The 72,089-nt window shown below is 34.9% G+C and overlaps 2 protein-coding genes across 2 annotated transcripts; one reads left to right on the top strand and one right to left on the bottom strand.

The window, feature by feature from the left end:
- Positions 1-41,544: 41,544 nt before the first annotated feature.
- LOC135148212 (uncharacterized) lies at positions 41,545-42,985 on the bottom strand. Its single transcript, XM_064082481.1, has 2 exons — positions 42,547-42,985; positions 41,545-42,092 (listed from the first exon to the last, which is right to left on the bottom strand). The coding sequence occupies exons 1-2, from the start codon at positions 42,973-42,975 to the stop codon at positions 41,955-41,957; spliced, it is 567 nt and encodes a 188-aa protein (XP_063938551.1). The 5' UTR covers positions 42,976-42,985; the 3' UTR covers positions 41,545-41,954.
- Positions 42,986-46,860: 3,875 nt separating this feature from the next.
- On the top strand, positions 46,861-48,329 carry LOC135148275 (uncharacterized mitochondrial protein AtMg00810-like). The gene has a single exon (XM_064082667.1). It carries the CDS (start codon positions 47,033-47,035, stop codon positions 48,242-48,244), a length of 1,212 nt encoding a protein of 403 aa, XP_063938737.1. The 5' UTR covers positions 46,861-47,032; the 3' UTR covers positions 48,245-48,329.
- The last annotated feature ends 23,760 nt before the right edge of the window (positions 48,330-72,089 follow it).

Below are 72,089 nucleotides of genomic sequence, written 5' to 3'. Positions count from 1 at the left end.
AACTTTAATATGTTAAGCTTTTCTGTTGCAGCTCAAACGCGTGGCCTGAAATTGAAAAGCCTACTGCCCAATGGAGTTTGGTTCTGCGAATCAACTTGTGAACAGGTAATTTAATATGTTAAACATTTCTGTTGAGATTGAGGGGATTAAACAAAGTATGTGTTGTAACACCTGAACTCCAGGTCATTGTTGGCCAACCAGCATTCCTGAAGTCTGTACGTAGCTATTAATTCCAGTTCTATTAGAGTTCATATTTTTCTGCATACACAGATGTAACTTGTTAATGCGTTTAGATGCTAGTTGATGATGACGGAGTGCGGAGGTGAGGAAGAAACACCTGAGATCGGAGCGCCTGAGACCGGAGCGCGGGAGTTAAGAGTGAATGAGCTTCTATTAGGCTCAAACACTCAAACAAAATTAACGTATTTTTGAAAATATGGACAGAGAATGAAGGTATTTTTGTGAATTAAACTTGCTTTGACACTATTTGTGTAATATGTATAAAAAACATATATATTTATAAAAAAAGCACTTTAACCAATGAATGTTTCAATTCCTCACAAAAAAATGTATTATTATTTTTTACCTAAATAATTATTAAATATATATATACTATAAACCGGTAGGAAATGAGTAGTACTCGGTAGGAATTAAAACGGGGGTGACATAAAAGATTGGTACGGAAAAACCCAAATGGTAGGAAATACATAATTTTTTTGCACCAAAATAATTATAAAAATATCTATTATAAATTGGTAGGAACTGAGTATTATTTGACACGAATTTCAAACTACGTACGATATAATGATAATGTGAAGCAATCTAATAATAAGGATTATTCAATTGATTTTTATGAATGTCTAACTTATGTGATATCTTGTTCATTTATTTTGGTAAAAATAATTCTTCTGGCGGTGTATATTTTCCTTTCACAAAATGCATTGCAGGACTTAAATTATATCTTCAACTTCTTTTTCATTATTAATAAAAATATAAGTCATAAACTATTAAGATCCAAGAATTTATAGTTTCATAACGTGCCTCTATTCAATATAATTTCTACGAATACAATTAAAGGTTCATGAATCATTCAATTGTGTTCAAAACTCAATGATAAATTACGAGAAATAAGAAGAATCACATATTATGAGACAAACATATGAAATTATTGAATACCACCTAATCCCCTAATCGGGGATCAGTTATTCGTAATTGAGTGGAATATATATATATATATATATATATATATATATATATATATATATATATATATATAAACCCATATAAGCTCCCGCACAAAAAACAAAAAAGAAAGCCAAATTAGCTCAGTTTATTCGAACTTTAAAAATACTTTTTTCTATGATTAAACACTTAAAATTAATTAATAATACCTCTTTATTAAGAAAATACTATATTATAGGAATAAAATCATACAAAAGTATGTATATATAAGTATATACTTGATTCATAGGTTTATCCAAACACCACAATCTTATTTTTCGAGCATCTTTTCTTATTTTCGCACATTTTTCTCAATCTCCTATGTCAAGAGGAGAAAGTGGTTAACAACAACTTTGGGAACTTATTTGAATGTAAGAAAAATATCATGAAGAACACCGGACTGAATGGGATGTAAAGTTAATTAGTTGATCTTGTAAACGAGATTGATCTATAGCTACTAGACAAGAACTCATAAAAGTTATATAAGAGGGCGAGCTAGGTACGGGTCAAGTTATAACATAATTCTTTGGAAACAAATATCTAGATAGGCTAGATTTTGTTCGGTCCATCAGGGCCCAGGTCCATTAAACAATGAAAGCTATCATCGAGAAGCCCATAACTCGCATGACCCAGGTCTAAGTGGTTAAGAAGGCTAACATGGAGCGGGTTAGATAGTTGATAGCGATCTCTTAGTGAAAAGAGAGTTAAAGACCTCGAAAGCTATACTCATGTGGTCTAAGCTGGGACTAGTGGTGATCATTTGGTCGTTTCGGTCCAAAATTGGACCGGACTCAATAGACAGAGAACTGAACTTTGATTTTTTCCGGACCGAGCCGGACCGAAATTATTATAGACCGAACCGAAATAATTTGGTTTGATCCGTCTCAGAAGAAACGAAATTATTTTAAAAAACAAAAATTTATATTATAAATAGAGCTAAAATATATGATTTATTAAATAAACTAATATTAATTAATCACCACCATTTCACCAAAATTAGATATAATTGAATTTACTAAATATAAATTATCATTATAACTTATAAGTAAGATATATATAATTTATATAATATGAATATAAATTTATATTATATATTGTTTAGGCTATTCGTCTATATGGTCCAGCCCGAAATATTTTTTTAAGAACCGGACCGAACTAATTTTTTTTTTCGATTTATTCAGTTTGGATCGAATAGACAGAATTTTCAGAAAATTAGGATCGAACCAGACCGAATTTGAATGATTCAGTTTGATTTATCAGTTTCGGTTTGGTTTTGCTCGCACCTAACCGGGACTCGTCGTGAGTCTTCATTCCTGACTCATCCTCTTAAGGAGTGAGGAGATGGAAGAATATAGGGTGTAGTCTTTAGGAGAGCCGACAAAGGACTTAGTATATAAATCATACTTTGGCCAACCGTGGTCATCTTAAAGTGAGGAAGCTCGACGGTCCCAAAGAGCCCAAGTATGGAGTGCCCTTAGCAAGGCCTAGGTTAGCGAGCCCAATTGCTAGCGATCCCTAGAGGCCACATCAATTCTAGAAACCACCCCTCTCCCTAGAAAGCTAGATAATATCTCATACTAGCTGCCCATCTATGTAGGGCAGTCCAACATAAGTGTCATCTTAACAGACTTGTAATATCCACTAAATGAGTCCATATTGATGGTTTTTAAAGTGTGGTTCTGCCACGGCCCATGACAATTTCTGGCATAAAATCTTATTAGAACAAAAACTTACACTACATTCTCAGTATCATCCGATCATCATCCCTTCCTCTCCTTGTTATCTCCGCTTGCCTTCCGCGTCAGCCTCTCCTTCCTAATTTACCTTCCGCACCCACTTGTCTTATTAACTTATCATCTTTTTAGTGTAAAAATTATATCACCACCATCCACAACAATCATCATTTTGATATTTTCCATATATCATATATCTGATGATTTGTGTACAATTCATACCTAATCGGTAAGCCATTATCATATATTTATTCTTATTATGGATATTATTTTCTTTGTACATATTTTGATTAAATTTAATGTTGGATTTAATTGATTTTTGAGTTTCGATCTTTGAGTTCTCATCTAGGATATAAAGTTTCCAATAAAGTATAAAGTGATCATGATGTAATGTAATTACATGAAAGGCTCTGTGCGGAACACTTTAATCATCTTTAATCTTTTAGTATAATTCTATTCTTAAAAATCATAGATTGTATTTATCTTTGTATTTTTGAATTAGTCTATAAAATTTTGTATTGCAAAAATTATTTGATGTTCATCTTTTTTTTTTTTTGAAATAAATTTGATGTTCATCTTATTTCAGTTTTGTGAAAGAATTATTCGAAATAATGAAGAAAATGCTCCAGTAATGCTGTTTCCAGGCATGTCTAGCCATCACTCAGAAGAGTGCATCCTGTAATGGTACCACTTTCCTCCAAATCCCTCAGCCAATACATATTTGTTGGATGGCAGGTCCCTTTAAGTGCCAGATGCAGCTAAAGCTCAGAATCGACGATGGGAACGATGGATAGAATATTGCTAATATATTTTGTATCTTGTACACGTAGGCACTACAGCTTCCTGGGAGTGAACAACCGGCTGAAGGAAGCTGGTTGACAAACAACAACACTGAATCTGCTGATATCCCTGCAGCAGAAAAGTTAAACGAGGTATGTGTGCTAGCACACTTATTTTCACTGTTTTAGCTTCTCACTTATTTAAAACAACCAGTATGATCAAATAACTTCTACTGACTTTTTTTAAATAGGATTGGGGTGATCTCCAAGTCTGGATAAATGAGCTCGGGGAAGTAGAGTTAACCTTCCAGAAGAGTGATGATGAATAGAGCTGCTCTTGCCTAAGCCCTTCTTGTACTAGGCATTACATATTTGTTGGATGGCAGGTCCCTTTAAGTGCCAGATGCAGCTAAAGCTCAGAATCAACGATGGGCACGATGGTCGGAAAAATTCTAATGATGACAATTGTTCAGTCTGTTACCAAGGAGGTAAAGACCTCGAAAGCTATACTCATGTGGTCCAAGCTCGGACTAGGGGTGATCATTTGGTCGTTTCGGTCAAAAATTGGACCGGACTCAATAGACCGAGAACTGAACTTTGATCTTTTTCGGACCGAACCCGACCGAAATATTATTATATACCGAACTGAATTAACTTGGTTTGATCCGTCTCAGAAGAAACGAAATTATTTTAAAAAACAAAAATTTATATTATAAATAAAGCTAAAATATATGATTTATTAAATAAACTAATATTAACTAATCACCACCATTTCGCCAAAAATGGATATAATTACATTTTCTAAATAAATATTATCATTATAACTTATAAGTAAGATATATATAATTTATATAATATAATTATAAATTTATATTATATATTGTTTGGGCTATTCGTCTATTCAGACCAGCCCGAAATATTTTTTTAAGAACCGGACCGAACCGATTTTTTTTCGATTTATTCAGTTTGGATCGAATAGACAGAATTTTCAAAAAATTAGGATCAAACTGGACCGAATTTGAATGATTCAGTTTGATTTATCAGTTTTGGTTTGGTTCTGCTCACACGTAAGCGGGACTGGTCGTGAGTCTTCATTCCCGACTCATCCTCTTAAGGAGTGAGGAGATGGAAGAATATAGGGAGTAGTCTTTAGGAGAGCCGACAAAGGACTTAGTATATAAATCATACTTTGGCCAACCGTGGTCATCTTGAAGTGAGGAAGCTAGACGGTCCCAAAGAGCCCAAGTATGGAGTGCCCTTAGCAAGTTATAGGTTAGCGAGCCAAATTGCTAGCAATCCCTAGAGGCCACATTATTTCTAGAAACCACCCCTCTCCCTAGAAAGCTAGATAATTTCTCATACTAGCAGCCCATCTATGTAGGGCAGTCCAACATAAGTGTCATCTTAACGGACTTTTGATATCCACTAAATGAGTCCATCTTGATGGTTTTTAAAGTGAGGGTCTGCCACGGCCCATGACAATTTCTGGCATAAAATCTTATTAGAACAAAAACTTATACTATATTCTTAGTTTCATCCGATCATCGATCCCTTCCTCTCCTTGTTATCTCCGCTTGAAACTCTGCCTTCCGCGTCAGCCTCTACTTCCTAATTTACCTTCCGCACCCGCTTGTCTTCTTAACTTATCATCTTTTTAGTTATCATCTTTTTAGTGTAAAAATTATATCACCACCATCCACAACAATCATCGTTTTGATATTTTCCATATATCATATATCTGATGATTTGTGTACAATTCATGCCTAATCGGTAAGCCATTATCATATATTTATTCTTATTTTGGATTGAATTTTGTTTGTACATATTTGGATTAAATTGAATGTTGGCTTTTATTGATTTTTGAGTTTCGATCTTTGAGTTCTGATCTAGGATATAAAGTTTCCAATAAAGTATAAATTGATCATGATGTAATGTAATTACATGAAAGGCTCTGTGCGGCACACTTTAATCATCTTTAATCTTTTAGTATAATTCTATTCTTAAAAGTCATAGATTGTATTTATCTTTGTATTTTTGAATTAGTCCATAAAATTTTGTATTGCAAAAATTATTTGATGTACATCTTTTTTCTTTTTTTTTGAAATAAATTTGATGTTCATCTTATTTCAGTTTTGTGAGAATTATTCGAAATAATGAAGAAAATGCTCCAGTAATGCTGTTTCCAGGCATGTCTAGCCATCGGTCAGAAGAGTGCATCCTGTAATGGTACCACTTTTCCTCCAAATCCCTCAGCCAACACATATTTGTTGGATGGCAGGTCCCTTTAAGTGCCAGATGCAGCTAAAGCTCAGAATCGACGATGAGAAGGATGGAATATTGCTAATATATTTTGTATCTTGTACACGTAGGCACTACAGCTTCCTGGGAGTGAACAACCGGCTAAAGGAAGCTGGTTGACAAACAGCAACACTGAATCTGCTGATATTCCTGCAGCAGAAAACTTAAACGAGGTATGTGTGCTGGCACACTTATTTTCACTATTCTAGCTTCTCACTTATTTAAATAACCAGTATGATCAAATAACTTCTTCTGACTTTTTTTTAATAGGATTGGGTTGATCTCCAAGTCTGGATAAATGAGCTCGGGGAAGTAGAGTTAACCTTCCAGAAGAGTGATGATGAATAGAGCTGCTCTTGCCTAAGCTCTTCTCGTACTAGGCATTACATATTTGTTGGATGGCAGGTCCCTTTAAGTGCCAGATGCAGCTAAAGCTCAAAATCAACGATGGGCACGATGGTCGGAAAAATTCTAATGATGACAATTGTTCAGTCTGTTACCAAGGAGGTAGCTGTTGGAAATTAACGTATTGAATGTCATGCTATTCTGAAGGATTCTGCAGTGTTCCAAGATTCAGTGTTCCAAGATTCATGTATTCTAAAGTTCAATGTATTCAGAATATACATGTATATGATTTAATATGTTTGTAATGTCTCTTTTTGTTCTCATATAAGCCTATCTATATAAAGGATGGTTTAGTCAAGTCTTATGTATTCAAGTTAAATCATATTGAATCAATACAAAATATTTTACTTTATAGCTTCATATAACTCAACATTTGGCATCAGAGCCAGCTTACAAACAAATCAGAGGAAGCAGCAAGATTTAATGGCAGCAATCAGTTCCTCTACAAATTTTTCAAGTCAGCAATTTATTCCAGAATTCAACGGCGAAGATTATGAGTTCTGGTCAGTTAAAATGAAGACCATTTTCAGGTCTCTTACACAATGGGAGATCGTAGAGAAGGGATACAAAGAACCTCCTGATGATGCTGTTATTTCAGATGCGGATCAAAAGAATTTGGAGAAATAAAGACAAACCGATGCCAGTGCTCTGTCAATAATTCAAAGAGCTGTAACAAAAGCTATATTTCCAAGAATAATGCGAGCCAATACAGAAACGGAGGCTTGGGACATTCTTCAAGGAGAATATCTAGGAGATGCAAAGGTACAAACTATTAAACTCCAAACCTTAAGAAGAGAATTGGAGAATATAAAAATGAAAGAAGATGAAACTTTTAATGATTTCTCTACTAGATTTTTTGAGTTGATAAATCAAATGAAATCATTTGGAGAAGACATTACTGACAAAAGACAGGTGGAAAAAATTCTTGTTTGTCTGCCGGAAAAATTCAATACTATCGTTTCAGTGATTGAAGAAACAAAGTATCTTGCAACCTTAACTGTTCAAGAACTCATGGGGTCTCTGAAATCATTTGAGCAAAGGACGTCCAGACAATCTGAAAAACCTGTTGAAGCAGCATTTCAGTCAAAGCTCAATATCTCAAATCAAAAGCAAGGAGAAAGTTCAACTATCACTCAGTTTCGTGGAGGCAGGAACCTAATATATAATTTTCGAAATTTCAGGAACGGATCAAGAGGAAAAGGCAGGCCAGATTTTGGTAGACCAGCTTCTTTGCACTGCACTATTTGCAACAGATCTAGTCACTCAAATAAAGATTGTTGGTTCAAAGGCAAGCCAAAATGTGATAAATGTCATTGATTTGGTCATTTATCTAAAGACTGCAGATCACGTGATATTCAACAAGCAAACCAGATGAATTTTCAGAAACAAAATGAAGATTCTCACACAACCTTCTATGCATGCCAGAGCACGATGCATCAGAAAAATGAAAGATGGCTCCTGGACAGTGGCTGTAGCAATCATATGTCACCACCGGAAGAAATTTTCTGCAACATTGATTCAAGCATTTAAACTCCGGTTAAACTTGGCAATGGACAGCTTGTGGAATCAAAAGGTATGGGATCTATTTCAATTCAAACTAAGAATGGAGCTAGTCAGATTCAAAATGTTCTTCTCGTTCCAAGTTTACATGAAAATTTACTCAGTTTGGGTCAACTATTGGAGAATGGATACAAATTGAAATTTGATAATAATATGTGCAACATCTATGACAAGACAGACAGAAGCAAGTGATGACAATAATTGAGATGAAAAATAGAACTTTTTCTCTCAATATTAAATATGCATCAGCCTTGCAAGCAACATCTAATGAACCTGTTTCAAGCCTATGGCATAAAAGACTTGGGCATGTGAATTATCATAATCTGAAGGTTCTTTACAATCAAAGAATGGTGCACGGGCTGCCTTACATTAAAGAAATAAAAGGTGTTTGTGAAGGATGTACATTTGGAAAGCAACATCGACAATCATTTCCAAAAGGAGTCTCCTGGAGAGCAAAAACAAAATTGGAGCTGGTACATACGGATGTCTGTGGCCCAATGGAAAATCCATCACATGCGCAAAACAGGTATTTCATCTTATTTATTGATGATTATACACGCATGACATGGGTTTACTTTATGAGACAAAAATCAGAAGTGTTCTCTATATTTAAAAAATTCAAAAGCCTTGTGGAAAAACAAAGTGGATGTCATATCAAAACTCTAAGAAGCGATAATGGCACGGAATACACATCAAAAGAATTTTTGAAATTTTGTGAAGATGAAGGAATAGAAAGACAACTTACTGTTCGATATACGCCTCAACAAAATGGCGTATCTGAACGTAAGAATCAAACAATTGTGGAGATGGCAAAATCAATGATGCATGAGAAAGGGCTACCAATAACCTTCTGGGCAAAAGCTATTTATACAGCTGTATATCTGACAAATAGATGTCCAACAAAGGTTGTTTGGGGCAAAACTCCATTTGAAGCATGGAGGGGCAGAAAGCTGTCACTCAATCATCTTAAAGTTTTTAGAAGCATATGTTATGCACATATTCCGAAGGTGCATCGATCTAAACTTGGTGAAGCTAGTGAGAGGTGTATTTTCATTGGCTACAGTAGTATGAGCAAAGGCTACAGAATTTTCAGTCTCGCTGAAAACAAAGTCTTCATCAGTCGTGATGTACAAGTTGATGAGTATGCCTCATGGAATTGGAAGGAGAACAGAGTTGATAAAAAAGGATTTGAATATAATAGTGTTCCACCAACAAACACGGAAGATGAGAATTCAGATATTTCAGATAATGATGTGGATGATTCACCTCCATCAACACCAACACAAAGTCAATCTAGTCCAGAACTATCATCTCGTGATTCAAGTCCTAAAAGGTACAAATCTCTCAAAAATGATATTTATCCAACTTGTAACTATTGTTCAATTGCACCCGAAAATTTTGAGGAAGCATGCAAAGAAGAAATTTGGAGAAAGGCAATGGAAGAAGAAGTTCAAGTAATAGAAAAAAATCAGACATGGGAGCTTGTAGACAGGCCAAAAGATAAAGATGTTGTAGGTGTGAAGTGGATTTACAAGGTGAAACATAATCCGGATGGCTGATCAGTACAAAGAAACAAGGCAAGGCTCGAAAGGCTATTCACGACAGCCAGAGATTGATTTCAATGAAACGTTTGCTCCAGTTTCTCGTTTAGATTCCATTCGCGCACTAATTGCATTTGCTTCTGGAATGGGTTGGAAGTTGTTTCAGTTAGACGTAAAATCAGCATTTCTTAATGACGAGATAAAGGAGGAAGTATATGTCGATCAATCACAGGGGTTTGTTATCAAAGGAAAGGAACATATGGTATATAAGCTCAAGAAAGCATTGTATGATCTAAAACAAGCACCCAGTGCTTGGTACAGTGAAATAAATAGCTTTCTCATCAAATCTGGATTTAAAAGGAGCATGAATGAACCAACCTTGTTTGTCAAACACCAAGGTACTGATATATTAATTGTTATGCTATATGTTGATGATATAATTTTTGCCGGAAGTTGTGAAAATATGGTTGAAGCATTCAAAAATGATATGACCAAAAAATATGAGATGAGTGATATGGGTCTGCTACGACATTTTCTTGGCATGGAGATTTATCAAGATAAGGAAAATACTTTTATTTGCCAAAGGAACTATGCTGAGAAAATATTAAGGACATTTGGAATGTTTGAATGCAATCCAGCTCCGACACCACTGGTTATGGGGGAGAAATTATACAATAAAGATGGTGGAAATTTTGTGGATTCTACTTATTATCGAAGTCTCATTGGGAAGCTGTTATATCTTTGTACAACAAGGCCAGATCTTATGTTTGCTGCAAGTTTGCTATCAAGGTTTATGCAAAATCCAAGCCACATACATCTTCGTTACAATGATAGTGATCTTGGAGGATGCGGAGATGATCTGAAGAGTACATCAGGCTATTGTTTTCCTCTTGGATCAGGAATATTTTCATGGCAATCTAAAAAACAAGACACTGTTGCGCTCTACCGCAGAAGCAGAATATGTATCAGCAGCAGTAGCCACTTCTCAAGTAATATGGCTTAGGAGAATATTTACAGATTTTGGTTGTGAACAACAAGATGGCACCCCGATTTATTGTGACAACAAGTCAGCAATTGATATGGCTAAAAACCCTGTTAACAATAATAGAACCAGGCATGTTGCACTCAAACATCATTTTATTCGGGATGCAGTTGAAGATGGGGAAATAAAGCTTGTGTTTTGTCCGTCTAAAGACCAAGTTGCAGACATATTCACTAAGGCATTACCAAAGCAAAGGTTTCAGCAGTTAAGAGAAGCACTTGGAATCCGTCAATACGTTAAGGGGGAGAACGTTGGAAATTAACATATTCAATGTCATGCTATTCTGGAGGATTCTGCAGTGTTCCAAGATTCATGTATGCTAAAGTTCAATGTATTCAGAATATATATGTATCTGATTTAATATGTTTGTGATGTCTCTTTATGTTCTCATATAAGCCTATCTATATAAAGGCTGGTTTAGTCAAGTCTTATGTATTCAAGTTAAATCATAATGAATCAATACAAAATATATTACTTTACGTACAGCTTCATATAACTCAACAGTAGCTTTATTATGCGTGATCAATGCCCCTCATCAGTTCATACAGTTCGTCTTGGTGTAGAGGTGCGCCTATTTTAAGTTATATTGTCTTTCTACAATGGTATAGCTTGTCTTATTTGTTTCCCCCTTACTACTGTCAAAATGTGTGTACATAGTAGTGTATATGTGCAAGCTCGGTCCAAAGCGGACAATATCATACTATTTTCGTGTTAGGCTCACCTAGCAAGCCTAACAAGTAGTATCAAAGAAAAATTTAGGATCGTCTAGCAAGCCCAACACCTACACCTGATGGAGCTATACAGCTTATGTCAGAAAGACATGACGAAGAGCCTAAGGACATACACAGAACTAAATAAGATGAAGAGTCAAAAGAGTCAAAGAATGAGAGCTAGTTACATTTATATTGAAAGAAACATGGTAAAGAAACAGGAAAAAGTAGCACAACCACTAAGAGTATCTCCGATTGATCCACTGGTCCTGAATACTACTTTGAAATGTTAAACTCCTACTAAACATGTCATGAAGGTTTTCTATTGTTTTTGCAGTAAGATAGAGATGATTCAGTACTGATATAAACTTTTGCTTGTTTTCAAAATCATCTAAACCCTCCACCTCTTCTGCTCCGCACAAGTCCTTCCCATTAATAGTCACCATAGGGAACCTTACCCTGTCATTACCTACCAGCTCTCCTAGCTCTCTCATATACTCTGACTCTTTTCAACAATTCCTCTCCTCAAATAAGACATTCCCACTCATCTGAATATTCTTTACCAGCCCATTTGCACCTAGGCCATTATCAACACTAATTGTGTAAAGAATCACCTCGTCGTTAGATGGTTTAGGTCTCAACATTGATGATGAAGAACTGCCTTGTGAACTTGGACCGTCTGGTGTAGGAAGTCGGCATTGTGGGAACTTGGCAGCCAATTTCTCTCGAAACAATTTTACAGTGTTTTGGATAAAGGTGCTCGGCAGCCTGAAAGTGATATATTATACAAGCAAAGTTTTTAGCAGAACACTTTGACAATGACGAAGCTAACATCAAATTATCCAAGGGATATATTTTAAGTTCTATGATTCTGCATAGTACAGTAGTGTTGTGAGGTATATGATATCTCTCACTCGACTATATGTAAAATAACATAGTTTAAATCTCGAATTTCCTTTTTCATTTTTATCTGACTTTTGCAAATATTTTAGATGTCGAGATACAAGCATTTCATAACCTAACACCTGTCAAACAATGAGCAATGAACATACAAGTTCAACAAGAATTTATTAGACTTCCACATTCTACCATGAGTATGGTGGAAATATAAAGAAAAATCTAATTATGTACACATTCAACAACTATTGCTCATGCAATAGTTTCTCTAATTGAATAACTCTGCAAACGTTCTATATATATGAGCGAAGTCTTAGAAACCTACCCCATCAATCGAGCTCCTTCTGCCGAATGGAAGGCTTTTCAATTCTCTTTCGGTGACATAAAGCACATTCAATGCTGACATAATAAGCTTTTGCTTGTTCTTAAAATCATCTAAACTCTCTACCTCTTCTTCTCTACACAAATCCTTCCCATTCACAATTACCATGGGAAACCTCACCTTTTCTTTACCCACCAGCTCTTCTAGCTCTTTCAAATATATAGGCTCCTTTGAACAGTTTCTCTCCACAAATACAACTTTTCCACTCAAGAGAACCTTCTTTGCCCATCCATTTGCGTCTAGGCCACTGTTAGCACTCGTTGTGTCAAGAATTACCTTGACATTGGATGAAGAACGGCCTCGTAAAACTGATCTTCCAGGCTCTGGGAGCCGGCATTCTGGGAACTTGGCAGCCAGTGTTTCCGTAAACATATTCACAGTATTCTAGATGAAAGTGTTGCCTACCCAAAAACCAAACACATTATTATCCAACAATCCATAAATACAATAATATGTCTTGACACATGTTGACAAGTATAGCATTCCTGATCTAATTATAGAAAGAAACTTACTGAGAAAAGCATGAAATGTTGGATAATTGAGAAAAATCAGAAAATTTACCCCTCTACATGTTCTCGAATAATATTGCTCTCCACTTCTCCACCTTGTCATTGTGCCTCGCTTTATGCTTTTCTAGTGCGAGTCCATAATTTCCTAGCTTTATGTACAAGAGCCCGTTTGTCGGAGTTTATGACTTCTCACTTAACGTGATTTATGAGTTAACGTGACTTATGTGATTAGCTGGGAGTTTAAAATATTTGTTCGAGTAATTTTGACTTATTAAGGACTAATGAGTTACTAAAAATATAATAATAGAAATTAAAGTGATTTATAGGTAATTTCTGTCTTATGAGTAATTTTTAACAAAAAAAGTTTAAAAAATTCGACTCGACGAAAAAGTACCTCAAACTAAATTGTGGCTTTAAGTCGGTCTCTGACTTGAAGTCGGCTTCCGACATATTAGAAAAACGGACATTTTTCAGCTTAAAATTTGAAACTGTTTTAAGGCGGGACAAACATGCTCTAAAACATACTTCCCGAGCCAGGGTCATCTTCAAGTGAGGAAGTGAGATCATCCCAACAAGCCTAAGTATGGAGTGCCCTCAACAAGGCCTAGGTTAGAAAGCCCAAAGGCTAGCGACCCCCAGAGGCCACATCATTTCTAGCACCCACCATCTCCTTGGGAAGGCTTGATAATTTCTCATATTAGGAGCCCATCTATTAATCTATGTAGGGCAGTCCAACATAATTGTAAACCGAGGTGACTTGTGATATCTACTAAATGAGCCCATCTTAATGGTCCTTCAGTTGTGGGTCGGCCATGCGCCACACTATTCGCAGATCGATAAGCAAACTGAACTAGCAGTGGATTTAATTGCTTTAAAAATTGAATACAATCAACTACTATGGTACCAAAGTATGCCTCTCGTGGAGTTCCATTACAAGCCATAGCAAGTGATTTAGAATCCGTCTCAACAATACAGTGGTCATACCGTCGTTCTATCACCCAAGATAATGCTTCTTTCAAACTAATTGCTTCCGCCTCTCTTGGCAGCCACGCACCCGCCACCTTCTGACATCTTGCACCTACAAACTGCCCCTGAGCATCAGGAAGAACACACCCAACACCAATGTGACCATCCTGGAAAACTGCAGCATCAATATTAAGCTTTAACCACCACAGCTCTGGTTTCTCCCAGATTCGATCACCTATACTGCCATGTATTTTTCCTCCATCCAGCCGGACTTGAGCTTCTTTTTAATCTCTGAACAAATTTGTGGCAGCAGCCCTCACACCAAAGGCTGATCCATTTACCTTCTCTCACACCTACTTGTTCGGTCTATGCCAGATACTCCAACACAACATGCCAATAAACACACACTGACCTTTTGTGCAAATATCAAAGGCCCTGCAAATCATCGAAACTACGGTATCTCGAACTGGGTGTTGAACAAAGCGATGCAGGCCTGCATTTAACCAAACTGTTTTCGCGAAATCACAAGAGAACAACACATGGGTATGAGTCTCGACTCCACTGTGACACCAAGGGCATGGATCATCATTATTAACATGCTTGAATGATGGAACTTGAACAGTAGGTAAACAACCCTTACAAACACGCCAAAGAAAGTTAAGCACTTTACGCGGGATATTGAGCGACCATAAACGTTTCCACCTTCCTCTCCTTGTTATCTGCGCTTGAAACTCTACCTATCCCTTCCTCTCCTTGTTATCTCCTCTTGAAACTCTACCTTCCGCATCAGCCTCTCCTTCCTTATTTACCTATCGCACCCTCTTCTCTTCTTAACTTATCATTTTTTTTAGTCTAAAAATTATATCACCACCATTGACAACAATCATTGTTATGATATATTTCGATATATCATGTGTATGATGATTTGTGTCCAATTCATGCATAATCGGTAAGCCATAATCATATATTTACTTCTTATTTTGGATTTATTTTTTTTGTTCATATTTGGATTTAATTGAATGTTGGACTTAATTGATTTTTGATTGAGTTCTGATCTTTGAGTTCATCTAAGATATAAAGTTTTCGATAAAGTATAAATTGGTCATGATGAGTGTACATGAAAGCATACTTTAATCATCTTTAATCTGTTAAAATAATTCTTTTCTTAGAATCATATATTGTATATATCTTTGTATTTTTTAAATTAGTTCATGAAATTTTATATTGCAAAAATAATGTGATGTTCATCTTATTCCAGTATTTGTGGGAAGAATTATCCGAAATAATGAAGAAAATGCTCTAGTATGACTTGAAATCCGCGTCCTTAAGAGTAAGTAATAAATTTTATGGTATCTAATGTTTTGTACTAGTTATTGATTTCAAATTTAATAAATTATCTCGTTAAAAATTTTATCAAAAAAAAATTTAAATCAATGAATTTATATCGCCAATAATTATGTTTTTAATTGGTAAAGAATATATATTTTTATTTAAACATTAATGTTTTCTGAATTTTTTTTATTTCACGGTTTCATCTTTAAACCACGTGTTTTCATTAAAGTATATTATAATATAACTACAATTAAATATTAGAGTTAAGTAATGTTGGCAGACCCTCACTTTGTAATACTTTCTTGATTGGCACATAGAAGTGATTAGCGAATATCTTTTGCAGAGTCAATGAGGATGTGATTTTCTTTACAAAATGGATGCTCGTGTTCGAATGGTAATATACTTATGAATTCATGTTTTGTTTTTTGTTTTGATTGATATGTAAAAATGGATTTCTAATTGGTTCACATGTTTTTGTAGGCAAATGCGCAAGAGGGAGAGAAAGATTACACCGATGTGGACGAAGACACGGATGAAAATACGGATGATGAGCGTGAAGGCGTTGATGAAGGTGGTGACGAAGGCGGTGGCGAAGCCGGTAGTGAAGACAATGGTGGATCATCCGATCTTTCTTTGTCTAACTAGTTTCCATTTTTCATTCCCCGAACTTGTTATGGATCACATTGAAAACTTTGTTTACGTTGATACTTTGGAATGTCCGATTATGTCGGACTTAATGTAGTTTGGATAGATTTTTGGAATGTTTGGAATGTATATATATTGCTTAATTAATTAGAATTTGAGCTTTGTGTTTGTGTTTGTATTGCTAAATTTAGAATGGTTGATGTTTGGTTGTTGGTATTGGTATTTGATGTTGGTTATAGATGTTTGTGTTGGTACAGGATTGGAAAGTGAAACTGCAGAAGAATCTGCAATTGTTTTTCAAAAATAGCCGAGAAAAGAAAACCGACCAATTGTACACATAACCAACCATTTCTTACCATACCTTTACAAGAAAACCGACCGCATTCATATAAAACCGACCACACAGACTATACACAATTGCAGAAAACTGACCGCATTCATATAAAACCGACCGTCTTCTTTTAAAGACGGTCGGTTATGTTGCGGTCGGTTATACAAATCATGAAAGCGTACTTGGCTTAAACCGACCGAGATATAACCGACCGCACATAACCGACCGTGTGAGAAGGTTTGACTACGGTCAGTTTTACGTCTGGTCAACCGTGAATAAAAGGCACATAACCGACCAATACAGGTGGTCGGTTTTACTGTTCGGTTCTGACGTGGTGTGACACCTGTTGCCACGTGGTGACAGGTGGCATCAAGTGGGACCATTTTTCTGGGAATACAACAGCACATAACCGACCACCCACACGGTCGGTTTTAAGTGTTAAACACGACCAATTAACGTAACCGACCACCTTTATCGGTCGGTTTCAGCTTTATAATCGACCGATTACATTCATAACCGACCAATATTGGTGGTCGGTTTTGACCTGTTTTCCCGTAGTGAGAGTAGAAGGCATTATTATGATAATATTCTTAGTTTTGATTACTTTGATACTTCAGAAATGTCAACAAGTTTTCAGAATAAAGGCTGTTTTGATCACATCAATATTTTTCGCAGTGAAGTACATCTCTGTTCTCGTATGCCTGCTTTTAATCAGCCAATCAGTTTAGAGGTAAAAACATTGCAGGAAAACACGTATAGCAGCAGTTTGTGGTGGCAAAGAGCACAGACTATATACTGGAACCTTCAGTTCCATTCGCTTCTGCATAATTGTCCGCATCACTCTGATGGGTGTAGTCTATTTCAATAGTAGTATCACTAATGTGGAGTTAACGGGTGTTGCGTGGCCCAACAAGCCTTATCATTCTAATGTGGAGTTAACGGGTGTTGCGTGGCCCAACAGTATCATTGGCATGATCCTCCTCAAAAGTAAGTTAAAAGAGAGAATATAGTATTTAATTACAACAGCAGTGGAGTTGACAACTTAAAGTTTAAACTAGATACTTTGTTTTTTTGAGATCAGGTCATTACATTGCAGCTTAACAATTATACAAGATTGTCATGATCAACATTTATATTATTACCAACTTTTTCTAAATTGATTGTCTGCTGTATGTGTACTAATACCACTGGATACTAATACCATTGGAAACAAGGTTTCATGCTAAAATCTTAAATAAAAAGGGGCAGATTGGAAAATGAACAATATTATTTATAATCTTTTAAAATTACAGTTATAGTTTTAAATTATAAGTTCAAATATAATATTTCTAAAGGGACGAAAAGTAACAATTGTCTATTTAACTAATGAATGTTTCAATTCCTAAAAAAAATGTATTATTATTTTTTACCTAAATAATTATTAAAAAGATATTTACTATAAACTGGTAGGAAATGGGAGTGCTCGGTAGGAATTAAAACCGGCGACACATATTTTGATATAAAAGACATTTCCATAGTATATATTTCCTACCATAATTGGTATGGAAAAACCCTAATGGTAGGAAATACTTTTTTTTTGCACCTAAATAATTATAAAAATATTTATTATAAATTGGTAGGAAATGAGTACTATTTAACATGAATTTGAAACTATATAATGATAATGTGAAGCAATCTAATAATACGGATTATTCAATTGATCTTTATGAATGTCTAACTTATGTGATATGTTGTTCATTTATTTTGGTAAAAATAATTCTTCTTAGGGTGTTTATTTCCTTTCACAAAATATATTGCAGTATTTAAAATTATATCTTCAACTTCTTTCTCATGACCAATAAGAATATAAGTCATAAACTGTTAATATCTAAGAATTTATAGTTTCATAACGTGCCTCTATTCAATATAATTTCTATGAATACAGTTAAGGGTACATGACTCTTTCAGTTGTGTTCAAAACTCAATGATAAATTTACGAGAAACAAGAAGAATCACCATATTATGCGACAAACATATGAAATTATTGAATACCACCTAATCCCCTAATTGGGGATCAGTTATCAGTAATTCAGTGGAAAATATATATATTAGCCCATATTAGCTCCCGCACAAAAAATAAAGTCAAATTAGATAAATTTATTCGAACTTTAGAAAAAACAATTCTACGATTAAACACTTAGATTTAATTAGCATTACCTCTTTATTAAAAAAATACTAAATTATAGGAATAAAATCATTAAAAGTATGTATATATAATTATATACTTGATTCATAAGTTTATCCAAACACCGCATTTTTATTTTCGAGCATCTTTTCTTGTTTTCGCACATTTTTCTCAATCTCTTAGGTTAACGGGAGAAAGGGATTAACAACAAATTTGGGAACTTACTTGAATGTAAGAAGAATATCATGAAGAAGAGAAAGGGATGTAAAGGTTAGTCGATCTTGTATTGATCCTTGAGAAAGTACGAGATTGATCTCTAGCTACTAGACAAGAAACCATAAAAGTTGTTCAAGAAAGCTAGCTACGTACGGGTTCAAGTTATCACATAATTCATTTGAAACAAATACTCCCTCCGTCCCATTTTAGATGTCATATTTGGTTTTGTGCCGGTCAAATTGACCAAAGTTTAACTGAAATTTATTAATATTTTATCAATTGAAAAAATTAAAAAAATATATCATAGGAATTTTTTTTATTCTACTTTAAGATGTAATTTTCAGTTTTTTAAAATGATGAAAGAGTGACTTATAATATTTGGTCAAAAATTAGTCAATTTGACAAACAAAAATAGAAATGTGACAACTAAAATGGGACGGAAGGAGTATCTAGATGGGCTAGATTTGGGTTTTATATCAAATTGGCCACCCATTACGTCAAAATATCTGACTTAACCCACCAATCTCATTGGAGATTCATTTAAGCCATTATAAATCCAATATATATCATTTTACCCACATCACTATTCATATCTGTTTACTTAATTATTTTTCAAAAATTAATCGTTTAACTTTTTACTGCAAAACCACTTCGAGTGCTTTCATAATTGTCTCTAGTATTTATCAAAATAATTTGGGAATTTCAAAAATAACATAACTTTGTGTGTCTATATATATATATATATATATATATATATATATATGTACATAGTTATGTTATATATATAACATAGTTATGTTATATGTATAAATACATATTTATGTTATGCGCGCGCGCGCACACACAGACACACACACACACACATATATATATATATATAGTTATAAATATATATTTACGTGATCGCCTAGCTATGTGACTTTATAAATTTCCAAATTATTTCGATAAATAATAAAGACAATTATGAAAGTACTCAAAGTGGTTTTGCAGTAAAAAGTTAAACGATTAATTTTTAATAAATGATTAAGTAAAGAGGTATTAATAGTGATGTGGGTAAAATGATATATATTTGGTTTATAGTGGCTTAAATGAGTCCCGGATGAGATGGGTGGGTGAAGTGAGATATTTTAAAGTAACGGGTGGCCAGATTGATATAAAACCCGGTTAGATATTGTTCGGTCCATCCGGGCCCAGGTCAGTTAGACCATGAAAGCTATCGTCGAGAAGCTAATAACTCGCATGACCCAGGTCTAAGTGGTTAAGAAGGCTGACATGGAGCGGGTTAGATAGTGGATAGCTATACTCATGTGGTCCAAGATGGGATTAGGGGTGATTAATTGGTCGTTTCGGTCCTAAACTGGACCGGACTCAATAGACCGAGAACCGAACTTTAATTTTTTCCCGATTGAACCGGACCGAAATATTATTATAGAACGAACCGAAATAATTTGGTTTGGTCCGTCCGAGAAGAAACGAAATTATTTTGAAAAACAATAATTTATATTATAAATAAAGCTAAAATATATGATTTATTAAATAGATTAATATTAATTAATCACCACCATTTCACCAAAAATATAAATAATTAAATTTACAAATTAAATATTATCATTATAACTTTAAGTAAGATATATATAATTTAAATAATATATGTAAAAATTAATATTATATATTGTTTGGGCTATTCGTCTATTCAGTCCAGACCAAAATATATTTTTAAGAACCGGATCGAACCGAATCGAATTATATTTCGATTTATTCAGTCCAGATCGAATAGACCGAATTTTCAAAAAATTAGGATTGAACCGGACCGAATTCGGTTTTGTTCAAGCCTAACCGGGATTGATCGTGAGTCTTCATTCCTGACTCATCATCTCAAGGAGTGAGGGGATCGAAGAATATAGGGAGTAGTCCTTAGGAGAGCCGACAAAGGACTAAGTGTATAAAGCATACATTCTCCAACTATGGTCATCTTGAAGTGAGAAAGCTAGACCATCCCAAAGAGCCCAAGTATGCACTACCCTCAGCAAGGCCTAGGTTAGCGAGCCCAATTGCTAGCGATCCCTAGAGGCCACATCATTTCTAGCAACCACCCATCTCCTTGGGAAAGCTAAATAATTTCTCATAGTAGGAGCCCATCTATGTAGGGCAGTCCAACATAAGTGTCAACCGAACGGACTTGTGATATCCACTAAATGAGCTCATCTTGATGGTTTTTAATTGTGGGTCCGCCACGGCCCATGACAATTTCTGGCATAAAATCTTATTAGAACAAAAAGTGATACTACATTCTTAGTTTCATCCGATCATCCCTTACCCTCCTTGTTATCTCCGCTTGAAACTCTACCTTCCGCATCAGCCTCTCCTTCCTGATACACCTACATCACCCGCTTCTGTTCTTAACTTATCATCTTTGTAGTATAAGAACCACCATCCACAACAATCATCGTTTTGATATTTTCGATATATCATATATCTGCTGATTTGTGTATAATTCATGCCTAATCGGTAAGCCATTATCATATATTTACTTCTTATTTTGGATTTAATTTTGTTTGTACATATTTGGATTAAATTGAATGTTGGATTTAATTGATTTTTGAGTTTAGATCTTTGAGTTCTGATCTAAGATATAAAATTTCCAATAAAGTATAAATTGATCATGATGTAATGTAGTTACATAAAAGCCTCTGTGTGGCACACTTTAATCATCTTTAATCTTTTAGTATAATTCTTTTCTTAAAAATCATAGATTGTATTTATCTTTATATTTATGAATTAGTCTATAAAATTTTATATGGCAAACATAATTTGATGTTTATCTTATTTCAGTTTTGTGAAGAATTATTTGAAATAATGAAGAAAATGCTCCAGTATGACTTTGAATCCGCCTCCTTGGGACATGTACGATGCAGGTAGTATCTTTTATTGTAGCTAATATTTTGCACTAGTTATTCATTTTAAGTTTACTAAATTGTCTTGTTACAAATTTTATAATAAAATTTTGAGTTAATGGATTTAGTTCGATAAATTATTATGTTTTTAATTGGTAAAGAAATATATATATTTGATAGGATAAAAAAACTCAATTGGTGAGAATCTTAATTTCAATTAACATGCTAACTGTTTTTGAGATAAATACATCAATTAACATAATTTATTATAATATGTTCACCAAGATCTCCTTGACCGACTCATTAGTCGAAAAAATAACTTCCCAGAACTCAAGAACCTATCATCGAAAAGAGCATTCGAGAGTGACATGCAAAGACGCCTCCATCTCTTGGACAAAACGCTGGTGCGCACGGCTAAATCGAAGGGAAGCAAGGAGAGGATGATGAGTAGCGAGTCTGGGAGATTGCTGATTCTGTCGACCCTTGTAATCATGTTTCGCATGGCCTCCCTTGTAATCTTGGCGCGTCTAAAACCCATGAAATCAGTGAAATGGGTGGGAATTGAATTGAGAGGGGATGGGGTAGTAAGAAATGAAAAGAGGGATGGGGATTATTTTGAATTTGGTGTTGAGGATTTACTTAGCCAATACATATTTCTTGGATGGTAGTTCCTTTAAGTGCCAGATGCATCTAAAGATCAGAATAAAGTTCATCATACTCATCATCATCGCCAATCAATTCGTCCTGGCACTGCATGATTTGTGGAAGGGGCCAAATGAAAAGAGACACGGAAGACTTTAACAGTGATCTGTAAGTGCAACCCGCGAGCGTATATGTAAGTTACCTAGAATATAAGAATGCTGTACTAGATCTGTATATATGTCATTGCCATGAACTTCTTTAACAAGTTTAATATGTTAAACATTTCTTTTGCAGCTCATACTTGTTGCCTAAAATTGAAAAGCCTAATGCCCAATGGAGTTTGGTTCTGCAATTCAACTTTTGTACAGGTATTTTAATATGTTAAACATTTCTCGAGGAATGGATGGACACTAGGAACTGTTATGGGCAGCTCCTTGAGGATCAGTTGTTCCTCTGGACCATAGCACGAAGTTTGATGGGTCGGCATGGACAAAGGAGGTGTTTTGGAGCTGTGGATTTGTGTCAAAACTACTAACATTAACTGTTTATATCTTCGCTCTTGATGTACATAATGATGCTATATATGTAGATAATTTTTTTCTCTGTATTATGACAATTCAGTGACCAATGAATTTATCTATTCAAACCTTGATATTCCACTTTTTTTTGTTCACAGTTAGGTATGTATCCGCGAGTTCAATTGAAAACAATCCAAACATGACTTGTTATGAACACCCTATCACGACTCACTCAAATTTATATATGCTCAAAATGGCTTGAAAATGTGCGGCTTTGTACCCACATTTTCAAACGCAAATATGGTATAACGAATAAATTGTGATGCCATATGTTTGGTGAAAATTTATAATAAATGAATTCGAGCCAAGGAGACAGAACATAAGTTTGGAATTACTAAAGGAGGGATAGGCAGAGCAGTGAAAAGATGGCAAGAGACAAGATCAAAAAGTTGATAGGGTTGCTTGGAAATTAATTATATGTTTCAAGAGAGGCACCAAATATTATGTTTTAAGTGCCAGATGCAGCTAAAGCTCAGAATCAACGATGGGCACGATGGTCGGAAAAATTCTAATGATGACAATTGTTCAGTCTGTTACCAAGGAGGTAGCTTTATTATGCGTGATCGATGCCCCTCATCAGTTCATACAGTTCGTCTTGGTGTAGAGGTGCGCCTATTTTAAGTTATATTGTCTTTCTACAATGGTGTAGCTTGTCTTATTTGTTTTCCCCTTACTACTGTCAAAATGTGTGTATATAGTAGTGTATATGTACTGAAACGCATGTATTTGTTTATTTAAACTATTTGCTATAAACAGTGTTCCTCATGATTTTGGAATGGTTAGATGAAAAGAGACAGGGAAGACTTTAACAAAAGTGATCAGTATGTCTAACCAGGCGAGCGTATATGTAAGTTACCTAGAATATAAGAGTGCTGTACTAGAACTGTATATTTGTCATTGCCATGAACTTCTTCAACAACTTTAATATGTTAAGCTTTTCTGTTGCAGCTCAAACTCGTCGCCTGAAATTGAAAAGCCTACTGCCCAATGGAGTTTGGTTCTGCGATTCAACTTGTGAACATGTAATTTAATATGTTAAACATTTCTGTTGAGATTGAGGGGATTAAACAAAGTATGTGTTGTAACACCTGAACTCCAGGTCATTGTTGGCCAACCAGCATTCCTGAAGTCTGTACGTAGCTATTAATTCCAGTCCTATTAGAGTTCATATTTTTCTGCATACACAGATGTAACTTGTTAATGCGTTTAGATGCTAGTTGATGATGACGGAGTGCGGAGGTGAGGAAGAAACACCTGAGATCAGAGCGCGGGAGTTAAGAGTGAATGAGCTTCTATTCGGCTCAAACACTCAAACAAAATTAATGTATTTTTGAAAATATGGACAGAGAAATAAGGTATTTTTGTGAATTAAACTTGCTTTGACACTATTTGTGTAATATGTATAAAAAACATATATATTTATAAAAAAAGCACTTTAACCAATGAATGTTTCAATTCCTCACAAAAAAATGTATTATTATTTTTTACCTAAATAATTATTAAATATATATATACTATAAACGGGTAGGAAATAGGTAGTACTCGGTAGGAATTAAAACAGGGGTGACATAAAAGATTGGTACGGAAAAACCCAAATGGTAGGAAATACTTAATTTTTTTGCACCAAAATAATTATAAAAGTATCTATTATAAATTGGTAGGAAATGAGTATTATTTGACAGGAATTTAAAACTACGTACGATATAATGATAATGTGAAGCAATTTAATAATAAGGATTATTCAATTGATTTTTATGAATGTCTAACTTATGTGATATCTTGTTCATTTATTTTGGTAAAAATAATTCTTCTGGTGGTGTTTATTTTCCTTTCACAAAATGCATTGCAGGGCTTACATTATATCTTCAACTTCTTTTTCATTATTAATAAAAATATAAGTCATAAACTATTAAGATCCAAGAATTTATAGTTTCATAACGTGCCTCTATTCAATATAATTTCTACGAATCTATACTATACTATAATAAGCCAACATGGGTATAGTGCTCTTTCTATAGAACTAGAAGTCTACAACATATGGAGACTGTTAAACAGTTTTAAATAATAAAAACACTCATCTTATAATACAAGACAAAAATTTTATCATTATCCTTTTAAATATAATTTATAATTGAAATATGAACAATCTGATTTAAAATCAATTGAATAATAATCCTCACATATTAATAACAAAAAAAATTATAAATAGATAATAAATTGTAAAAGCTAAATTATCGTGAGAACATACAATCTGTTGGATAATATAATTTAATTAAAATTCGACTCATTAATACTAAAATATTGATAAAATGATATTAAAATTTAAATAATAAATTACGAATTATAAGTCGCCCGTGCTTCGCACGGGTTAAAGGCTAGTACAATTAAAGGTTCATGAATCATTCAATTGTGTTCAAAACTCAGTGATAAATTACGAGAAATAAGAAGAATCGCATATTATGAGACAAACATATGAAATTATTGAATACCACCTAATCCCCTAATCGGGGATCAGTTATTCGTAATTGAGTGGAATATATATATATATATATATATATATATATATATATATATATAGGCTAACATTCAAGAGAGGGACTCCTTATATGAAGTTACATAGTGCGCCACTATAAATCATCAATTTTATTATAAATTCTGTTATAGAATACATATAAAACGTGATTCTAATATAGAATACTATAAAATAAATCTATTTTAAGTAATTTAACACTTAAAATTTGATTAAAAAAAGTATATTTTCGAAACTGATTCTACAACAGAATAATCCTGGATGATTAATATTCTGTTATAGAATCATGTTGAGATATTGCATAATTTTAGATGATCTTTGGAATAAAAAAATTGTATAACTTCATTTTCGGTTTAATAATCACAATTTGCAATTATATTTCATAAAAAACATAATAGAATATATATTATGTATATATTTATAATGGTGTGCTACGTAACTCTATATAAGAGGGTATGCTGTGGAGTGCTACCCTATATATATATATATATATATATATATATATATATATATATATATGTAAACCCATATAAGCTCCCGCACAAAAAAGAAAGCCAAATTAGCTCAGTTTATTCGAACTTTAAAAATACTTTTTTCTATGATTAAACACTTAAAATTAATTAATAATACCTCTTTATTAAGAAAATACTAAATTATAGGAATAAAATCATACAAAAGTATGTATATATAAGTATATACTTGATTCATAGGTTTATCCAAACACCACAATCTTATTTTTCGAGCATCTTTTCTTGTTTTCGCACATTTTTCTCAATCTCCTATGTCAAGAGGAGAAAGTGGTTAACAACAAATTTGGGAACTTATTTGAATGTAAGAAAAATATCATGAAGAACACGGGACTGAATGGGATGTAAAGTTAATTAGTTGATCTTGTAAACGAGATTGATCTATAGCTACTAGACAAGAACTCATAAAAGTTATATAAGAGGGCGAGCTAGGTACGGGTCAAGTTATAACATAATTCTTTGGAAACAAATATCTAGATAGGCTAGATTTTGTTCGGTCCATCAGGGCCGAGGTCCATTAAACAATGAAAGCTATCATCGAGAAGCCCATAACTCGCATGACCCAGGTCTAAGTGGTGAAGAAGGCTAACATGGAGCGGGTTAGATAGTGGATAGTGATCTATTAGTGAAAAGAGAGTTAAAGACCTCGAAAGCTATACTCATGTCGTCTAAGCTGGGACTAGGGGTGATCATTTCGTCGTTTCGGTCCAAAATTGGACCGGACTCAATAGACAGAGAACTGAACTTTGATTTTTTCCGGACCAAACCGGACCGAAATTATTATAGACTGAACCGAAATAATTTGGTTTGATCCGTCTCAGAAGAAACGAAATTATTTTAAAAAACAAAAATTTATATTATAAATAACGCTAAAATATATGATTTATTAAATAAACTAATATTAATTAATCACCACCATTTCACCAAAAATAGATATAATTAAATTTACTAAATATAAATTATCATTATAACTTATAAGTAAGATATATATAATTTATACAATATGAATATAAATTTATATTATATATTGTTTGGGCTATTCCTCTATACGGTCCATCCCGAAATATTTTTTTAAGAACCGGACCGAACTGATTTTTTTTTCGATTTATTCAGTTTGGATCGAACAGACAGAATTTTCAGAAAATTAGGATCGAACCGGACCGAATTTGAATGATTCAGTTTGATTTATCAGTTTGGGTTTGGTTTTGCTCACACCTAACTGGGACTGGTCGTGAGTCTTCATTCCTGACTCATCCTCTTAAGGAGTGAGGAGATGGAAGAATATAGGGAGTAGTCTTTAGGAGAGCCGACAAAGGACTTAGTATATAAATCATACTTTGGCCAACCGTGGTCATCTTAAAGTGAGGAAGCTAGACGGTGCCAAAGAGCCCAAGTATGGAGTGCCCTTAGCAAGGCCTAGGTTAGCGAGCCCAATTGCTAGCGATCCCTAGAGGCCACATCAATTCTAGAAACCACCCCTCTCCCTAGAAAGCTAGATAATATCTCATACTAGCTTCCCATCTATGCAGGGCAGTCCAACATAAGTGTCATCTATACGGACTTGTAATATCCACTAAATGTGTCCATATTGATGGTTTTTAAAGTGTGGTTCTGCCATGGCCCATTACAATTTCTGGTATAAAATCTTATTAGAACAAAAACTTATACTACATTCTTAGTTTCATCCGATCATCGATCCCTTCCTCTCCTTGTTATCTCCGCTTGCCTTCTGCGTCAGCCTCTCCTTCCTAATTTACCTTCCGCACCCGCTTGTCTTCTTAACTTATCATCTTTTTAGTGTAAAAATTATATCACCACCATCCACAACAATCATCATTTTGACATTTTCCATATATCATATATCTGATGATTTGTGTACAATTCATGCCTAATCGGTAAGCCATTATCATATATTTATTCTTATTCTGGATTTAATTTTGTTTGTACATATTTTGATTAAATTGAATATTGGATTTAATTGATTTTTGAGTTTCGATCTTTGAGTTCTCATCTAGGATATAAAGTTTCCAATAAAGTATAAAGTGATCATGATGTAATGTAATTACATGAAAGGCTCTGTGCGGAACACTTTAATCATCTTTAATCTTTTAGTATAATTCTATTCTTAAAAATCATAGATTGTATTTATCTTTGTATTTTTGAATTAGTCCATAAAATTTTGTATTGCAAAAATTATTTGATGTTCATCTTTTTTTTTTTTTTGAAATAAATTTGATGTTCATCTTATTTCAGTTTTGTGAAAGAATTATTCGAAATAATGAAGAAAATGCTCCAGTAATGCTGTTTCCAGGCATGTCTAGCCATCACTCAGAAGAGTGCATCCTGTAATGGTACCACTTTCCTCCAAATCCCTCAGCCAATACATATTTGTTGGATGGCAGGTCCCTTTAAGTGCCAGATGCTCAGAATCGACGATGGGAACGATGGATAGAATATTGCTAATATATTTTGTATCTTGTACACGTAGGCACTACAGCTTCCTGGGAGTGAACAACCGGCTGAAGGAAGCTGGTTGACAAACAACAACACTGAATCTGCTGATATCCCTGCAGCAGAAAACTTAAACGAGGTATGTGTGCTAGCACACTTATTTTCACTGTTTTAGCTTCTCACTTATTTAAAATAACCAGTATGATCAAATAACTTCTACTGACTTTTTTTAAATAGGATTGGGGTGATCTCCAAGTCTGGATAAATGAGCTCGGGGAAGTAGAGTTAACCTTCCAGAAGAGTGATGATGAATAGAGCTGCTCTTGCCTAAGCCCTTCTTGTACTAGGCATTACATATTTGTTGGATGGCAGGTCCCTTTAAGTGCCAGATGCAGCTAAAGCTCAGAATCAACGATGGGCACGATGGTCGGAAAAATTCTAATGATGACAATTGTTCAGTCTGTTACCAAGGAGGTAGCTTTATTATGCGTGATCGATGCCCCTCATCAGTTCATACAGTTCGTCTTGGTGTAGAGGTGCGCCTATTTTAAGTTATATTGTCTTTCTACAATGGTGTAGCTTGTCTTATTTGTTTCCCCCTTACTACTGTCAAAATGTGTGTATATAGTAGTGTATATGTACTGAAACGCATGTATTTGTTTAGTTAAACTATTTGCTATAAACAGTGTTCCTCATGATTTTGGAATGGTTAGATGAAAAGAGACAGGGAAGACTTTAACAAAAGTGATCTGTAAGTCTAACCATGCGAGCGTATATGTAAGTTACCTAGAATATAAGAGTGTTGTACTAGAAGTGTATATTTGTCATTGCCATGAACTTCTTCAACAACTTTAATATGTTAAGCTTTTCTGTTGCAGCTCAAACGCGTGGCCTGAAATTGAAAAGCCTACTGCCCAATGGAGTTTGGTTCTGCGAATCAACTTGTGAACAGGTAATTTAATATGTTAAACATTTCTGTTGAGATTGAGGGGATTAAACAAAGTATGTGTTGTAACACCTGAACTCCAGGTCATTGTTGGCCAACCGGCATTCCTGAAGTCTGTACGTAGCTATTAATTCCAGTTCTATTAGAGTTCATATTTTTCTGCATACACAGATGTAACTTGTTAATGCGTTTAGATGCTAGTTGATGATGACGGAGTGCGGAGGTGAGGAAGAAACACCTGAGATCGGAGCGCCTGAGACCGGAGCGCGGGAGTTAAGAGTGAATGAGCTTCTATTAGGCTCAAACACTCAAACAAAATTAACGTATTTTTGAAAATATGGACAGAGAATGAAGGTATTTTTGTGAATTAAACTTGCTTTGACACTATTTGTGTAATATGTATAAAAAACATATATATTTATAAAAAAATCACTTTAACCAATGAATGTTTCAATTCCTCACAAAAAAATGTATTATTATTTTTTACCTAAATAATTATTAAATATATATATACTATAAACCGGTAGGAAATGAGTAGTACTCGGTAGGAATTAAAACGGGGGTGACATAAAAGATTGGTACGGAAAAACCCAAATGGTAGGAAATACTTAATTTTTTTGCACCAAAATAATTATAAAAATATCTATTATAAATTGGTAGGAAATGAGTATTATTTGACACGAATTTCAAACTACGTACGATATAATGATAATGTGAAGCAATCTAATAATAAGGATTATTCAATTGATTTTTATGAATGTCTAACTTATGTGATATCTTGTTCATTTATTTTGGTAAAAATAATTCTTCTGGCGGTGTTTATTTTCCTTTCACAAAATGCATTGCAGGACTTAAATTATATCTTCAACTTCTTTTTCATTATTGGAATTTATAGTTTCATAATGTGCCTCTATTCAATATAATTTCTACGAATACAAATAAAGGTTCATGAATTATTCAATTGTGTTCAAAACTCAGTGATAAATTACGAGAAATAAGAAGAATCACATATAATGAGACAAACATATGAAATTATTGAATACCACCTAATCACCTAATCGGGGATCAGTTATTCATAATTGAGTGGAATATATATATATATATGTATATATATATAAACCCATATAAGCTCCCGCACAAAAAAGAAAGCCATATTAGCTCAGTTTATTCGAACTTTAAAAATACTTTTTTCTATGATTAAACACTTAAAATTAATTAATAATACCTCTTTATTAAGAAAATACTAAATTATAGGAATAAAATCATAGAAAAGTATGTATATATAAGTATATACTTGATTCATAGGTTTATCCAAACACCACAATCTTATTTTTCGAGCATCTTTTCTTGTTTTCGCACATTTTTCTCAATCTCCTATGTCAAGAGGAGAAAGTGGTTAACAACAAATTTGGGAACTTATTTGAATGTAAGAAAAATATCATGAAGAACACGGGACTGAATGGGATGTAAAGTTAATTAGTTGATCTTGTAAACGAGATTGATCTATAGCTACTAGACAAGAACTCATAAAAGTTATATAAGAGGGCGAGCTAGTTACGGGTCAAGTTATAACATAATTCTTTGGAAACAAATATCTAGATTGGCTAGATTTTGTTCGGTCCATCAGGGCCCAGGTCCATTAAACAATGAAAGCTATCATCGAGAAGCCCATAACTCGCATGACCCAGGTCTAACTGGTTAAGAAGGCTAACATGGAGCGGGTTAGATAGTGGATAGCGATCTATTAGTGAAAAGAGAGTTAAAGACCTCGAAAGCTATTCTCATGTGGTCAAAGCTGGGACTAGGGGTGATCATTTGGTCGTTTCGGTCCAAAATTGGACCGGACTCAATAGACAGAGAACTGAACTTTGATTTTTTCCGGACCGAACCGGACCAAAATTATTATAGACCGAACCGAAATAATTTGATTTGATCCGTCTCAGAAGAAACAAAATTATTTTAAAAAACAAAACTTTATATCATAAATAAAGCTAAAATATATGATTTATTAAATAAACTAATATTAATTAATCACCACCATTTCACCAAAAATAGATATAATTAAATTTACTAAATATAAATTATCATTATAACTTATAAGTAAGATATATATAATTTATATAATATAAATATAAATTTATATTATATATTGTTTGGGCTATTCCTCTATACGGTCCAGCCCGAAATATTTTTTTAAGAACCGGACCGCACTGATTTTTTTTCGATTTATTCAGTTTGGATCGAATAGACAGAATTTTCAGAAAATTAGGATCGAACCGGACCGAATTTGAATGATTCAGTTTGATTTATCAGTTTCAGTTTGGTTTTGCTCACACCTAACCGGGACTGGTCGTGAGTCTTCATTCCTGACTCATCCTCTTAAGGAGTGAGGAGATGGAAGAATACAGGGAGTAGTCTTTAGGAGAGCCGACAAAGGACTTAGTATATAAATCATACTTTGGCCAACAATGGTCATCTTAAAGTGAGGAAGCTAGACGGTCCCAAAGAGCCCAAGTATGGAGTGCCCTTAGCAAGGCCTAGGTTAGCGAGCCCAATTGCTAGCGATCCCTAGAGGCCACATCAATTCTAGAAACCACCCCTCTCCCTAGAAAGCTAGATAATATCTCATACTAGCTGTCCATCTATGTAGGGCAGTCCAACATACGTGTCATCTTAACAGACTTGTAATATCCACTAAATGAGTCCATATTGATGGTTTTTAAAGTGTGGTTCTGCCACGGCCCATGACAATTTCTGGCATAAAATCTTATTAGAACAAAAACTTATACTACATTCTCAGTTTCATCCGATCATTGATCCCTTCCTCTCCTTGTTATCTCCGCTTGCCTTCCGCGTCAGCCTCTCCTTCCTAATTTACCTTCCGCACCCGCTTGTCTTCTTAACTTATCATCTTTTTAGTGTAAAAATTATATCACCACCATCCACAACAATCATCATTTTGATATTTTCCATATATCATATATCTGATGATTTGTGTACAATTTATGCCTAATCGGTAAGCCATTATCATATATTTATTCTTATTTTAGATTTAATTTTGTTTGTACATATTTTGATTAAATTTAATGTTGGATTTAATTGATTTTTGAGTTTCGATCTTTGAGTTCTCATCTAGGATATAAAGTTTCCAATAAAGTATAAAGTGATCATGATGTAATGTAATTACATGAAAGGCTCTGTGCGGAACACTTTAATCATCTTTAATCTTTTAGTATAATTCTATTCTTAAAAATCATAGATTGTATTTATCTTTGTATTTTTGAATTAGTCCATAAAATTTTGTATTGCAAAAATTATTTGATGTTCATCTTTTTTTTTTGTTGAAATAAATTTGATGTTCATCTTATTTCAGTTTTGTGAAAGAATTATTCGAAATAATGAAGAAAATGCTCCAGTAATGCTGTTTCCAGGCATGTCTAGCCATCACTCAGAAGAGTGCATCCTGTAATGGTACCACTTTCCTCCAAATCCCTCAGCCAATACATATTTGTTGGATGGCAGGTCCCTTTAAGTGCCAGATGCAGCTAAAGCTCAGAATCGACGATGGGAACGATGGATAGAATATTGCTAATATATTTTGTATCTTGTACACGTAGGCACTACAGCTTCCTGGGAGTGAACAACCGGCTGAAGGAAGCTGGTTGACAAACAACAACACTGAATCTGCTGATATCCCTGCAGCAGAAAACTTAAACGAGGTATGTGTGCTAGCACACTTATTTTCACTGTTTTAGCTTCTCACTTATTTAAAATAACCAGTATGATCAAATAACTTCTACTGACTTTTTTTAAATAGGATTGGGGTGATCTCCAAGTCTGGATAAATGAGCTCGGGGAAGTAGAGTAAACCTTCCAGAAGAGTGATGATGAATAGAGCTGCTCTTGCCTAAGCCCTTCTTGTACTAGGAATTACATATTTGTTGGATGGCAGGTCCCTTTCAGTGCCAGATGCAGCTAAAGCTCAGAATCAACGATGGGCACGATGGTCGGAAAAATTCTAATGATGACAATTGTTCAGTCTGTTACCAAGGAGGTAGCTTTATTATGCGTGATCGATGCCCCTCATCAGTTCATACAGTTCGTCTTGGTGTAGAAGTGCGCCTATTTTAAGTTATATTGTCTTTCTACAATGGTGTAGCTTGTCTTATTTGTTTCCCCCTTACTACTGTCAAAATGTGTGTATATAGTAGTGTATATGTACTGAAACGCATGTATTTGTTTAGTTAAACTATTTGCTATAAACAGTGTTCCTCATGATTTTGGAATGGTTAGATGAAAAGAGACAGGGAAGACTTTAACAAAAGTGATCTGTAAGTCTAACCAGGCGAGCGTATATGTAAGTTACCTAAAATATAAGAGTGCTGTACTAGAAGTGTATATTTGTCATTGCCATGAACTTCTTCAACAACTTTAATATGTTAAGCTTTTCTGTTGCAGCTCAAACGCGTCGCCTGAAATTGAAAAGCCTACTGCCCAATGGAGTTTGGTTCTGCGATTCAACTTGTGAACAGGTAATTTAATATGTTAAACATTTCTGTTGAGATTGAGGGGATTAAACAAAGTATGTGTTGTAACACCTGAACTCCAGGTCATTGTTGGCCAACCAGCATTCCTGAAGTCTGTACGTTGCTATTAATTCCAGTTCTATTACAGTTCATATTTTTCTGCATACACAGATGTAACTTGTTAATGCGTTTAGATGCTAGTTGATGATGACGGAGTGCGGAGGTGAGGAAGAAACACCTGAGACCGGAGCGCGGGAGTTAAGAGTGAATGAGCTTCTATTAGGCTCAAACACTCAAACAAAATTAACGTATTTTTGAAAATATGGACAGAGAATGAAGGTATTTTTGTGAATTAAACTTGCTTTGACACTATTTGTGTAATATGTATAAAAAACATATATATTTATAAAAAAAGCACTTTAACCAATGAATGTTTCAATTCCTCACAAAAAAATGTATTATTATTTTTTACCTAAATAATTATTAAATATATATATACTATAAACCAGTAGGAAATGAGTAGTACTCGGTAGGAATTAAAACGGGGGTGACATAAAAGATTGGTACGGAAAAACCCAAATGGTAGGAAATACTTAATTTTTTTGCACCAAAATAATTATAAAAATATCTATTATAAATTGGTAGGAAATGAGTATTATTTGACACGAATTTCAAACTACGTACGATATAATGATAATGTGAAGCAATCTAATAATAAGGATTATTCAATTGATTTTTATGAATGTCTAACTTATGTGATATCTTGTTCATTTATTTTGGTAAAAATAATTCTTCTGGCGGTGTTTATTTTCCTTTCACAAAATCCATTGCAGGACTTAAATTATATCTTCAACTTCTTTTTCATTATTAATAAAAATATAAGTCATAAACTATTAAGATCCAAGAATTTATAGTTTCATAACGTGCCTCTATTCAATATAATTTCTACGAATACAATTAAAGGTTCATGAATCATTCAATTGTGTTCAAAACTCAATGATAAATTACGAGAAATAAGAAGAATCACATATTATGAGACAAACATATGAAATTATTGAATACCACCTAATCCCCTAATCGGGGATCAGTTATTCGTAATTGAGTGGAATATATATATATATATATATATATATATATATATATATATATATATATATATATATATATATATAAACCCATATAAGCTCCCGCACAAAAAACAAAAAAGAAAGCCAAATTAGCTCAGTTTATTCGAACTTTAAAAATACTTTGTTTCTATGATTAAACACTTAAAATTAATTAATAATACCTCTTTATTAAGAAAATACTATATTATAGGAATAAAATCATACAAAAGTATGTATATATAAGTATATACTTGATTCATAGGTTTATCCAAACACCACAATCTTATTTTTCGAGCATCTTTTCTTATTTTCGCACATTTTTCTCAATCTTCTATGTCAAGAGGAGAAAGTGGTTAACAACAAATTTGGGAACTTATTTGAATGTAAGAAAAATATCATGAAGAACACCGGACTGAATGGGATGGAAAGTTAATTAGTTGATCTTGTAAACGAGATTGATCTATAGCTACTAGACAAGAACTCATAAAAGTTATATAAGAGGGCGAGCTAGGTACGGGTCAAGTTATAACATAATTCTTTGGAAACAAATATCTAGATAGGCTAGATTTTGTTCGGTCCATCAGGGCCCAGGTCCATTATTAAACAATGAAAGCTATCATCGAGAAGCCCATAACTCGCATGACCCAGGTCTAAGTGGTTAAGAAGGCTAACATGGAGCGGGTTAGATAGTGGATAGCGATCTCTTAGTGAAAAGAGAGTTAAAGACCTCGAAAGCTATACTCATGTGGTCTAAGCTGGGACTAGTGGTGATCATTTGGTCGTTTCGGTCCAAAATTGGACCGGACTCAATAGACAGAGAACTGAACTTTGATTTTTTCCGGACCGAACCGGACCGAAATTATTATAGATCGAACCGAAATAATTTGGTTTGATCCGTCTCAGAAGAAACGAAATTATTTTAAAAAACAAAAATTTATATTATAAATAAAGCTAAAATATATGATTTATTAAATAAACTAATATTAATTAATCACCACCATTTCACCAAAATTAGATATAATTGAATTTACTAAATATAAATTATCATTATAACTTATAAGTAAGATATATATAATTTATATAATATGAATATAAATTTATATTATATATTGTTTAGGCTATTCGTCTATATGGTCCAGCCTGAAATATTTTTTTAAGAACCGGACCGAACTAATTTTTTTTTTCGATTTATTCAGTTTGGATCGAATAGACAGAATTTTCAGAAAATTAGGATCGAACCAGACCGAATTTGAATGATTCAGTTTGATTTATCAGTTTCGGTTTGGTTTTGCTCGCACCTAACCGGGACTCGTCGTGAGTCTTCATTCCTGACTCATCCTCTTAAGGAGTGAGGAGATGGAAGAATATAGGGAGTAGTCTTTAGGAGAGCCGACAAAGGACTTAGTATATAAATCATACTTTGGCCAACCGTGGTCATCTTAAAGTGAGGAAGCTCGACGGTCCCAAAGAGCCCAAGTATAGAGTGCCCTTAGCAAGGCCTAGGTTAGCGAGCCCAATTACTAGCGATCCCTAGAGGCCACATCAATTCTAGAAACCACCCCTCTCCCTAGAAAGCTAGATAATATCTCATACCAGCTGCCCATCTATGTAGGGCAGTCCAACATAAGTGTCATCTTAACGGACTTGTAATATCCACTAAATGAGTCCATATTGATGGTTTTTAAAGTGTGGTTCTGCCACGGCCCATGACAATTTCTGGCATAAAATCTTATTAGAACAAAAACTTACACTACATTCTTAGTTTCATCCGATCATCGATCCCTTCCTCTCCTTGTTATCTCCGCTTGCCTTCCGCGTCAGCCTCTCCTTCCTAATTTACCTTCCGCACCCGCTTGTCTTATTAACTTATCATCTTTTTAGTGTAAAAATTATATCACCACCATCCACAACAATCATCATTTTGATATTTTCCATATATCATATATCTGATGATTTGTGTACAATTCATGCCTAATCGGTAAGCCATTATCATATATTTATTGTTATTATGGATATTATTTTCTTTGTACATATTTTGATTAAATTTAATGTTGGATTTAATTGATTTTTGAGTTTCGATCTTTGAGTTCTCATCTAGGATATAAAGTTTCCAATAAAGTATAAAGTGATCATGATGTAATGTAATTACATGAAAGGCTCTGTGCGGAACACTTTAATCATCTTTAATCTTTTAGTATAATTCTATTCTTAAAAATCATAGATTGTATTTATCTTTGTATTTTTGAATTAGTCTATAAAATTTTGTATTGCAAAATTATTTGATGTTCATCTTTTTTTTTTTTTTGAAATAAATTTGATGTTCATCTTATTTCAGTTTTGTGAAAGAATTATTCGAAATAATGAAGAAAATGCTCCAGTAATGCTGTTTCCAGGCATGTCTAGCCATCACTCAGAGAAGAGTGCATCCTGTAATGGTACCACTTTCCTCCAAATCCCTCAGCCAATACATATTTGTTGGATGGCAGGTCCCTTTAAGTGCCAGATGCAGCTAAAGCTCAGAATCGACGATGGGAACGATGGATAGAATATGGCTAATATATTTTGTATCTTGTACACGTAGGCACTACAGCTTCCTGGGAGTGAACAACCGGCTGAAGGAAGCTGGTTGACAAACAACAACACTGAATCTGCTGATATCCCTGCAGCAGAAAACTTAAACGAGGTATGCGTGCTAGCACACTTATTTTCACTGTTTTAGCTTCTCACTTATTTAAAATAACCAGTATGATCAAATAACTTCTACTGACTTTTTTTAAATAGGATTGGGGTGATCTCCAAGTCTGGATAAATGAGCTCGGGGAAGTAGAGTTAACCTTCCAGAAGAGTGATGATGAATAGAGCTGCTCTTGCCTAAGCCCTTCTTGTACTAGGCATTACATATTTGTTGGATGGCAGGTCCCTTTAAGTGCCAGATGCAGCTAAAGCTCAGAATCAACGATGGGCACGATGGTCGGAAAAATTCTAATGATGACAATTGTTCAGTCTGTTACCAAGGAGGTAGCTTTATTATGCGTGATCGATGCCCCTCATCAGTTCATACAGTTCGTCTTGGTGTAGAGGTGCGCCTATAATAAGTTATATTGTCTTTCTACAATGGTGTAGCTTGTCTTATTTGTTTCCCCCTTACTACTGTCAAAATGTGTGTATATAGTAGTGTATATGTACTGAAACGCATGTATTTGTTTATTTAAACTATTTGCTATAAACAGTGTTCCTCATGATTTTGGAATGGTTAGATGAAAAGAGACAGGGAAGACTTTAACAAAAGTGATCTGTAAGTCTAACCAGGCGAGCGTATATGTAAGTTACCTAGAATATAAGAGTGCTGTACTAGAAGTGTATATTTGTCATTGCCATGAACTTCTTCAACAACTTTAATATGTTAAGCTTTTCTGTTGCAGCTCAAACGCGTCGCCTGAAATTGAAAAGCCTACTGCCCAATGGAGTTTGTTTCTGCGATTCAACTTGTGAACAGGTAATTTAATATGTTAAACATTTCTGTTGAGATTGAGGGGATTAAACAAAGTATGTGTTGTAACACCTGAACTCCAGGTCATTGTTGGCCAACCAGCATTCCTGAAGTCTGTACGTTGCTATTAATTCCAGTTCTATTACAGTTCATATTTTTCTGCATACACAGATGTAACTTGTTAATGCGTTTAGATGCTAGTTGATGATGACGGAGTGCGGAGGTGAGGAAGAAACACCTGAGATCGGAGCGCCTGAGATCGGAGCGCGGGAGTTAAGAGTGAATGAGCTTCTATTCCGCTCAAACACTCAAACAAAATTAACGTATTTTTGAAAATATGGACAGAGAATGAAGGTATTTTTGTGAATTAAACTTGCTTTGACACTATTTGTGTAATATGTATAAAAAACATATATATTTATAAAAAAAGCACTTTAACCAATGAATGTTTCAATTCCTCACAAAAAAATGTATTATTATTTTTTACCTAAATAATTATTAAATATATATATACTATAAACCGGTAGGAAATGGGTAGTGCTCGGTAGGAATTAAAACCGGCGACACATATTTTGACATAAAAGATTGGTACGGAAAAACCCTAATGGTAGGAAGTACTTAATCTTTTTGCACCAAAATAATTATAAAAATATCTATTATAAATTGGTAGGAAATGAGTACTATTTGACAGGAATTTAAAACTACGTACGATATATATAATGATAATGTGAAGCAATCTAATAATAAGGATTATTCAATTGATTTTTATGAATGTCTTACTTTTGTGATATCTTGTTCATTTATTTTGGTATAAATAATTCTTCTAGCGGTGTTTATTTTCCTTTCACAAAATGCATTGCAGTACTTAAATTATATCCTCAACATCTTTTTCATTATTAATAAAAATATAAGTAATAAACTATTAAGATCCAAGAATTTATAGTTTCATAACGTGCCTCTATTCAATATAATTTCTATGAATACAATTAAAGGTTCATGAGTCATTCAATTGTGTTCAAAACTCAATGAGAAATTATGAGAAATAAGAAGAATCACATATTATGAGACAAACATATGAAATTATTGAATACCACCTAATCCCCTAATCGGGGATCAGTTATTCGTAATTGAGTGGAATATATATATATATATATATATATATATATATATATATATATATATATATATATATATAAACCCATATTAGCTCCCGCATAAAAAAGAAAGCGAAATTAGCTCAATTTATTCGAACTTTAAAAATAATTTTTTCTATGATTAAACACTTAGAATTAATTATTAATAACACCTTATTAAGAAAATACTAAATTATAGGAATAAAATCATACAAAAGTATGTATATATAAGTATATACTAGATTCATAGGTTTATCCAAACACCACATTTTTATTTTTCGAGCATAATTTTTTCTTATTTTCGCACATTTTTCTCAATCTCCTATGTCAAGAGGAGAAAGTGGTTAGCAACAAATTTGGGAACTTATTTGAATGTAAGAAGAATATCATGAAGGACACGGGACTGAATGGGAGACTGAATGGGATGTAAAGTTAATAAGTTGATCTTGTAAACGAGATTGATCTCTAGCTACTAGACACGAAATCATAAAAGTTATATAAAAGAGCGAGCTAGGTACGGGTCAAGTTATAACATAATTCTTTGGAAACAAATATCTAGATAGGCCAGATTTTGTTCGGTCCATCAGGGCCAAGGTCCATTAAACAATGAAAGCTATCATCGAGAAGCCCATAACTCGCATGACCCAGGTCTAAGTGGTTAAGAAGGCTGACATGGAGCGGGTTAGATAGTGGATAGCGATCTATTAATGAAAGGAGAGGTAAAGACTTCGAAAGCTATACTCATGTGGTCCAAGCTCGGACTAGGGGTGATCATTTGGTCGTTTCGGTCAAAAATTGGACCGGACTCAATAGACCCAGAACTCAACTTTGATCTTTTTCGGACCGAACCCGACCGAAATATTATTATATACCGAACTGAATTAACTTGGTTTGATCCGTCTCAGAAGAAACAAAATTATTTTAAAAAACAAAAATTTATATTATAAATAAAGCTAAAATATATGATTTATTAAATAAACTAATATTAACTAATCACCACCATTTCGCCAAAAATAGATATAATTACATTTTCTAAATAAATATTATCATTATAACTTATAAGTAAGATATATATAATTTATATAATATAATTATAAATTTATATTATATATTGTTTGGGCTATTCGTCTATTCAGACCAGCCCGAAATATTTTTTTAAGAACCGGACCGAACCGATTTTTTTTCGATTTATTCAGTTTGGATCGAATAGACAGAATTTTCAAAAAATTAGGATCAAACTGGACCGAATTTGAATGATTCTGCAGTTAAGAGAAGCACTTGGAATCCGTCAATACGTTAAGGGGGAGAATGTTGGAAATTAACATATTCAATGTCATGCTATTCTGGAGGATTCTGCAGTGTTCCAAGATTCATGTATTCTAAAGTTCAATGTATTCAGAATATATATGTATCTGATTTAATATGTTTGTGATGTCTCTTTATGTTCTCATATAAGCCTATCTATATAAAGGCTGGTTTAGTCAAGTCTTATGTATTCAAGTTAAATCATAATGAATCAATACAAAATATATTACTTTACGTACAGCTTCATATAACTCAACAGTAGCTTTATTATGCGTGATCAATGCCCCTCATCAGTTCATACAGTTCGTCTTGGTTTAGAGGTGCGCCTATTTTAAGTTATATTGTCTTTCTACAATGGTATAGCTTGTCTTATTTGTTTCCCCCTTACTACTGTCAAAATGTGTGTACATAGTAGTGTATATGTGCAAGCTCGGTCCAAAGCGGACAATATCATACTATTTTCGTGTTAGGCTCACCTAGCAAGCCTAACAAGTAGTATCAAAGAAAAATTTAGGATCGTCTAGCAAGCCCAACACCTACACCTGATGGAGCTATACAGCTTATGTCAGAAAGACATGACGAAGAGCCTAAGGACATACACAGAACTAAATAAGATGAAGAGTCAAAAGAGTCAAAGAATGAGAGCTAGTTACATTTATATTGAAAGAAACATGGTAAAGAAACAGGAAAAAGTAGCACAACCACTAAGAGTATCTCCGATTGATCCACTGGTCCTGAATACTACTTTGAAATGTTAAACTCCTACTAAACATGTCATGAAGGTTTTCTATTGTTTTTGCAGTAAGATAGAGATGATTCAGTACTGATATAAACTTTTGCTTGTTTTCAAAATCATCTAAACCCTCCACCTCTTCTGCTCCGCACAAGTCCTTCCCATTAATAGTCACCATAGGGAACCTTACCCTGTCATTACCTACCAGCTCTCCTAGCTCTCTCATATACTCTGACTCTTTTCAACAATTCCTCTCCTCAAATAAGACATTCCCACTCATCTGAATATTCTTTACCAGCCCATTTGCACCTAGGCCATTATCAACACTAATTGTGTAAAGAATCACCTCGTCGTTAGATGGTTTAGGTCTCAACATTGATGATGAAGAACTGCCTTGTGAACTTGGACCGTCTGGTGTAGGAAGGCGGCATTGTGGGAACTTGGCAGCCAATTTCTCTCGAAACAATTTTACAGTGTTTTGGATAAAGGTGCTCGGCAGCCTGAAAGTGATATATTAAACAAGCAAAGTTTTTAGCAGAACACTTTGACAATGACGAAGCTAACATCAAATTATCCAAGGGATATATTTTAAGTTTTATGATTCTGCATAGTACAGTAGTGTTGTGAGGTATATGATATCTCTCACTCGACTATATGTAAAATAACATAGTTTAAATCTCGAATTTCCTTTTTCATTTTTATCTGACTTTTGCAAATATTTTAGATGTCGAGATACAAGCATTTCATAACCTAACACCTGTCAAACAATGAGCAATGAACATACAAGTTCAACAAAAATTTATTAGACTTCCACATTCTACCATGAGTATGGTGGAAATATAAAGAAAAATCTAATTATGTACACATTCAACAACTATTGCTGATGCAATAGTTTCTCTAATTGAATAACTCTGCAAACGTTCTATATATATGAGCGAAGTCTTAGAAACCTACCCCATCAATCGAGCTCCTTCTGCCGAATGGAAGGCTTTTCAATTCTCTTTCGGTGACATAAAGCACATTCAATGCTGACATAATAAGCTTTTGCTTGTTCTTAAAATCATCTAAACTCTCTACCTCTTCTTCTCTACACAAATCCTTCCCATTCACAATTACCATGGGAAACCTCACCTTTTCTTTACCCACCAGCTCTTCTAGCTCTTTCAAATATATAGGCTCCTTTGAACAGTTTCTCTCCACAAATACAACTTTTCCACTCAAGAGAACCTTCTTTGCCCATCCATTTGCGTCTAGGCCACTGTTAGCACTCGTTGTGTCAAGAATTACCTTGACATTGGATGAAGAACGGCCTCGTAAAACTGATCTTCCAGGCTCTGGGAGCCGGCATTCTGGGAACTTGGCAGCCAGTGTTTCCGTAAACATATTCACAGTATTCTAGATGAAAGTGTTGCCTACCCAAAAACCAAACACATTATTATCCAACAATCCATAAATACAATAATATGTCTTGACACATGTTGACAAGTATAGCATTCCTGATCTAATTATAGAAAGAAACTTACTGAGAAAAGCATGAAATGTTGGATAATTGAGAAAAATCAGAAAATTTACCCCTCTACATGTTCTCGAATAATATTGCTCTCCACTTCTCCGCCTTGTCATTGTGCCTCGCTTTATGCTTTTCTAGTGCGAGTCCATAATTTCCTAGCTTTATGTACAAGAGCCCGTTTGTCGGAGTTTATGACTTCTCACTTAACGTGATTTATGAGTTAACGTGACTTATGTGATTAGCTGGGAGTTTAAAATATTTGTTCGAGTAATTTTGACTTATTAAGGACTAATGAGTTACTAAAAATATAATAATAGAAATTAAAGTGATTTATAGGTAATTTCTGTCTTATGAGTAATTTTTAACAAAAAAAGTTTAAAAAATTCGACTCGACGAAAAAGTACCTCAAACTAAATTGTGGCTTTAAGTCGGTCTCTGACTTGAAGTCAGCTTCCGACATATTAGAAAAACGGACATTTTTCAGCTTAAAATTTGAAACTGTTTTAAGGCCGGACAAACATGCTCTAAAACATACTTCCCGAGCCAGGGTCATCTTCAAGTGAGGAAGTTAGATCATCCCAACAAGCCTAAGTATGGAGTGCCCTCAACAAGGCCTAGGTTAGAAAGCCCAAAGGCTAGCGACCCCCAGAGGCCACATTGTTAAAGTCTCTAGTTCACATTAACACAATGTCAACTCCTAGATTGAAACACCAGCTCTTAAACTCTACAGTTGAGCAGTGAACAATATTGTGGTTGAGCAGCTCACTACATTCATTAAAGCATAGACTTTACTTCCTGTTATTTTCTGTATAAATATGTTCATCTTCTCATGTAATTAATTAAGCTTTACACAGCAATATACATCTGCACTACTGCTTCTACTATCAAGCTATTCATTCAACTTGTTATACACATATATACACACACACATCAGTATATATATACATAACACATAAGTTTTAACATGGTATCAGAGCTTTAAGCTCCTTACCTCAATTACTTCCGCTAAATCCTCATCTGTGCAGCTGTGCTTCATTGTTCTTGTTGTACCAGCTCGTTGAGACATTTTCACAAACAGGTTGTCAGTCCAATTCCTTGAGTCACAACCACCCACGCTGGGCACCACAAACACAACCCACATATAACTATACCCAAAACATCTACATCAAACAGCTCCTCTTTCCTCGGCAAACTCACTCTAAGTTGACTCAGTAACGCGCCGAGTTCATATCTCGTCCGAGTCGACGTCCGAGTTGTTCGAGTTGATCCCTTAAAGCGATTGACAGAGACGGTGTAAGCCAATTTCTGGGTAACACAAACACTACTTAAAGGCATCTGAAACACCAGCCACATCAAATCTCCATAACTCGGTTGACTAGGTTGTGACTCAGAACAACTCGGTGTCAATCGGCTTCTCCGACGAATCCCGAATTCATCGTCATAAGCTTCTAAAAGGTAGTCGAAATCCGGCCGTAACTCGCTGGAATCCGTTTCCAAGTTTACAATTTTTGCCGGAATCAAACCAGTGATCTCCTGCTCGAAGCTTTTCATAAACAAGTCGAGACTTGGGACTCGATTCTTTGCCGCCTGAACCTTCACCATTAGAGTTTCCTCCAGAACTCTCCTCGGCAGTCTTTTCTTCAAGCCCATCTCATCGTTGGCCTGAATCTTCTGATTGTTCACCCTAGCTATCTTATTTGGGCCACATTATACACAGCCCATTTAATAATCTTGGTGCGGTGAACCTGAGGAGTAGTTATTTTGGTAAACTTACATCTTGGTACCCATCCTTTACCAGGTCTTGTAATTTTACCCTCTGGCTTCTGTGAACTTCCATCTCAGCCCCTGGACTATTTCACTATTACAATATAGTCCTTACAAGTTTTAAGAGTTACATTTAATGGAGTTTTCTCATCATTCTGCAAAACCAGACAGGACATCGGTTGCATCTTGTAGCGAACTTGAATCTTTACTCAGACAGGTTATATCTAAATTCAAATCTCATTTGACGGGATTTTCCACCACTTCAGGTACTTCTTGGTATTTAGATTCTGCATGCTGCAATCATATGACAAATGATCCATCAATGTTCATCACAACAATGGAAAATCCATGTCTTCCAAACATTCAAACTGCGGATGGATCTACAATGAATGTGACACAGATTGGAACTGTATCTACGGAAGCTTTTTCCATTCCAAACACATACTTTGTTCCTAATCTTACACTTAATCTTGTTTCCATCGGTAAGCTATGTGATCTTGGTCTTAACATTATATTTTCTTCTTCTGGTTGTCATATACAGGATCCTCAGACAAACAAAATAATTGGGACAGGACGTAGATGTGGAAGGTTGTTTGAGCTCACATCCCTTCATCTTCCCACACCAAAATTGTCATCATCTCATCTAGTTGGTTCAGTTTCATCAACAACCAGTATTTGGCATTCCCGGTTAGGTCATCCTTCATCTTCTCGTTTACGTAACCTAATATCTAGCGGTCATTTAGGTAGTGTAAATACAGACACAACTGATTGTGTATCATGCAAATTGGCAAAACAACACATGCTTCCTTTTCCTATTCACTATGAAAAATCACATGCTGCTTTTGATCTTATCCATTCTGATATTTGGGGTCCATCTCCAACCCCTACTATGGGGGGATCGAGATATTATGTGATATTTGTTGACGATTTTACTCGTTTCACTTGGATATATATATTGAAAAATCGATCTGAATTAGAAGAAACTTATAGAAATTTTGCCACCATGATTGATACTCAATTTTCAAAGAAAATCAAACTCTTTCGTGCTGATAATGCAAAAGAATATAAAGAATCAGAACTTACAAAATTTTTGGCATCTTATGGTACTCTTTCTCAAAGTTCGTGTCCCTACACTTCACAACAAAATGGTCGTGCTGAACGTAAACACAGACATATCCTTGATACTATTCGAGCTCTTCTCATTTCTTCTTCTTGTCCAGAATTCTTTTAGGGGGAAGCTGCATTGACCGCTGTGCATACAATAAATATGATTCCTTCTCCAGTCACAAATAACTTGTCTCCTTATGAAAAATTATATGGCGAACCACCGTTATATGATTCTCTTAAGGTTTTTGGTTCCGCATGTTTTGTTCTTCTTCCTCCACATGAAAGAACAAAACTTGAGCCACGTGCCCGTCTTTGTTGCTTTATTGGTTATGGTAGTGGTCAAAAGGGATACCGTTGTTGGGATCCAATCTCCCAACGTCTACGAGTTTCTCGTAATGTGATATTTTGGGAACACAAAATGTTTTCATCTATGTCAGAGTTTAAAATTGACACTTCCACCAGCATTTCTCATTTTACAGATCCTTTTGTTGATTTACATCCCGCTGATGACTATGTGGATTGTTCGACATTTTCTAACGAATTTTCAGGGGATCCTCAAATTGAGCTCACTCAACCATTTCCGACTGCTAATGTTCCCTCAACAGATGTTCAGTCTGAGGAATCCGATATCGAGCCTTCCACTCTACCTCCTTCAGATGAGGTTGTCCATCGATCTACTCGAGTAAGAAAACCTTCTGTTCGACTTACTGATTATCATGTTTATTCTGCTATACAATCATTACATGAGCCTCAAACATATAGAGAGGCTAGTGTTAATCCTCTTTGGCAGAAAGCAATGGAAGAAGAACTTCAGGCATTAGATAAAACTCATACTTGGGATCTGGTAACTTTGCCTCCTGGTAAAACCTCAGTGAGTTGTCGATGGATCTACAAAATCAAAACGAAATCTGATGGCACTATTGAGAGATATAAAGCTCGTCTAGTTGCTAGAGGCTTTACTCAAGAATATGGCATTGATTACGAGGAAACTTTTGCACAGTTGCCCGTCTTACATCTGTTCGAAGTTTACTAGCCGTGGGAGCATCAAAACACTGGGATATGTGGCAAATGGATGTCAAGAACGCATTTCTCAATGGAGACTTACACGAGGAAGTTTATCTCAAACCTCCTCCAGGTTTTTCCCACTCTCCAAATCAAGTGTTCAAGCTTAACAAGGCCCTTTATGGTCTTAAACAAGCACCTCGGGCTTGGTTTGAAAAATTCAGCAAAGTAGTTCAGCAATTGGGATTTTCTTCAAGCCCATATGATCATGCTCTTTTCATTCGACGATCTGAACGAGGAATTGTTTTACTTCTTCTATATGTCGATGACATGATCATTACTGGAGATGACAGTGCGGGAATTTCTGAACTTAAACAATTTCTTAGTCAGCAATTTGAGATGAAGGATCTCGGTTCATTAAGCTACTTCTTAGGTCTTGAGGTTACTTCAGTTCCTACTGGTTACTCTCTCTCACAAGTAAAGTATGCATCTGACCTTTTGTTGAAATCTGGAATCAGTGACACTAAGATTGTTTCTACACCTCTGGATTATGAGGTTAAACTTAACGCCAAAGATGGTGAATTACTTTCTAATCCTACATTGTATCGCCAATTGGTTGGAAGTTTAATTTATCTCACTGTCACTCGTCCAGATATTGCTCATGCAGTGCATATTGTAAGTCAGTTCATGGCAGCTCCTCGTACTCCTCACTTCACAGCCGTCCTTCACATACTTCGTTATGTTAAAGGCACCATATTTCATGGATTACATTATTCATTTGACTCCCCACTTGAGTTACATGCTTACTCGGATGCTGATTGGGGCGGTGATCCTACTACCAGATGTTCCACTACTGGATTTTGTTTCTTTCTTGGCGACTCTCTTATTTCCTGGCGCAGTAAGAAACAATCTCTTGCTTCTCGATCAAGTGCCGAGTCTGAATATCGAGCTCTTGCTGACACCACACAGGAATTAATCTGGCTACGATGGTTACTCGAAGATATGAGTGTAACTCATTCTCCGGCCACTTCTATTTACTGTGACAACAAAAGTGCTATAGACATTGCTCACAACGACGTCTTCCATGAGCGCACTAAACATATAGAGATCGATTGTCATTTCACTCGTCAACAAGTTGCCAAAGGCACAGTTCATTTACATAGTGTCACGAGTGCAGATAATACTGCAGATATCTTTACAAAAGCTCAACCTCCTGGCAGTTTTCGCAATTACGTTTCCAAACTCAAGTTGGTTCTGCAACCATCTTAAGTTCGAGGGGGGGTGTTAAAGTCTCTAGTTCACATTAACACAATGTCAACTCCTAGATTGAAACACCAGCTCTTAAACTCTACAGTTGAGCAGTGAACAATATTGTGGTTGAGTAGCTCACTACATTCATTAAAGCATAGACTTCACTTCCTGTTATTTTCTGTATAAATATGTTCATCTTCTCATGTAATTAATTAAGCTTTACACAGCAATATACATCTGCACTACTGCTTCTACTATCAAGCTATTCATTCAACTTGTTATACACATATATACACACACACATCAGTATATATATACATAACACATAAGTTTTAACACACATCATTTCTAGCACCCACCATCTCCTTGGGAAGGCTTGATAATTTCTCATATTAGGAGCCCATCTATTAATCTATGTAGGGCAGTCCAACATAATTGTAAACCGAGGTGACTTGTGATATCTACTAAATGAGCCCATCTTAATGGTCCTTCAGTTGTGGGTCGGCCACGGCCCATGAGAATTTTGGGAGTAACATCTTATTAGAACAAAAACCTATATATCCTACATTCTTAGTTTGATACCATCATCCCTTCCTTCCTCTCCTTGTTTTTTTAAATAAACGTACTTGCTTTAATAGATAATATCATAATCTAGGACATGAATGAGAAAATCAGGTGGGTTATCATACTACACCCCTAAACCTGACATAGAATAGGCGGCTTTTGCTAACACATGCGCCACACTATTCGCAGATCGATAAGCAAACTGAACTAGCAGTGGATTTAATTGCTTTAAAAATTGAATACAATCAACTACTATGGTACCAAAGTATGCCTCTCGTGGAGTCCCATTACAAGCCATAGCAAGTGATTTAGAATCCGTCTCAACAATACAGTGGTCATACCGTCGTTCTATCACCCAAGATAATGCTTCTTTCAAACTAATTGCTTCCGCCTCTCTTGGCAGCCACGCACCCGCCACCTTCTGACATCTTGCACCTACAAACTGCCCCTGAGCATCAGGAAGAACACACCCAACACCAATGTGACCATCCTGGAAAACTGCAGCATCAATATTAAGCTTTAACCACCACAGCTCTGGTTTCTCCCAGATTCGATCACCTATACTGCCATGTATTTTTCCTCCATCCAGCCGGACTTGAGCTTCTTTTTAATCTCTGAACAAATTTGTGGCAGCAGCCCTCACACCAAAGGCTGATCCATTTATCTTCTCTCACACCTACTTGTTCGGTCTATGCCAGATACTCCAACACAACATGCCAATAAACACACACTGACCTTTTGTGCAAATATCAAAGGCCCTGCAAATCATCGAAACTACTGTATCTCGAACTGGGTGTTGAACAAAGCGATGCAGGCCTGCATTTAACCAAACTGTTTTCGCGAAATCACAAGAGAACAACACATGGGTATGAGTCTCGACTCCACTGTGACACCAAGGGCATGGATCATCATTATTAACATGCTTGAATGATGGAATATTGAGCGACCATAAACGTTTCCACCTTCCTCTCCTTGTTATCTGCGCTTGAAACTCTACCTATCCCTTCCTCTCCTTGTTATCTCCTCTTGAAACTCTACCTTCCGCATCAGCCTCTCCTTCCTTATATACCTATCGCCCCCTCTTCTCTTCTTAACTTATCATTTTTTTTAGTCTAAAAATTATATCACCACCATTGACAACAATCATTGTTATGATATATTTCGATATATCATGTGTATGATGATTTGTGTCCAATTCATGCATAATCGGTAAGCCATAATCATATATTTACTTCTTATTTTGGATTTATTTTTTTTGTTCATATTTGGATTTAATTGAATGTTGGACTTAATTGATTTTTGATTGAGTTCTGATCTTTGAGTTCATCTAAGATATAAAGTTTTCGATAAAGTATAAATTGGTCATGATGAGTGTACATGAAAGCATACTTTAATCATCTTTAATCTGTTAAAATAATTCTTTTCTTAGAATCATATATTGTATATATCTTTGTATTTTTAAATTAGTTCATGAAATTTTATATTGCAAAAATAATGTGATGTTCATCTTATTCCAGTATTTGTGGGAAGAATTATCCGAAATAATGAAGAAAATGCTCTAGTATGACTTGAAATCCGCGTCCTTAAGAGTAAGTAATAAATTTTATGGTATCTAATGTTTTGTACTAGTTATTGATTTCAAATTTAATAAATTATCTCGTTAAAAATTTTATCAAAAAAATTTAAATCAATCAATTTATATCGCCAATAATTATGTTTTTAATTGGTAAAGAATATATATTTTTATTTAAACATTAATGTTTTCTGAATTTTTTTTATTTCACGGTTTCATCTTTAAACCACGTGTTTTCATTAAAGTATATTATAATATAACTACAAATAAATATTAGAGTTAAGTAATGTTGGCAGACCCTCACTTTGTAATACTTTCTTGATTGGCACATAGAAGTGATTAGCGAATATCTTTTGCAGAGTCAATGAGGATGTGATTTTCTTTACAAAATAGATGCTCGTGTTCGAATGTTAATATACTTATGAATTCATGTTTTGTTTTTTGTTTTGATTGATATGTAAAAATGGATTTCTAATTGGTTCACATGTTTTTGTAGGCAAATGCGCAAGAGGGAGAGAAAGATTACACCGATGTGGACGAAGACACGGATGAAAATACGGATGATGAGCGTGAAGGCGTTGATGAAGGTGGTGACGAAGGCGGTGGCGAAGCCGGTAGTGAAGACAATGGTGGATCATCCGATCTTTCTTTGTCTAACTAGTTTCCATTTTTCATTCCCCGAACTTGTTATGGATCACATTGAAAACTTTGTTTACGTTGATACTTTGGAATGTCCGATTATGTCGGACTTAATGTAGTTTGGATAGATTTTTGGAATGTTTGGAATGTATATATATTGCTTAATTAATTAGAATTTGAGCTTTGTGTTTGTGTTTGTATTGCTAAATTTAGAATGGTTGATGTTTGGTTGTTGGTATTGGTATTTGATGTTGGTTATAGATGTTTGTGTTGGTACAGGATTGGAAAGTGAAACTGCAGAAGAATCTGCAATTGTTTTTCAAAAATAGCCCAGAAAAGAAAACCGACCAATTGTGCACATAACCAACCATTTCTTACCATACCTTTACAAGAAAACCGACCGCATTCATATAAAACCGACCACACAGACTATACACAATTGCAGAAAACCGACCGCATTCATATAAAACCGACCGTCTTCTTTTAAAGACAGTCGGTTATGTTGCGGTCGGTTATACAAATCATGAAAGCGTACTTGGCTTAAACCGACCGAGATATAACCGACCGCACATAACCGACCGTGTGAGAAGGTTTGACTACGGTCAGTTTTACGTCTGGTCAACAGTGAATAAAAGGCACATAACCGACCAATACAGGTGGTCGGTTTTACTGTTCGGTTCTGACGTGGTGTGACACCTGTTGCCACGTGATGACAGGTGGCATCAAGTGGGACCATTTTTCTGGGAATACAACAGCACATAACCGACCACCCACACGGTCGGTTTTAAGTGTTAAACACGACCAATTAACGTAACCGACCACCTTTATCGGTCGGTTTAAGCTTTATAATCGACCGATTACATTCATAACCGACCAATATTGGTGGTCGGTTTTGACCTGTTTTCCCGTAGTGAGAGTAGAAGGCATTATTATGATAATATTCTTAGTTTTGATTACTTTGATACTTCAGAAATGTCAACAAGTTTTCAGAATAAAGGCTGTTTTGATCACATCAATATTTTTCGCAGTGAAGTACATCTCTGTTCTCGTATGCCTGCTTTTAATCAGCCAATCAGTTTAGAGGTAAAAACATTGCAGGAAAACACGTATAGCAGCAGTTTGTGGTGGCAAAGAGCACAGACTATATACTGGAACCTTCAGTTCCATTCGCTTCTGCATAATTGTCCGCATCACTCTGATGGGTGTAGTCTATTTCAATAGTAGTATCACTATTGTGGAGTTAACGGGTGTTGCGTGGCCCAACAAGCCTTATCATTCTAATGTGGAGTTAACGGGTGTTGCGTGGCCCAACAGTATCATTGGCATGATCCTCCTCAAAAGTAAGTTAAAAGAGAGAATATAGTATTTAATTACAACAGCAGTGGAGTTGACAACTTAAAGTTTAAACTAGATACTTTGTTTTTTTGAGATCAGGTCATTACATTGCAGCTTAACAATTATACAAGATTGTCATGATCAACATTTATATTATTACCAACTTTTTCTAAATTGATTGTCTGCTGTATGTGTACTAATACCACTGGATACTAATACCATTGGAAACAAGGTTTCATGCTAAAATCTTAAATAAAAAGGGGCAGATTGGAAAATGAACAATATTATTTATAATCTTTTAAAATTACAGTTATAGTTTTAAATTATAAGTTCAAATATAATATTTCTAAAGTAAGGGACGAAAAGGAACAATTGTCTATTTAACTAATGAATGTTTCAATTCCTAAAAAAAATGTATTATTATTTTTTACCTAAATAATTATTAAAAAGATATTTACTATAAACTGGTAGGAAATGGGAGTGCTCCGTAGGAATTAAAACCGGCGACACATATTTTGATATAAAAGACATTTCCATAGTATATATTTCCTACCATAATTGGTATGGAAAAACCCTAATGGTAGGAAATACTTTTTTTTTGCACCTAAATAATTATAAAAATATTTATTATAAATTGGTAGGAAATGAGTACTATTTAACATGAATTTGAAACTACGTATGATATAATGATAATGTGAAGCAATCTAATAATACGGATTATTCAATTGATCTTTATGAATGTCTAACTTATGTGATATGTTGTTCATTTATTTTGGTAAAAATAATTCTTCTTAGGGTGTTTATTTCCTTTCACAAAATATATTGCAGTATTTAAAATTATATCTTCAACTTCTTTCTCATGACCAATAAGAATATAAGTCATAAACTATTAATATCCAAGAATTTATAGTTTCATAACGTGCCTCTATTCAATATAATTTCTATGAATACAGTTAAGGGTACATGACTCTTTCAGTTGTGTTCAAAACTCAATGATAAATTACGAGAAACAAGAAGAATCACCATATTATGCGACAAACATATGAAATTATTGAATACCACCTAATCCCCTAATTGGGGATCAGTTATCAGTAATTCAGTGGAAAATATATATATTAGCCCATATTAGCTCCCGCACAAAAAATAAAGTCAAATTAGCTAAATTTATTCGAACTTTAGAAAAAACAATTCTACGATTAAACACTTAGATTTAATTAGCATTACCTCTTTATTAAAAAAATACTAAATTATAGGAATAAAATCATTAAAAGTATGTATATATAATTATATACTTGATTCATAAGTTTATCCAAACACCGCATTTTTATTTTCGAGCATCTTTTCTTGTTTTCGCACATTTTTCTCAATCTCTTAGGTTAACGGGAGAAAGGGATTAACAACAAATTTGGGAACTTACTTGAATGTAAGAAGAATATCATGAAGAAGAGAAAGGGATGTAGAGGTTAGTCGATCTTGTATTGATCCTTGAGAAAGTACGAGATTGATCTCTAGCTACTAGACAAGAAACCATAAAAGTTGTTCAAGAAAGCTAGCTACGTACGGGTTCAAGTTATCACATAATTCATTTGAAACAAATACTCCCTCCGTCCCATTTTAGATGTCATATTTGGTTTTGTGCCGGTCAAATTGACCAAAGTTTAACTGAAATTTATTAATATTTTATCAATTGAAAAAATTAAAAAAAATATATCATAGGAATTTTTTTTATTCTACTTTAAGATGTAATTTTCAGTTTTTTAAAATGATGAAAAAGTGACTTATAATATTTGGTCAAAAATTAGTCAATTTGACAAACAAAAATAGAAATGTGACAACTAAAATGGGACGGAAGGAGTATCTAGATAGGCTAGATTTGGGTTTTATATCAAATTGGCCACCCATTACGTCAAAATATCTGACTTAACCCACCAATCTCATTGGAGATTCATTTAAGCCATTATAAATCCAATATATATCATTTTACCCACATCACTATTCATATCTGTTTACTTAATTTTTTTTCAAAAATTAATCTTTTAACTTTTTACTGCAAAACCACTTCGAGTGCTTTCATAATTGTCTCTAGTATTTATCAAAATAATTTGGGAATTTCAAAAATAACATAACTTTGTGTGTCTATATATATATATATATATATATATATATGTACATAGTTATGTTATATATATAACATAGTTATGTTATATGTATAAATACATATTTATGTTATGCGCGCGCACACACACACAGACACACACACATATATATATATAGTTATAAATATATATTTATGTGATCGCCTAGCTATGTGACTTTATAAATTTCCAAATTATTTCGATAAATAATAAAGACAATTATGAAAGTATTCAAAGTGGTTTTGCAGTAAAAAGTTAAACGGTTAATTTTTAATAAATGATTAAGTAAAGAGGTATTAATAGTGATGTGGGTAAAATGATATATATTTGGTTTATAGTGGCTTAAATGAGTCCCCGATGAGATGGGTGGGTGAAGTGAGATATTTTAAAGTAACGGGTAGCCAGATTGATATAAAACCCGGTTAGATTTTATTCGGTCAATCAGGGCCCAGGTCAGTTAGACCATGAAAGCTATCGTCGAGAAGCTAATAACTCGCATGACCCAGGTCTAAGTGGTTAAGAAGGCTGACATGGAGCGGGTTAGATAGTGGATAGCTATACTCATGTGGTCCAAGATGGGATTAGGGGTGATTAATTGGTCATTTCGGTCCTAAACTGGACCGGACTCAATAGACCGAGAACCGAACTTTAATTTTTTCCCGATTGAACCGGACCGAAATATTATTATAGAACGAACCGAAATAATTTGGTTTGGTCCGTCCGAGAAGAAACGAAATTATTTTGAAAAACAATAATTTATATTATAAATAAAGCTAAAATATATGATTTATTAAATAGATTAATATTAATTAATCACCACCATTTCACCAAAAATATAAATAATTAAATTTACAAATTAAATATTATCATTATAACTTTAAGTAAGATATATATAATTTATATAATATATGTTCAAGCCTAACCGGGATTGATGGTGAGTCTTCATTCCTGACTCATCCTCTCAAGGAGTGAGGGGATCGAAGAATATAGGGAGTAGTCCTTGGGAGAGCCGACAAAGGACTTAGTGTATAAAGCATACATTCTCCAACTATGGTCATCTTGAAGTGAGAAAGCTAGACCATCCCAAAGAGCCCAAGTATGCAGTGCCCTCAGCAAGGCCTAGGTTAGCGAGCCCAATTGCTAGCGATCCCTTAGAGGCCACATCATTTCTAGCAACCACCCATCTCCTAGAGAAAGCTAAATAATTTCTCATAGTAGGAGCCCATCTATGTAGGGCAGTCCAACATAAGTGTCAACCGAACGGACTTGTGATATCCACTAAATGAGCTCATCTTGATGGTTTTTAATTGTGGGTCCTCCACGGCCCATGACAATTTCTGGCATAAAATCTTATTAGAACAAAAAGTGATACTACATTCTTAGTTTCATCCGATCATCCCTTACCCTCCTTGTTATCTCCGCTTGAAACTCTACCTTCCGCATCAGCCTCTCCTTCCTGATACACCTACATCACCCGCTTCTGTTCTTAACTTATCATCTTTGTAGTATAAGAACCACCATCCACAACAATCATCGTTTTGATATTTTCGATATATCATATATCTGCTGATTTGTGTATAATTCATGCCTAATCGGTAAGCCATTATCATATATTTACTTCTTATTTTGGATTTAATTTTGTTTGTACATATTTGGATTAAATTGAATGTTGGATTTAATTGATTTTTGAGTTTAGATCTTTGAGTTCTGATCTGAGATATAAAATTTCCAATAAAGTATAAATTGATCATGATGTAATGTAGTTACATAAAAGCCTCTGTGTGGCACACTTTAATCATCTTTAATCTTTTAGTATAATTCTTTTCTTAAAAATCATAGATTGTATTTATCTTTCTATTTATGAATTAGTCTATAAAATTTTATATGGCAAACATAATTTGATGTTTATCTTATTTCAGTTTTGTGAAGAATTATTTGAAATAATGAAGAAAATGCTCCAGTATGACTTTGAATCCGCCTCCTTGGGACATGTACGATGCAGGTAGTATCTTTTATGGTAGCTAATATTTTGCACTAGTTATTCATTTTAAGTTTACTAAATTGTCTTGTTACAAATTTTATAATAAAATTTTGAGTTAATGGATTTAGTTCGATAAATTATTATGTTTTTAATTGGTAAAGAAATATATATATTTGATAGGATATAAAAACTCAATCGGTGAGAATCTTAATTTCAATTAACATGCTAACTGTTTTTTAGATAAATACATCAATTAACATAATTTTTTATAATATGTTCACCAAGATCTCCTTGACCGACTCATTAGTTGAAAAAATAACTTCCCAGAACTCAAGAACCTATCATCGAAAAGATCATTCGAGAGTGACATGCAAAGACGCCTCCATCTCTTGGACAAAACGCTGGTGCGCACGGCTAAATCGAAGGGAAGCAAGGAGAGGATGATGAGTAGCGAGTCTGGGAGATTGCTGATTCTGTCGACCCTTGTAATCATGTTTCGCATGGCCTCCCTTGTAATCTTGGCGCGTCTAAAACCCATGAAATCAGTGAAATGGGTGGGAATTGAATTGAGAGGGGATGGGGTAGTAAGAAATGAAAAGAGGGATGGGGATTTTTTTGAATTTGGTGTTGAGGATTTACTTAGCCAATACATATTTCTTGGATGGTAGTTCCTTTAAGTGCCAGATGCATCTAAAGATCAGAATAAAGTTCATCATACTCATCATCATCGCCAATCAATTCGTCCTGGCACTGCATGATTTGTGGAAGGGGCCAAATGAAAAGAGACACGGAAGACTTTAACAGTGATCTGTAAGTGCAACCCGCGAGCGTATATGTAAGTTACCTAGAATATAAGAATGCTGTACTAGAACTGTATATATGTCATTGCCATGAACTTCTTTAACAAGTTTAATATGTTAAACATTTCTTTTGCAGCTCATACTTGTTGCCTAAAATTGGAAAGCCTAATGCCCAATGGAGTTTGGTTCTGCAATTCAACTTTTGTACAGGTATTTTAATATGTTAAACATTTCTCGAGGAATGGATGGACAGTAGGAACTGTTATGGGCAGCTCCTCGAGGATCAGTTGTTCCTCTAGACCATAGCACCAAGTTTGATGGGTCGGCATGGACAAAGGAGGTGTTTTGGAGCTGTGGATTTGTGTCAAAACTACTAACATTAATTGTTTATATCTTCGCTCTTGATGTACATAATGATGCTATATATGTAGATAATTTTTTTCTCTGTATTATGACAATTCAGTGACCAATGAATTTATCTATTCAAACCTTGATATTCCACTTTTTTCTGTTCACAGTTAAGCATGTATCCGCGAGTTCAATTGAAAACAATCCAAACATGACTCGTTATGAACACCCTATCACGACTCACTCAAATTTATATATGCTCAAAATGACTTGATAATGTGCGGCTTTGTATCCACATTTTCAAACGCAAATATAGTATAACAAATAAATTGTGATGCCATATGTTTGGTGAAAATTTATAATAAATGAATTCGAGCCAAGGAGACAGAACATAAGTTTGGAATTACTAAAGGAGGGATAGGCAGAGCAGTGAAAAGATGGCAAGAGAAAAGATCAAAAAGTTGATAGGGTTGCCTCGAAAAAGTTGATAGGCACGAAATATTATTTGGGGACTAATAACAATGAATTAATTTTTTTTCAAAAAAAAAAGAATTAATAATACAATTCAGTAGCAGTAAAGAATTTTTAAGTTCTTTCTTTCTTTTCAGACATAAACATGATCTGCGGAGATTGATGATCCCATCTCCAGGAGGGGATGTTCCTATTGTTAGGATGTTCTTATTGTTAGGAATTGTCCCACATCGGTAGTGAAAAGGGCATAAAGATAGAATATAAGCAGCGAGAACAACTCCAAATAGAATGATGCCTTTTGAGAGGTGACCAGAAACAAAGCCGTGCAAGCTCCTTTAAGTGCCAGATACAGCTAAAGATCAGAATAAAGTTCATCGTACTCATCAACATCGCCAATCAATTTGTCCTGGCACTGCATGATTTGTGGAAGGGGCCAAATGAAAAGAGACACGGAAGACTTTAACAGTGATCTGTAAGTGCAACCAGCGCGAGCGTATATGTAAGTTACCTAGAATATAAGAATGCTGTACTAGATCTGTATATATGTCATTGCCATGAACTTCTTTAACAAGTTTAATATGTTAAACATTTCTTTTGCAGCTCATACTTGTTGCCTAAAATTGAAAAGCCTAATGCCCAATGGAGTTTGGTTCTGCAATTCAACTTTTGTACAGGTATTTTAATATGTTAAACATTTCTCGAGGAATGGATGGACACTAGGAACTGTTATGGGCAGCTCCTTGAGGATCAGTTGTTCCTCGGGACCATATAGCACGAAGTTTGATGGGTAGGCATGGACAAAGGAGGTGTTTTGGAGCTGTGGATTTGTATCAAAACTACTAACATTAACTGTTTATATCTTCGCTCTTAATGTACATAACGATGCTATATATGTAGATAATTTTTTTCTCTGTATTATGACAATTCAGTGACCAATGAATTTATCTATTCAAACCTTGATATTCCACTTTTTTTTGTTCACAGTTAGGTATGTATCCGCGAGTTCAATTGAAAACAATCCAAACATGACTTGTTATGAACACCCTATCACGACTCACTCAAATTTATATATGCTCAAAATGACTTGAAAATGTGCGGCTTTGTACCCACATTTTCAAACGCAAATATGGTATAACGAATAAATTGTGATGCCATATGTTTGGTGAAAATTTATAATAAATGAATTCGAGCCAAGGAGACAGAACATCAGTTTGAAATTACTAAAGGAGGAATAGGCAGAGCAGTGAAAAGATGGCAAGAGACAAGATCAAAAAGTTGATAGGGTTGCTTGGAAATAAATTATATGTTTCAAGAGAGGCACCAAATATTATGTTTTAAGTGCCAGATGCAGCTAAAGCTCAGAATCAACGATGGGCACGATGGTCGGAAAAATTCTAATGATGACAATTGTTCAGTCTGTTACCAAGGAGGTAGCTTTATTATGCGTGATCGATTCCCCTCATCAGTTCATACAGTTCGTCTTGGTGTAGAGGTGCGCCTATTTTAAGTTATATTGTCTTTCTACAATGGTGTAGCTTGTCTTATTTGTTTCCCCCTTACTACTGTCAAAATGTGTGTATATAGTAGTGTATATGTACTGAAACGCATGTATTTGTTTATTTAAACTATTTGCTATAAACAGTGTTCCTCATGATTTTGGAATGGTTAGATGAAAAGAGACAGGGAAGACTTTAACAAAAGTGATCGGTATGTCTAACCAGGCGAGCGTATATGTAAGTTACCTAGAATATAAGAGTGCTGTACTAGAACTGTATATTTGTCATTGCCATGAACTTCTTCAACAACTTTAATATGTTAAGCTTTTCTGTTGCAGCTCAAACTCGTCGCCTGAAATTGAAAAGCCTACTGCCCAATGGAGTTTGGTTCTGCGATTCAACTTGTGAACATGTAATTTAATATGTTAAACATTTCTGTTGAGATTGAGGGGATTAAACAAAGTATGTGTTGTAACACCTGAACTCCAGGTCATTGTTGGCCAACCAGCATTCCTGAAGTCTGTACGTAGCTATTAATTCCAGTCCTATTAGAGTTCATATTTTTCTGCATACACAGATGTAACTTGTTAATGCGTTTAGATGCTAGTTGATGATGACGGAGTGCGGAGGTGAGGAAGAAACACCTGAGATCAGAGCGCGGGAGTTAAGAGTGAATGAGCTTCTCTTCGGTTCAAACACTCAAACAAAATTAACGTATTTTTGAAAATATGGACAGAGAAAGAAGGTATTTTTGTGAATTAAACTTGCTTTGACACTATTTGTGTAATATGTATAAAAAACATATATATTTATAAAAAAAGCACTTTAACCAATGAATGTTTCAATTCCTCACAAAAAAATGTATTATTATTTTTTACCTAAATAATTATTAAATATATATATACTATAAACGGGTAGGAAATAGGTAGTACTCGGTAGGAATTAAAACAGGGGTGACATAAAAGATTGGTAGGAAACACCCAAATGGTAGGAAATACTTAATTTTTTTGCACCAAAATAATTATAAAAGTATCTATTATAAATTGGTAGGAAATGAGTATTATTTGACAGGAATTTAAAACTACGTACGATATAACGATAATGTGAAGCAATTTAATAATAAGGATTATTCAATTGATTTTTATGAATGTCTAACTTATGTGATATCTTGTTCATTTATTTTGGTAAAAATAATTCTTCTGGCGGTGTTTATTTTCCTTTCACAAAATGCATTGCAGGGCTTAAATTATATCTTCAACTTCTTTTTCATTATTAATAAAAATATAAGTCATAAACTATTAAGATCCAAGAATTTATAGTTTCATAACGTGCCTCTATTCAATATAATTTCTACGAATACAATTAAAGGTTCATGAATCATTCAATTGTGTTTAAAACTCAGTGATAAATTACGAGAAATAAGAAGAATCACATATTATGAGACAAACATATGAAATTATTGAATACCACCTAATCCCCTAATCGGGGATCAGTTATTCGTAATTGAGTGGAATATATATATATATATATATATATATATATATATATATATATATATATATATATATATATATATGTAAACCCATATAAGCTCCCGCACAAAAAAGAAAGCCAAATTAGCTCAGTTTATTCGAACTTTAAAAATACTTTTTTCTATGATTAAACACTTAAAATTAATTAATAATACCTCTTTATTAAGAAAATACTAAATTATAGGAATAAAATCATACAAAAGTATGTATATATAAGTATATACTTGATTCATAGGTTTATCCAAACACCACAATCTTATTTTTCGAGCATCTTTTCTTGTTTTGGCACATTTTTCTCAATCTCCTATGTCAAGAGGAGAAAGTGGTTAACAACAAATTTGGGAACTTATTTGAATGTAAGAAAAATATCATGAAGAACACGGGACTGAATGGGATGTAAAGTTAATTAGTTGATCTTGTAAACGAGATTGATCTATAGCTACTAGACAAGAACTCATAAAAGTTATATAAGAGGTCGAGCTAGGTACGGGTCAAGTTATAACATAATTCTTTGGAAACAAATATCTAGATAGGCTAGATTTTGTTCGGTCCATCAGGGCCGAGGTCCATTAAACAATGAAAGCTATCATCGAGAAGCCCATAACTCGCATGACCCAGGTCTAAGTGGTTAAGAAGGCTAACATGGAGCGGGTTAGATAGTGGATAGTGATCTATTAGTGAAAAGAGAGTTAAAGACCTCGAAAGCTATACTCATGTCGTCTAAGCTGGGACTAGGGATGATCATTTCGTCGTTTCGGTCCAAAATTGGACCGGACTCAATAGACAGATAACTGAACTTTGATATTTTCCGGACCAAACCGGACCGAAATTATTATAGACCGAACCGAAATAATTTGGTTTGATCCGTCTCAGAAGAAACGAAATTATTTTAAAAAACAAAAATTTATATTATAAATAACGCTAAAATATATGATTTATTAAATAAACTAATATTAATTAATCACCACCATTTCACCAAAAATAGATATAATTAAATTTACTAAATATAAATTATCATTATAACTTATAAGTAAGATATATATAATTTACATAATATGAATATAAATTTATATTATATATTGTTTGGGCTATTCCTCTATACGGTCCATCCCGAAATATTTTTTTAAGAACCGGACCGAACTGATTTTTTTTTTCGATTTATTCAGTTTGGATCGAATAGACAGAATTTTCAGAAAATTAGGATCGAACCGGACCGAATTTGAATGATTCAGTTTGATTATCAGTTTCGGTTTGGTTTTGCTCACACCTAACCGGGACTGGTCGTGAGTCTTCATTCCTGACTCATCCTCTTAAGGAGTGAGGAGATGGAAGAATATAGGGAGTAGTCTTTAGGAGAGCCGACAAAGGACTTAGTATATAAATCATACTTTGGCCAACCGTGGTCATCTTAAAGTGAGGAAGCTCGACGGTCCCAAAGAGCCCAAGTATGGAGTGCCCTTAGCAAGGCCTAGGTTAGCGAGCCCAATTGCTAGCGATCCCTAGAGGCCACATCAATTCTAGAAACCACCCCTCTCCCTAGAAAGCTAGATAATATCTCATACTAGCTGCCCATCTATGTAGGGCAGTCCAACATAAGTGTCATCTTAACGGACTTGTAATATCCACTAAATGAGTCCATATTGATGGTTTTTAAAGTGTGGTTCTGCCACGGCCCATGACAATTTCTGGCATAAAATCTTATTAGAACAAAAACTTACACTACATTCTTAGTTTCATCCGATCATCGATCCCTTCCTCTCCTTGTTATCTCCGCTTGCCTTCCGCGTCAGCCTCTCCTTCTTAATTTACCTTCCGCACCCGCTTGTCTTATTAACTTATCATCTTTTTAGTGTAAAAATTATATCACCACCATCCACAACAATCATCATTTTGATATTTTCCATATATCATATATCTGATGATTTGTGTACAATTCATGCCTAGTCGGTAAGCCATTATCATATATTTATTCTTATTATGGATATTATTTTCTTTGTACATATTTTGATTAAATTTAATGTTGGATTTAATTGATTTTTGAGTTTCGATCTTTGAGTTCTCATCTAGGATATAAAGTTTCGAATAAAGTATAAAGTGATCATGATGTAATGTAATTACATGAAAGGCTCTGTGCGGAACACTTTAATCATCTTTAATCTTTTAGTATAATTCTATTCTTAAAAATCATAGATTGTATTTATCTTTGTATTTTTGAATTAGTCCATAAAATTTTGTATTGCAAAAATTATTTGATGTTCATCTTTTTTTTTTTTGAAATAAATTTGATGTTCATCTTATTTCAGTTTTGTGAAAGAATTATTCGAAATAATGAAGAAAATGCTCCAGTAATGCTGTTTCCAGGCATGTCTAGCCATCACTCAGAAGAGTGCATCCTGTAATGGTACCACTTTCCTCCAAATCCCTCAGCCAATACATATTTGTTGGATGGCAGGTCCCTTTAAGTGCCAGATGCAGCTAAAGCTCAGAATCGACGATGGGAACGATGGATAGAATATTGCTAATATATTTTGTATCTTGTACACGTAGGCACTACAGCTTCCTGGGAGTGAACAACCGGCTGAAGGAAGCTGGTTGACAAACAGCAACACTGAATCTGCTGATATCCCTGCAGCAGAAAACTTAAACGAGGTATGTGTGCTGGCACACTTATTTTCACTGTTTTAGCTTCTCACTTATTTAAAATAACCAGTATGATCAAATAACTTCTACTGACTTTTTTTAAATAGGATTGGGGTGATCTCCAAGTCTGGATAAATGAGCTCGGGGAAGTAGAGTTAACCTTCCAGAAGAGTGATGATGAATAGAGCTGCTCTTGCCTAAGCCCTTCTTGTACTAGGCATTACATATTTGTTGGATGGCAGGTCCCTTTAAGTGCCAGATGCAGCTAAAGCTCAGAATCAACGATGGGCACGATGGTCGGAAAAATTCTAATGATGACAATTGTTCAGTCTGTTACCAAGGAGGTAGCTTTATTATGTGTGATCGATGCCCCTCATCAGTTCATACAGTTCGTCTTGGTGTAGAGGTGCGCCTATTTTAAGTTATATTGTCTTTCTACAATGGTGTAGCTTGTCTTATTTGTTTCCGCCTTACTACTGTCAAAATGTGTGTATATAGTAGTGTATATGTACTGAAACGCATGTATTTGTTTATTTAAACTATTTGCTATAAACAGTGTTCCTCATGATTTTGGAATGGTTAGATGAAAAGAGACAGGGAAGACTTTAACAAAAGTGATCGGTATGTCTAACCAGGCGAGCGTATATGTAAGTTACCTAGAATATAAGAGTGCTGTACTAGAACTGTATATTTGTCATTGCCATGAACTTCTTCAACAACTTTAATATGTTAAGCTTTTCTGTTGCATCTCAAACTCGTCGCCTGAAATTGAAAAGCCTACTGCCCAATGGAGTTTGGTTCTGCGATTCAACTTGTGAAGAGGTAATTTAATATGTTAAACATTTCTGTTGAGATTGAGGGGATTAAACAAAGTATGTGTTGTAACACCTGAACTACAGGTCATTGTTGGCCAACCAGCATTCCTGAAGTCTGTACGTAGCTATTAATTCCAGTCCTATTAGAGTTCATATTTTTCTGCATACACCGATGTAACTTGTTAATGCGTTTAGATGCTAGTTGATGATGACGGAGTGCGGAGGTGAGGAAGAAACACGTGAGATCAGAGCGCGGGAGTTAAGAGTGAATGAGCTTCTATTCGGCTCAAACACTCAAACAAAATTAACGTATTTTTGAAAATATGGACAGAGAAAGAAGGTATTTTTGTGAATTAAACTTGCTTTGACACTATTTGTGTAATATGTATAAAAAACATATATATTTATAAAAAAAGCACTTTAACCAATGAATGTTTCAATTCCTCACAAAAAAATGTATTATTATTTTTTACCTAAATAATTATTAAATATATATATACTATAAACGGGTAGGAAATGGGTAGTACTCGGTAGGAATTAAAACAGGGGTGACATAAAAGATTGGTACGGAAAAACCCAAATGGTAGGAAATACTTAATTTTTTTGCACCAAAATAATTATAAAAATATCTATTATAAATTGGTAGGAAATGAGTATTATTTGACAGGAATTTAAAACTACGTACCATATAATGATAATGTGAAGCAATTTAATAATAAGGATTATTCAATTGATTTTTATGAATGTCTAACTTATGTGATATCTTGTTCATTTATTTTGGTAAAAATAATTCTTCTGGCGGTGTTTATTTTCCTTTCACAAAATGCATTGCAGGGCTTAAATTATATCTTCAACTTCTTTTTCATTATTAATAAAAATATAAGTCATAAACTATTAAGATCCAAGAATTTATAGTTTCATAGCGTGCCTCTATTCAATATAATTTCTACGAATACAATTAAAGGTTCATGAATCATTCAATTGTGTTCAAAACTCAGTGATAAATTACGAGAAATAAGAAGAATCACATATTATGAGACAAACATATGAAATTATTGAATACCACCTAATCCCCTAATCGGGGATCAGTTATTCGTAATTGAGTGGAATATATATATATAGGCAAGTGCTCAGATGAGAACCCCAACTATTATGAGATCTGAGATCTAATCTCAACCACACATTTTTATCCCTAAATTAAATCACAACCACATATTTTAAATGTTTATTTTATACTTCATTTCTTTCATCCACCTCTCTACCATCCATCCACCAACATACCACTCACTACAGCTACGCACCGGCCACTACTTCACCTTCAACAGCCACCACGCCGGAACACTGCCAGTCTCCCCCTACTTCTCCCCCCTGATTACAGTCCGCCTCCAACCATCAACCTTCTCTGCCAACGTTGTTCTATTCTACGTCGTCGTCGTTACCACTACCTGAGTTTCTACCATCCCCTCTCCTCACTTCTTCATCACTCTTCATCGATGTTGCGACCTTCGACCTGCTAGCCTCGGCTTCTCCAATTTACAACCCAACCACCATAACCCTCCTTCCATCCCTTCAAAATCCAACAAATACGACAACCTCAGTTGTGTCTCTATTCCGCGGCAACTCCGCCGCACCGATCACCGGTGGAAGATTTGTAACCTGCTGTAATATGTGCTCAGATCTACAAAAGTCGTTGGTGGTGATTTTTTATTGCACAGCAGGTGATTTTATGTTGTCTTTTGTTGATTTGTATTGATTTTGGGTCACTTTGAAATCCGCATGGTGATTATGTGGCGGCGGTAGTGTGCGTATGGCAGTGGTGGTGGGCCTGGTGGCGGAGGAGGCAAGTGTGATGATTAATGGTGGTTTTGCCGGATTTTTTTGATTGTGGTGATTTTTACTAAGATCTGGTGATTTCTGCTTGGATATGGTGATTTTCTGGCAGTGGTTGTCGGTGGTGGGCAGTGTGGTGACCGGAGAAGGTGGTGGTGCGGTGGTTTGCTTTCTGGTGATTTTATAAAATTCGAAGATTTTCTGCTGACAGTGGTGATTTTTGACTTCCGACGGCTGGAGACGGTGGCCGGAGATGGCGGTTGCCGGTGATCGGAGGTGACGATCGGAATAGGAAGAAGATGAAGGCAGGTGATGAGGATGTGGGTAAAATTACTGAGTGGTGATGGATGTAGATGGAACTTTTGAATGAGTGGCTAGTATTAGATCTCACATCTCACCTTAGTATTGGTTGTCACTAGAGTATGACTCTCTCTATATATATATATATATATGTAAACCCATATAAGCTCCCGCACAAAAAAGAAAGCCAAATTAGCTCAGTTTATTCGAACTTTAAAAATACTTTTTTCTATGATTAAACACTTAAAATTAATTAATAATACCTCTTTATTAAGAAAATACTAAATTATAGGAATAAAATCATACAAAAGTATGTATATATAAGTATATACTTGATTCATAGTGACGCAGAAAATTCAGAATTCTGAGGATATTTTGAGTCAACTTCGAAGAATAAACTGATTTTATCTAGGACGTTTTGGGTGCAGTGTGATATATCATTGGAAAGGTATTGGAGTCTAGTTTTCAACAAATTTTACGGATCAAAGAAATACATTTTCTACAAGAAGTTATCTCATTTTTAGTCAGAGGTGGTCAAGCTGTCCAGCAGGGTACATTCTGAGTTAAAGTATTTGCATTGAGATTATTTTCTGGTATTCATATCATTTACTAGGCTAGTTCATGTATTAGCAAGTCCCTAGGAATGATATCAGTTATATCTTTTAGTAGTCCAAGTCAAAGAATATCAAAAGATTAGCATTAATCTCATGTTCATTGCACCTATGGCAGAAGGGATGTTTCTCGCCAAGTCTATATAAAGACTATCACAACTATGTACCTATAAGCTGAAATTGAAAATACAAAAATTAAATATTTCTTTTGTTAAAAGAATATTGATCTTTATACTCTTATCCCTGGGGTTGGGTTCCTTTGGGTGGCGAGTTTGCTCTTATCTCTAGGGTGGATTCCTTAGAGTGGCGAGTATTAAACCCTGATCTACTTGTTTCCATTGCTTCCGGTGTCAATTTGGTATCAGAGCCATGTCTCCACGTCGACGGAATGTACGTGATATTGAATTAGAGGAGTTGAGAAGACAAGTAGAGGAGCTACAACAACAGCTTGCACGTGGAGCAGGCAGAGGACATAACACAGGCAGTCATAACTCAGAAAATGGCTCATCAACACCTGATGATGAGGACTACAATCCCTTTCATGAAGAATCAGATGATCACTCAAGTCATACATCTGCTCCTAGACGACCTCGTAGAGAATTCAACAATTTTCAAGGTGCTTACAATGTGAAAATCACAATTCCAGATTTTGAAGGAAGAAACCATCCAGATGAATTTATTGATTGGCTTAATACGGTGGAAAGAGTTTTTGAATACAATGATATGCATGATCGACAAAAGGTTAAATTAGTGGCGGTGAAATTGAAGAAATATGCCTCCTTATGGTGGGAACATCTTAAGAAGCAACGAGTTCGTGATGGAAAGGCTAAGATTTGCACTTGGGAAAAGATGAAGAAAGAGCTGCGAAAAAAGTTTTTGCCAGACAATTACAAGCAAGATGCTTTTCTCAAATTTCATAATTTTAAACAAGGAAATCTGTCCGTGGAAGATTATACGACAGAATTTGAGAATCTCATGATGCGCTGCGAGGTGGTAGAACCAGAGGAGCAAACCATTGCTCGATTTCTTGGTGGACTAAAGGAGGAAATCAGTGATGTCGTTAATCTGCAACCTTTCTGGACTTATCAAGATGTATGTAAACTTGCTCTTAAGGTGGAGAAACAACAAAAGCCAAAGGGACGCAATAATCGGTTCTCAAATCAAGCTTCTGGTACAACCCATTCAAGTGTCGTAAGAAAATCTCCTCCTATTGATAAGGGGTCAGATCTGAAATCATCCAAAAAGAATGATAGCACAGCCAATACTAGTCGGGGAAGTGGCACCAAAGCTTCAATAAAGTGTTTTAAATGCCAAGGTTATGGACACATAGCCTCTGAATGTCCAAACCGTAAAGTCATAACCATTTTTGAGGAAGAAATTGAAGAACAGACTCCATGGGAAGCTGAAGGAAGTGGCCAAGAGGATGAGGAGATTACTTATGAAGATCAGGGAGAATCTTTGGTAATTCGAAGGAGTTTGAATAGTATGCAAGCTCAAGAAGATTCTTGGCTTCGTAGTAACATATTCCATACAAAATGCACTTCACAAAGAAAGGTGTGCAATGTCATCATAGATGGAGGAAGCTGTGAGAATGTGGTGTCCAACGACATGGTTCAAAAATTTAATTTGAAGACGGAGAAGCATCCACGTCCTTATAAGCTATCATGGTTTCGCAAAGGCAATGAGGTAAAAGTTGATAAACAATGTTTGGTGCAATTCTCTATTGGTAGTAAGTATAAAGATGAAGTATTATGTGATGTTGTTCCTATGGATGCATGTCATTTACTTCTTGGTAGACCTTGGCAGTATGATAGAAGGACTCACCATGATGGTTATAAAAATACCTATACTTTTGTTAAAGATGGTGTTAAGGTTATTTTGGGCCCTTCAAAAATGAACAACATTCCTAAACCTTGTAAAGGGGAAGGAAACAATCTACTGTCAAGAGCAGAAATTTGCAGGGCTGTTCATGAGTCCGAGGAAACTTATGCCTTGGTTGTCTTAGAAGAAAATGAAGAGGTATATGATATTCCAGCACCAGTGCAGCCTCTACTTCTTGAATTTTCAGATGTAGTTCCTGAAGAAATACCACCTGGGCTGCCTCCAATGAGAGATATACAACATTGCATTGATCTGGTTCCGGGAGCCTCATTGCCTAACAAAGCTGCCTATAGAATGAGTCCACAACAACATGAAGAATTACAGAGGCAAGTTGATGATCTCTTGAATAAAGGAATGGTTAAAGAAAGTAAGAGTCCTTGTGCAGTCCCTGCACTCCTTGTACCCAAGAAAGACGGTTCATGGCGGATGTGTGTTGATAGTAGAGCAGTCAATAAAATTACTATCAAATACCGTTTTCCTATTCCGCGTTTTGATGACCAGATTGACCAACTTTCAGGCTCTAAAGTGCACAGCAAAATCGATCTACGCAGCGGTTATCACCAAATTCGTATAAGGCCCGGAGATGAATGGAAGACGGCTTTTAAGACAAGAGATGGGTTGTATGAATGGATGGTTATGCCTTTTGGAATGTCTAATGCTCCTTCAACATTCATGAGACTCATGAATGACATATTTAAACCATTCATTGGAAAATTTGTGGTAGTTTATTTTGACGACATTCTGATCTATAGTCGTGATGAAAAACAACATTTGGAACATCTCCGTGCCATTTTTCAGGTGCTAAGAGAGCAAAAATTATATGCAAATCTGAAGAAGTGCCACTTCCTTGCAGAAAGCCTTGTGTTCCTTGGATTCGTCGTCTCAGCTGATGGATTAAAGATGGATAACAATAAAGTTGAAGCAATAACTTGCTGGCCTACACCAGCCTCTCTTCATGACATCCGGAGCTTTCATGGCCTAGCATCTTTTTATCGGTGATTCATAAGGAATTTCAGCTCTATTATTGCACCTATCACTGAATGTTTGAAAGGTGGGAGCTTTCATTGGACAGAAGAAGCACAAAAGAGCTTTGAACTCCTAAAGAAAAAGGTATCTGAAGCTCCTATTCTCGCACTACCAGATTTTAATAAAGTATTTGAAGTTGATTGTGATGCCTCAAATGTGGGAATTGGTGCTGTTCTTAGCCAAGAAGGACAACCTATTGCCTACTTCAGTGAAAAATTGAACGATGGTTGTAAAAATTATTCAACTTATGATAAAGAGTTCTATGCTATTGTTCGAGCATTGGACCATTGGCAACATTATCTTTTACATAAGGAGTTCATTCTCTTCTCTGATCATGAGGCGCTGAAGTATATCAACTCTCAGCAGAAGTTAAGTGCTCGACATGCCAAATGGGTGGAATTTCTTCAATCATTTACCTTTTCTATCAAGCATAAATCTGGTGCTCTGAACAAAGTATCTGATGCTTTAAGTCGAAGAAGATCATTGATGTCCACTATGCAAGTAAAGGTGCTGGGATTTGATATTCTAAAGGAGTTGTACAAAGATGATCCTTGTTTTGGTCAGATTTGGGAACATTCTTCCAATAGGCCAATTCGTGACTTTGTTATTCAAGATGGTTTTCTTTTCAAAAATAATCGTCTTTGCATTCCCGCTTGTTCTTTGAGGAAAGCTATAATCTTTGAAGCTCATGAAGGAGGACTTGCTGGGCATTTTGGCAGAGACAAAACCCTTGCTCTTGTCCAAGAAAATTTTTATTGGCCAAGGATGGAACGTGATGTAAAACGCCATGTAGAAGGATGTCGAGTTTGGCGCATTGCAAAGAGTCGTTCACAAAATACAGGATTATACACCCCACTTCCGGTTCCTCTTGCACCTTGGGAAGATGTGAGTTTAGATTTTGTGGTTGGGTTACCAAGAACTCAACGAAGCAAAGATTCTATAATGGTAGTAGTTGATCGATTTTCAAAAATGGCTCACTTTGTGCCATGTTCTAAAACATTAGATGCTTCTCATGTGGCTGACTTATATTTCAGAGAGATTGTGAAACTCCATGGTGTTCCAAAGACAATAACTTCATATCGTGACACAAAGTTTACGGGTCACTTTTGGCGTACATTATGGAAGAAGCTGGGAACTCATCTGCAATTTAGTTCGTCCCATCATCCACAAACGGATGGACAAACTGAAGTTGTTAATAGGAGTCTCGGAAATCTATTGAGGAGTTTAGTTGGTAACAATCCACGCCAATGGGATCTGACGTTAGCCCAATCCGAGTTTGCATACAATCGGTCAATAAGCCAGACAACGGGAAAAAGTCCTTTTGAGGTTGTTTATGGTCAGAATCCTTCTAGTCCATTGGACCTAGCTCCGCTACCAGCTACTAGTCATTTCAGTGGAGATGCAGCTGATAGAGCTGATCACATCAAGAAGCTACATGAGCATGTCAGATTAAAAATAGCGAAGCAAAATGAGAAGTATAAGAAGCAAGCAGACAAGTACAGAAAACCAGCTGTCGTCAAAGAGGGTGATCTGGTATGGATTCATCTGCGTAAAGAACGCTTCCCTAGAGGAAGATCCGGAAAGTTAAGTCCTAGAGCTGATGGCCCATTTAAAGTACTTCAAAGAATTGGTGAAAATGCTTACAAGATTGAACTGCCTGGTAACTATGGTGTGTCTGCTACATTTAATGTGTCCGATCTCTCACCTTACATAGATAATGACGGCAATAAAGACTCGAGGACGAGTCCTTTTCAACCCGGGGAGAATAACGCAGAAAATTCAGAATTCTGAGGATATTTTGAGTCAACTTCGAAGAATAAACTGATTTTATCTAGGACGTTCTGGGTGCAGTGTGATATATCATTGGAAAGGTATTGGAGTCTAGT

The sequence above is a fragment of the Daucus carota genome, chromosome 8, assembly GCF_001625215.2.
Source record: "Daucus carota subsp. sativus chromosome 8, DH1 v3.0, whole genome shotgun sequence".
Classification (NCBI taxonomy): Eukaryota; Viridiplantae; Streptophyta; class Magnoliopsida; order Apiales; family Apiaceae; genus Daucus; species Daucus carota.
The sequence above is the reverse complement of the archived record's forward strand: the minus strand, read 5'-3'. Positions and strand labels throughout refer to the sequence as shown.

What these genes read in the sequence shown, in the direction of transcription:
- LOC135148212 (XM_064082481.1), bottom strand. Translation starts at nt 42,975, where the DNA reads ATGTTTACGGAAACACTGGCTGCCAAGTTCCCAGAATGCCGGCTCCCA. An exon ending in GAAGGAGCTCGATTGATGGG is followed by an intron (nt 42,093 to 42,546) that starts GTAGGTTTCTAA and finishes TATCACTTTCAG; the next exon opens with GCTGCCGAGCACCTTTATCC.
- LOC135148275 (XM_064082667.1), top strand. Translation starts at nt 47,033, where the DNA reads ATGTGGCAAATGGATGTCAAGAACGCATTTCTCAATGGAGACTTACAC.